Below are 61,399 nucleotides of genomic sequence, written 5' to 3'. Positions count from 1 at the left end.
TCCCAACCAACCCCACGTCTTGAGTTCAATAGCAATGAAAAAGTAATAATAATTCATGAGAAAAGCTTTCAAAAGTGCCCGAGGGCAATGGGCTATGGAAAGAAAACCCTGATAAAAGCCTTGGAAGTGCCCAGGTCCCACCTAGAATAGCCAGAATGAAAGCCGTTGTGGAAGTAATTCAATTTTTTTTTTTACGTGTGTTGTTGTATCGACGACAATCTCACTTGGTTCAATGTAGAAGGAGTCCACCTTCTTATATTTCTACGTCTAAGATCTGATGTGTATCGTTGATAATAATAGGAGTTGCACCATTATAAAAAGGAAAAGTTTGATCTAGAGAGAGACGAAGAGGTAGAGATTAGAACAGACATATCATTTGATTCGTCGATCCTCAAGAAAAGAAATAAGCAAAGTTCTGTCGTCAATTATGAACTACGGCTAGAGATCATGATGCTCTGCTAGGCGACCAAGTGGTTAAGGGTTTAAGTGTGTGTTTGGTAACACATCTGAAGTCTCAATGGAGGTGATTCAATTTTAAAATTTAGACTTCAGAAGTTTTATTTCTGTTTATTTCGTTTCAGATTTTAGAATTGAAATTCAGAAGTTTTAAACTAATAATAAGGGGACGTTAGATGAAACTTTTGAAGCTTGATTTCTAATTTCTAGACTTTCGACTTTATAAGTGTTATCAAACATAACCTAAATTTCATGCTTTCAAACATGCCTAGGCCTTTTGTGTGTTGGTCTAGGTTTCAAACGGGTTCATCCAACAAATTAATCAGGACCATCAAATTGTTTTTGAGAGTAACTAATGCCACACCAACTGTGTGCAATTCTGTTTGTGATTTAAATAGGAATTGGTGTGGCATTAGTAAAAGTTGGTGTGGCAATAGCAGCTCTCTTGATTTTAAAGACGTAGGACATGTTTGTGTCCTCAACTCAAGTGGAGAGACCTTATCAACTAAAGCTTATCTAACGAACCCAAAGGCCGAAACAAAACAAAACGAAACCACACTAGTAACAGAGAAGAACTCCCACAAAGTCTCAGAAAAATAAGTAAAAATGGCGTCCATGATTCAACAATTTGCAGGGCTGAGATGCCCACCTCTCTCTTCTTCTCACCTCTCAAAACCCATCTCTCCAAAGACCCAAAAGACCATATCTCCCCTTGTTGTCTCTGCAGTAGCCATCTCCAATGCCCAGACCAGAGAGAGACAGAAACTCAAAGATATGTTCCAAGAAGCTTACGAGCGATGTCGAACCACTCCCATGGAAGGAGTTTCCTTCACAGCTGAAGATTTTCACGCTGCAATCGAAAAGTACGACTTCAATTCTGAAATTGGAACCAAGGTCAGTGTGTATTTGTGATCGAATTTGACTGTAAGAGAGAGAGGAAGCTTTACTGTCCATTCTTTTGTTCTTTAAATGTGAAAAAAGCTAGAATATTTACAGACACAAGCATCAACTTTTTTCCTTCAAATCAAATAAGTATTGAAAAGGGACAGTAATTGGTTTTGAATTATGTAACTTCATTTGAATTGTGTTTAAGAGAGTTAATTTTATGAATAATTTTTATTCTGAGCTTGATTTAGATGGATTACTTGGAGTTATTGATGCAGGACAACCTATTTTGTACGATTTTAAGGTTGTTCTACTTTGGGAAGAGTGGTGGAAAGGCTAATTAGGCGACGAAGAAGAAAAATTATTGGAAGGAAGGGTAATGGAAAGGCTAATTAGGCGACGAAGCAGGAAAAATTATTGGAAGGATTTTTTTAAAGAAACTCTAGACCCAAACAAGCTGCAACCTAAATAATTACAAAATTTATACTGGATCGTTACTGTTGGCTTGATTTGTATCTCGCATTAGTTATGGATTTTGTTGTGGATTTCAGTTTGATACCAATTTTTTTTGGGTTCTGGTAGCCCTTTTCTCTGAGTGGCATTTTCTGTAGTTTGAACCTGAGATATGATGATGGTTCTGATACCATTTGGTACAAACTTAACCAATACACTAAAAGCACCTAAGCGTTAGTGGTGTAGAAAGTTAATCCCTTATCTCTTTGGGGTTGTAACACAAGATCATGCTTGCATTCCATTATTACTTCAATAATTGGAATGTAGATTTTCTGTTAAGAAAAAATTGTGCTAAGCTATAAATTCAATTGCATGCACAGTTACCAAGTCAGGGTTTAGGAATAAGTTGGCATGGGAAAAATTTGAAAATTATGGTAAAATTGGAAGAAAAAAAATTGGAAAAAAAAATGGTGAAAAATTGAGATGGTATTAAGGCCATGTAATTGTTCTTACTAGGTGTTGTTCTAATATTATATAATCAAATACCATGTTAAATTACAATAGCAAATCACCAAACCTCATATTATATTACAACAAGTAACCACGAGTATGCTACACAATCAAGGTTTATATTGTTAAAGAGATAATAATCATGAGTGTAAGTTAAGATTCATCAATTGATCAAAATCAATGTCTTCTTCATTTGCATCCTCATTATCTAACACTTAATTGGTGCTCATCTTCTTTTACTAGTGCCTGAAGGACATCTTTTATTTATTTATTATTTAATCACAAAGTTTGTGATTAAATCACGACGTTCATACAAGTTGAGACTTAATGAAAAAGTCGTGATTAAATCGGTGAAGTAAAATGTCACGATTTAATAGTGTCTTTTTCAATAAGTTGCAGATTTTGGTGACTATGATTGCATTGTGCCATGTGTATTGAAATAAACACACTAAAGAGAGAATTGCTGGAGAATATTTGTTAGCAGTTAAAGTGTTGATATTTTCTTTTCTTTTTTCATTTTTTTACTGTGTCTGGTTGTGACTTGGACTTAGTTCTATTTGCAAGAAAAGTTCTTTGATGATCTATTTGTCTACTTTCTTTCAGGTCAAAGGAACAGTGTTCTATACAGATGCCAACGGAGCTGTGGTTGACATTACTGCAAAATCTTCAGCATACCTACCTGTCCAAGAGGCATGCATTCACAGAATAAAACATGTAGAAGAAGCTGGCATATTTCCTGGTTTACGAGAAGAGTTTGTAATTATAGGTGAGAATGAAGCCGACGATAGCTTGATTTTAAGCTTACGCTCAATTCAGTATGACCTTGCATGGGAAAGGTGTAGACAGCTTCAGGCCGAGGATGTTGTGGTCAAGGGTAAGGTGGGGACATTGCTTATGAACCTTTTCTTCCTGTCTGGAATGTTTATGTCAAATAAGCGATGAATGACGTGTCCAATAATTCACATTAGGCTACATGCATGGTAATATATGTCTGTTTTCAAGAATTCTAATGTTAGACCACATATGAATTGTTTTTCTTCCTAGTTTGAAATCTATATAATAAAGCACAATGGTTATCTCTCCCCTTTGTGTCAATCTTTATCCCCCCATGAAGAAAGTATCTCAAGGTTTATCTTATTGCCTTTTCTCTTCTCTCACCTTCCAAGAACACCCCCTAACTTCATTGTTTTTTTTATCTCTACCCTTTTCCAAGAATGCCCCCTTCAACTATATATATTACTTTTCCTCTTCTCCCCAAAGAGGATCGGCACGGGCAAACTCTATGTTTCCACTATTATTTATGAATTACAATTTTAATTATTATTTCCTCGTAAATTATATGCAGATTGTTGATGGAAACAAAGGTGGAGTGGTGGCTATCGTGGAGGGAATTCGTGGATTTGTTCCATTCTCACAAGTATCAACAGTTAGTTCTAGAACCCTCTTTCATATTTTGTTTTTTTGGTTATAGTATTGCTTCTGTTATAATTCTAACTCCCAAGTAGATATTTTGCAACCTAAATATGATTTCCAATTTCAATGATGATATTGGGTTTCTATATGTATCTTCCAGAAATCGACTGTAGAAGATATCCTTGGTAAGGAGCTTCCACTGAAATTTGTTGAGGTTGATGAGGAACAATCCAGGCTTGTCCTCAGTAACCGTAAGGCCATGGCAGACAGCCAGGCACAACTCGGAATTGGATCAGTTGTCACTGGAACTGTACAGAGCCTTAAACCATATGGTGCCTTCATTGACATTGGTGGAATTAATGGCCTTCTCCATGTCAGTCAGATTAGTCATGATCGTGTCTCAGATATTGAAACTGTTCTACAACCTGGTGACACTCTCAAGGTATATATATGTACAACTTCATATTAGTCCTTTGTTATGAGATATTTTTCATGGATAATTATGTAGAATTATTTATCGTTGTAAAGGTCATGATATTGAGCCACGACCGTGAGAGGGGACGAGTTAGTCTATCTACCAAAAAGCTAGAGCCTACACCTGGGGACATGATTCGCAATCCAACCCTTGTTTTTGAGAAGGTAATTTTTGTTGAAGCAACTGGTTGACGTATAAGTTTCATTTTTTTGCTTGATATTAAGGGTATATTTCAATCTTTATGTGGTTCATACTGTTGGTTAATGAGAACTTTAGTTTAATATCTATTAGTGAGGAGAACAAACAATTCCTCTTTTCTTTTCCTTTCCTTTCTTTTCTTTTCTTTTTATATTTTTGGGTGCTGAAATGTGCTTAATTTTCAATTCTAGTACTGTCTTTGTATCTGTTCTTTTAGTGAAGTCTACTTCAAAATCCTTAGGAATAACTCCCTTTCGTGATTGTGTTTAACAGGCAGAGGAGATGGCTCAGACATTCAGACAGAGAATAGCTCAAGCAGAAGCTATGGCCCGTGCAGACATGCTGAGATTCCAACCCGAGGTATTTGTTGTTCTATATGGGTACTTTTTGTGTAGGAATAACCACAAACCGCTACACATGGAAATGGACTTATAGCCCTCATTAAAAAAATAATAGTAATAATGATAATTTGAACACATGATTTTGTTCAATTATGGTTTGAATCCAAAACTAGTTGATTGAGGAACTCAGATGAGTCCAATTGTTTTGGTCAGTCTCCGACCCTTTTTTTTTTTTTTTCCTCTCTTAGAAGTAAAAGAATTTATTGAAGGGTGGACAAGGTGGCCTCAAAATTAAACAACTACAAAACAAGACAAACAGCTAACTTCTCCCTTTACAAATCAAATCCCACCTAATGAGAAAATCCCCAAGAAGAGAAAATGTTAAAGAATCAGTGAAGATTGTAAAGATTTCTACAATCTTCCGTGATTTAGCCTAGTTTCTTCTTCAAGTTCAAGAAAAAGTGATCCTTCATTGATTTAGCCAACTTAGACCTAGTAGAGATTGTGAAGATTTCTACTAAGGGAAATGTTATATATTTTCGAAGGGGTATAGTAAAGGATTGTGATTGTCTGATAGGTTAATTTTAGGCAATATCTTTATGGTGACACCCATAGATAAAAGAACACACTATTGGAAGTTTGGAAAGATTTCCACTCGAATCTACTATGGTGTTTCAGAATTATTGTTTCATCTTGGTGTCAAAACTTATCTTACTGATTTGACCTATGGTTTAAACCTTTTAGTGATTATCTTGGACCCTACTATGTTTTCAGGTTAATCTATCATTAATGGTTAATTTAACGGCTATTTTTTTTTTCTTTTATGCAGAGTGGATTGACTCTCAACTCTGATGGGGTTTTAGGCCCTCTAACACCAGACTTGCCTGCTGAGGGTCTAGATTTGAGTGATGTTCCAGCAGCTTAAGGTTCATAATTGATGGTAAAATGAATTAGTTTTTGGTTTCTTGTAGTTGCATCATTCGGTTGCACGGGAGACTGGTCCATCTTCAGCTTCTCCTGCTTAAATGAAAGACAGGTTATAAGGATTGTAAGATGTGAACTTGTTTTGTCAACCAAACTTGGGTTTTAAATGGTAGAAGAAAGGCGAATGATGTAACCAAAAAGAAAACACCGCCCTTTTACGTGGTTTCTTGATACTATATACAATTGTTTGAAAAGTCTGGAAGGCCTCGAATCAAGAAACTGCATCATCTGTAAGCATTAAGATGTGTTTCTATTTTCGACATTGTTCTAAATGCATTTGTGAGTTAATTTGTGTTGGAAAAACATCTGACAATGGCACCTATTCACCCCTCATTTATATGTGGCTAGTTACAACTTCCATGCGAATTGGGTATTTTTTTTTTTTTTTGCTAGGCGGGGTTAGTGGTTAGTGTAAGAAGGGGTTCAAGGGGATGGGAATTGGGTATGCAGGCATGTTTCATCACCTTGAATGTTGAAGCTCTTAGAAGACACCCAAATGCAAAAAAAGAAAAAAAATGATTAATGCAATCATACCTCTACAATAACATTTGCGGCAAATTTTAGAATGGAGGGAAAAAAAAGTAGCTCATACCATTCCATTCATACAAGATAAGACAGGAAAACTAGGTTTTATGTCATGATCTCACCGGTGCGCCACTGGTTAGACGTGAAAAGAGTTGTGGAGATCGAGGTGTTGGAGTGGAGTTATCAGATTGCGGGGTGGAATGGCAGGGAGGAGTGTGATTAGTCCCACATCGAACAGGAGAACGTTCGGAACCTGGGCTATAAGGACAAATCAGAACTTACATAGTACGACGTGTTGTAAAATCGTGCAGACTTTAACCAAAAATGGACAATATCATACTATTGTGAGCTTGGGATGTTACATTTTAGTTTCTTAAGACTTGTCTTACTTTTTTCTAGTTTAAACCATAAAGTGAGGATGACGGGACAGTTTTTTTTTTAGAGGAATTGTTGCTGACGATTTGATCATCTTGTTTTGCGTTCTTCATTGATAGTCATTGTTGGAGAAGAATGAGTATCCCATTCCCAAGTAATATGAGGATTAATTAAACCATTTGGTTTCCTTTCAAAGACTCAATCATGTATGATCAATTTAATTTTGAGTAGCGTTCAATGGCCAACAGTTTGGCAAACATTTTGGCAAACACATTTTTCAAAACATGGGTTAGAGGTCTTGGAATGGGCTGATTTTTGGTGAGGATGATCTCTATGGTGAGGAGATCATCATCACCAAAAATCAGCCCATTCCAAAACTTCTAACCTCATCAAAAATGGTTTACAAAAAATGGACGGTTCACGATTTTTCAACTTGTAAAATGGGGCTAGAAGTTTTGGAATGAGCTGATTTTTGGTGAGGATGATCTCCTCACCGTAGAGATCATCCTCACCAAAAATCAGCCCATTCCAAGACCTCTAACCCATGTTTTGAAAACGTGTTTGCCAAAATGTTTGCCAAACTGTTGGCCACGGATAGGGACCCTTTAATTTTACAGTCCTATGTAAATCCAAAAATATTATTACTTACATAAAAATAAGTGACCACAAGTCGCAAATGTAAATCACTTCTTCAGATTAGAAAGCTTGAAATGTGTATGTTAACAATCATTGAAGTACATATGCCCTGGCATTTGAAGGGGCGAGATCAACAATCTGACGGCCCAATCAATTGTGCCCATTGGCTATCCAGTGGATCCAACTTATGTGCATCACTTAAGCCCAAATTGACCAAATCAGATTCTTGTAACCACCTAGTCGTTCCTGCTTCATATAAACATTAATAAAATATGACTCACATTCATTACCTAAATCGATCAAAATTATATACCAATTCAAGCTCCATTTAACAACAAAAAGCAGGATATTTATCCTTTTTACAAGTTCCAAGTTTTTCTCACATCACACACTTTTAAATGCTACCCTACGACATTAAAATGATGAAGACTACATACAAAATGCCACATTCCCTTGTAATAATGAGCCCTGAAAGATAAGAGGTTCATATTATATAGGTCAGCTATATTAACTGTCTAGCTCTGTCCTTTGGTGGTCTTCTTTCCTTTTTTTTGCTTCTGTTTCAATTGGGTAAGGCCTGCAGCAGTGATCTTCACATTGCCAATAATTGCAGCCACCAACTCTGGGTCCGTACACGCTTTCATCAGTTCCTTCTCCCTGTTTGTTGCTTCTGGCATGTGACTAAAGAGATTCATTGCCGTCTTAGCAGCTGCATCAAATAGAATAAATTAGTTTAAAAGAAAATATCATCACTCATTCATGAATATGGGAATTTGGAAATGCAAAAGCAATCTCCGCCTGATAAAATGAAACAAATTAACAATAACATTATAGATAGAGTCGTGATTTTCTGATGCCCCATCTGACATGCTCCCATACGCTCCATGAGGTGGCATGGGCCAGAGCAATAGATTTTTCCTCAGGATACACAACTACACATCCCCATAAATATGTGCAGTTGTGTATCCCGAAGAAAAAAATCTATGGTTCTAGTACATACCACATCAGGGAGCATATGTCAGAGGGGGGTGTCAGAAAATCATTAAATTATAGATATACTGCAAAATCAAAATTATAGATTATACTGTAGAGAAATTTGAATACCTTTCCCTTTCTTTGCGGTGCCAGGAGTTATTTTCACACGGTACTTGTATGTCTGCAGTGCATTGTAAGGACCACAAACAGGCACAGCATACAAGAGAATGTCATTAGGTAGCGGATTCCCAGTCAAGTAATCGACATCATTTAGCTTTTCCTTCTCTTCTTCACCTATCTCATGAATGTCTTCTTCTTCCATGGTCACCTTATCCGTATCACTAGCAATGTTAACTTCAGGACCGCCAGCATTTCTGTACTTCTGCCCAACTTCCTTTGAATGATTAGTTTCATCAGGTTGTTCTTGACAATCCCGAGATAGGTGACCTAGCTTTTTACATTTGTAGCATATTTTTGAAGCATCATCGGGGCCTGTCACATCAATGGGACATGTATTAAGTTGTATTTTGGTCCATGCACTATGGCAGAAGATTGGCAAGAAAAACGCATTTGTGGAACTATTTCAGCAAATATAGTTGTGCTATTTGCATAATTAGAAGGTCCTTCACTAGCCATTGAACATGAAGTAAAATGGGAATAATTGCAAAGCTGTATGATGTGTTCTAGTTGTAGAGTAGACCAGAAGAAATACCAGATCAAACACAAATGACCATAATAAGTTCTTCCAACCTAGAAAAACTAAAAAAACATACCAGCAACTGATTTTGTTCCTTTGCTAACCGCTGCATTTCCATCTTGTGACTCTTTGTCATCTTTGACTAACTTTCCTGCAGACTGAAAATTTTCATATGCTGTCAGTAATTAAGTGATATATGCCTATATTGTGGGACTAGTAAGCATACTAATGTAACAAGAAGCGGTAATTATATAAAAAATGATGCATGAAACAATGTCTACATTGGTCCAGATGATGATATCAAAAGCAGATTTATAAGTGATGTTACTCACAGCCAGTAAAGCCATACGGATTTTTCTTTCCTCCTCATCTTGTTCCGCGTACTTCTCCTTTATCTTTTTCAGTTTTCCTTTCTGTCCACGACTAAATTTTGTGCCAGAGGGGATGTTTTGACCATTTTTATCTGTGCCAACACCCGAAAGATTGTTTTCTTTATACTCTTCTTTTTCAAGCTCAATAGTTTCATCCGTAGAGCTATTTTTCTGGCCTTTCTTGAGCTTTCGTCTTTCAGCCTTTGACATGTAAGGCTTCTCTCTAACAGCACCTTTTTTCTCCTCATGACAATCCTCCACCATATTATCCTGAGAAGTATCAAACACGTAACTTTTACCAGAAACAGACCCAAGCCCAAGAGCCCTGTCGATGAGATCCTCAAGTTGGGGAGAGATGGAAGATATATTTCCTCCAGCATGATCAGAAACATTCACATCAGTAATGCCGCTCAGGGTAGTAGTTTTGTCTTCAACCAGGTTTTCAAACTCATCAATGGCACCAAGATTGGAGGAAATTGAACCATTCAAAGCTGAACTAACTTCAGATAAGCCCTCTGAATTTAGTTTACTATGATCTGCAGTTAGACCTGAAATGTGGCTGGATTCTTCATTTATAGCTGTCGATTCTTCAACAGAATCTTCGTTCTCTGACTCGGGATCCGAATTTTCTTTAAGAGGAAGACTTTCTCCAATATCATGAACCCCTTCCTCCTCACCTCTTACCCTCCTTTCATTTAAATGTGATCCCAGGGAGCTCTCATCCAAGCGAAACAGCATCCCAAAACCCATAATAAGAGGGTGTGGAGGAAGGAAGTTCTTTTTTCCACGGATCATAAAACTCCCAACTGTAAGATATTCTCCTGTGGGAGCAGTTTTACTGACTTGATGGGGATATACCCACCAAGCACTCGTTACAATCTTTGAATTCCATGCCTGGCTGTGACAAACCTGCAGTGAGAAATATCTATCAGAGTCTGGATAGTACTGTATCCAACTATTAAATTATTCCCCTCCCACCTCCCATACCCCCCCCCCACCACCACCACACACATACCACCAAAAGTGATAATAATAATAATAACAATAATAAGTGGGATGTGTGACTGAAGATGACCAACTTACAGTGAAAGATCCTGCTTGATTTAAAGTGAGAGGAGGAACTGGCTGTTCTGGCTTGTGATTCTTGATCACCGTACTCGAAGCCCCATGGAGCTCTGCATGGACATACCTGTTCCACACTCAAAACCAGTAATACCTGAATGAATCACAATGAACTGAAACAATTTCCTCGGATCTCTTATCTCGGACAATGGAAAACAGTTTGACAATAACTTAGTATATGATTTCTATCAGGGTCTAGGAATAAAGCATCTATTCTCAGCACCTCAGCATCCTCAAGGTAATGGACAAGTATTGGGCAATGCGAAGGATAGGTGGACAGAATATTTCCCGATATATTATGGATTTTTCCTCTATCATTTCCTCAAATCACTATTCATTTCACCAAATATTTCAGTAAATAGTGAATTTCTACCAAAATAATCAATTTTAAGTATAAAATTACAAGATTTTGGTGGAAATATTTCGATGAATTGTAAACTTTGATTGAATATTCATATAAGTATGCAAATAAAATTATCCATATTCTAATTAGTTAAATATATTAGTATCTTTACATATGTAAAAGATAAATAGATATATATGATTATGTGAATGTATTATTTTTATAGATTAGAATAATGTGAGAGTGGTACTAATAGTTTGTTCATTTCAAAAAGTAGTTTATATATTAAAATATTTGTAGTTAATATGAGATTATTATTCTCATTTCTATGAAGCATATAGTTGTTTTGGGTGTCGGACTCTTAGATATTTATGCTAGCATGCAGCGAAACGCTACTAATCTTCATTTCCTCAATTTATATGGCTTCTTATTGTAGTTTGACTAAATTTCAGAGGACTGACAAAACATCAACACATGTTTGTCACACATTGTCCTTAAAAATGGCAGCGACAAAGTAGCAGCAGAGGGGTGGTAGTGTGGTACTATAGGTTGGGTGCACGGAGGAAGAGAAAAAGTAAACTAACAGAAGTAAAAGAAACAACAAATGGATGTGTAGGTAGGGGCTCTTCTGTTTACATCTTTTGCAAGTGAGTTTTTCATGGGTCTCTTCAGGTATCTATGGACTGATGTCCTCAAGTGACCATGCACAGTTTTGGGAAGGATTGAATTATGTTAGTATGCTATGGGATCGGCCATGGTACCTTAGAGGCGATTTCAACATCACAAGACAAGTTATAGGATGATATTGCTTTTACGAGCATCCACTTACAGATCTCCTTTGGACATATAACGCTTGACTATCATCTCATTTTGTTGAGCATCTCGTCCACTGATAACCAAATAATTTTCACTGCTGATGAACCAATTAAATTTCTCAAACCAGTGAACTTTGCGCAAATGTGAGATTGCAGCAACAGTTTTTTCCTGCAAATAGTAATAGACAAATAAGTTGGATATGACAAGGATCTTACTGATACGAATCTGCAACCAAAATGTAAAAGAGGGGAAAAAATGCCAAAATAAAAACATCCAAGAAATTGTTTATAAATTTTCAAATCAATCTCATTGCAACATATTTTTTTCCTAAACTTTTACTTGTTTATTATTGAATATATAAAAAATTTCAGCATCATCTTATGACATCCCAAATATTGGGATCAGCAACATGAATCCCCTTTCTACATTCAACTCTATATTGGGGAATTTATCCTATTCATAAATATTTTAATCTATTATTATTATTATTATTATTATTATTTATTTATTTATTTTATTGATTCCTTTAGAAAGGTGTGCTTGGGATTTGGGATGTCTACCATCCACCATTGAGGTAATTGAAGAGCCTTGTACTATGCCTCAACATTTAACTATACTGCTATGAGCCTATGACTGTCGATTTAATATACCTTGGCAAGATAACTGATAAAAAAATTAACTAACGAAGTCATAAAGTAAAATTTGAAAATATCATGTGTCCAAGGAGTGAAAGAGTTTAAGGAGTTGGACACCATATTGTACCCATGTGTCAGACACATGCCAACACACTTTACCAAAAGACATCTTTTTAATTCATTCAAATATTTTGAATTCACTTATTATCAATATACTTGTTTATAAGATTATAATGCGTATTAGATAATTTAAATATATTTGTTATTTTATGATTAACATGAACTTAGTATTCAAATAATTGTATTCGAATGCATGAGATAATAATGGAAGGACAAGTCAGTGTACTAGATTTGTGGGGATCAGTGTGTTAACACTTCATACGTGTGTCGAAAACCGACACACAAATGTGTCATTGTTACATAAGTGTTCAACGCATATTGGGCTAAGAACACAAGAAAACCTGCATTTCAGTGAACTCTAAATTAAAAATAATCATCATCATTCACACAGCAAACCCCTCATCACAAACGTGTAATATACCTGTGAAAGTTGGAGACGGGTCTTCCTTTCAGCTGCTTTGAAGGCCTTCTCATGGGCTGTAACAGTCTTTTCCTGTTTACTCTCCTGTCGTTTCTTTAATTCATACCATTGGCGTGCATTCGCATGTGCTGAAAGTGCCAAATCAACTTCTACCTGAAAAGAGAATATTAGTGTTGGCCCCAAAATATAGAGACTCAGGATACAAACTTCAAAGACTAACTGGTGTGGGTCTAAAATAATTAATTAGGAAAGTGAAACTCAGCTAACAGAAAAAAGGGATCATAAGCTTTGTATTTTTTCACACAATATGGAAGAAATAACAGGGGAAGTCTCCAAACCAACTCAAACTGTGCTCAAGAGCACAATGTACAGGAGATTTGTCAGAAATTTTCAAAACATATACACTTTTAGAAGTATAAATTCATCTGAGCATGCATTCAAGTATAAAAATATATACTTGCCTTAAAAAATATGTGCATAGACATTTCGGTGTCATATGCTACATGGAATACAAGTCCTGTATGCATTCATGCATGTAAATCACTTACAGTAACAAGAACAACTTCATTTTCTAAGAGAGCTGCTATTGGCACCCCGACTTTTACTTATTAAAAGTAAAAGTTGGGGTGCCAATAGCAGCTCTCTTTTTTAAATCTAGAGAACAAATGCTAAAAATAAAAACAGATCATTCCAACTCAAATTAACACCTTATCAGCAGGGCGTGTCTTTTCATCGTCATCCATTTCATCAAGATTGTTGCTCAACAGCAGTGTCATGCAATTTCTTTCAAGATGGAGCTTATCAATAATCCCAGCTACGGGATTTCCAGATTTTTTCTCTTCCTTCACCATAAGTGCGAGATCCACCCAGTCCATCCCATTTGCTAGAGCTACACGAACAGCTAAAATTGCAGCATCCACATCTTCTAGGTTGTATTCTATCAATTCCGCCATTGTGATGCTACGATCCACTTCCTTCTTTAATGTATGCACACGATTTTCCTACAACATAAATAGAAACATTAACAATATAAAACTGAACATACAATAATGAAATCAGGTACATAAGTGGAAGAAATTCCTAATGAAATCCAAGATGGAGAGAAAGAAACCACAAAACTAAAGTACCAAAACTATAGTGAATCTAAAATTAAGATATAACTAGCATCAACACATAACGGGTAGCTATGCAACATCAATCAGAACATAAAACCTCATATAAAAATTTAAATGAAAAGGCAATGCGTACCTGATCCGTGCGTATTTTATTAAGCTTCTGCAATGCAGACCCCTCTCGTGCTTTTTGCTGTTGTTCTGATCTTTGGCTTTCAATTTTACTATAAAACTCATCCAACGCAGCATCAAATGTTCCAAATTTTACGAACTCCCTTGATTTGAATTGGTTCAGTAAAATGGGGCAGAATTCATCGTAGATCTGCAAATGAGACATAAAAATAGATAGAATAAGATGCCCAGACCAACAGGATGGGATGGGAATAGCTAGCATGTCAACAGCATACAGATACATGGAGTTAGTGAAGGACACTAAAAAAGAGAGCTGCTATTGGCACTCCAACTTTTACTTATTACACCCCAATTAAAAATAAAAAAGTAAGTCAATGGTTGAGAAAAAGTAAAAGTTGGGGTTCTATTGTTAAGGATTAGGATTTTATATGAGCCTAATCCTAATTGTAAATAACTACTGAAATTGTTTGAAAAAGTGCTATAATGTTTTGTAATATTGAGATCAATTACTCGAGGCAAATTTTTTTAAAGTTTGAGTACTGTGTTTTAATCTTTAATTGGGGTGTGACAAATAATTTAAGAAATTGGGTTGTAATAAGTAAAAGTTGGGGTGCTGATGGCAGCTATCTTAAAAAAATCTGTTTAATTTCTAGTCCAAACTTCACTTCAGTGTACATAAAGGAAAAAGGAACAAAGAAAACCATCAAGTAACCTGGATTGAACTTCCTTCTTCAGATGGTACGCTGTCCTTCCTCAAAGCTTTGTTCTGCATTAAAATGTAACCTTCGGGAATTTTCTCACCGGATATAACGTCTTCGAGCCAGTTCTCAAACTCCGCAACAGCCCGAGCCAAAACTTGAAATGTACTGTTATCTATTTTACAATCACTCCCTACTTTCGTGTTAGGAACTAAACCAGCATCTAATATAATATGCTCAGAAAGTGCAGGGCCATAACCCAATGCTTCCCCAAGAACCATCTTTAAAGTGGCTTGCTTAGCGCGACCACCATCATTGACATTTTTATTTGAATCAGATGCCTTCCCTTTTTTACGGCTACCATGTTTTTCTTTTGATGTATTAGAAGCATCATTGCTACCTTCGTTGACTTCAATTGTGTCATTGTTATCAGGCTCGTTAAAAGAAGTAAGTGCGTCTTGCAACTTTGTAACAGTAGTCCTCTCAAAAAGACGACAAGCTTCAACTGGATACCGATGGCGAGACATGATCGCCAAACCTTTATCGTCATCCCTGCAGTTGATTAACATTTATCATCTAGAAAAACTGAACAAATGCAATGTTATTAAAACAATATCTTAACAATAACTTAAATCCGGTTGACAAGAATCTGTTTTGTTCAGTATTTAAACTAGTGCCTCTATTTATCAAAGCAACTGTGCTGTAACTTTGTGAAAAGGGGATATCACTACATGTTGAAAATTTTTGGTGCTGTTGCCAACAGTAAAGGATAATAGCCCAGAAAGGATGGTCTGGGAGCTATGAGTAAACAGATGTTTGCACACACAAAGCTGAGTTAACTTTTGTTTTGATAAGTACAAAATTTTATAAAGCAAAGAACAAAAAGGACGCCGAGTTAGCCCCCGATACAAGGGAAAAGAAAAGAAGCAAAACGCCACACAAAACCCCCTCAGACTAACTACAAAACACACAAGGAATCCCACTTAAACACAAAATACTCGAAGAAAACTCCATCAAATTCTTTACTTACTTTAGTCCAATAGTAAAGAAGGCCCAAAATCTCCAGGATCACAGCTTTGGGAGGATTTTTTTTCCCCTGAAACACCCTTTTATTCCTCTCTTTCCAAAGCCCCCAACATACGGCAAAAGAAATGATAGTCCAAAGGTATCTTTTCCTATTGGAGAAGACATTGTGAGTGCTAACTACATGAACCAATCAATTTCACCAGCTTAACATATTTCAGTAAATAATCAGCAGCGATATAAATTGACCCACTTCAAGAAATCTACTAAATATTGTTGTAATTTTTTTCTTCTAACTTTACTTAATAACTTCGATTAAGATTTTTGGACTGGAGTCGACTCCCTTTTTTCTTCACTAGTTCACCCTATTTTATATTTTCCATTAGAAATTGTGATCATCCGTTTTAAGTGGATTTACAGCACTAAATCACACTTTCATTCATTAGTGGTTGGTAAGAAGTGAGAAGCGAAATTGAAGCTTAATTTCTCTTGTTCAAGAGGATCAAATTCTCTATTATACACATAGTTAGTTCACTAAGCCCAAAGATTGAAATGTTGTCTCCAAAAGGATAATAATATATGAATGTGAAAAGCAAACCTGTGCGAGCGAAGAAGGGTCATGACAATAAACTCAGAATCCGTGAGAAGAATGTTTCCTTGAGCATAAAGCTCCAATATAACATAGTGTGCATTTTCACCCAATCCAAATTGAAAGAGAATAATCTGAACAAACAGATTGAAAAAACAACAAAGTTACAATGCAATGCACAACATTAACTCATACAAAGTTCTAAAAATTAAAGAAATGACATGGGCTTTACACGATCGTATCCGAGCTGTCGCACATCTTCAAGTCTTCTCGTGCGTATGTGTTTCCTCAATTTAAGAGTAAACCCTGAAGGCGTTGTACTCTTGTCCCTAAAAATAAAACAGAATTCCTATTATAAAAAATCTAGAAATATAAAAAATGAGATAAACCAAACAATTTCTCTGTATTACCGAACATATGCGGTTGTGTGCAATCTTACACCACTTTCCATTAACAATAAAACTTTTTCACTCTCTCCAGATTCAGTAACTCCACTACTATTCATAAGCTTGAACATGTATGTCTGCAAACATGGAAAAATAAATAAATAAAACATAAACAACATTATTCCTAATAAATTCATCATTGTTCCGTAGTGATTAGATTTATAAAAAATGATATTTCTAAGATTCAGAAACTTTGAGAGAATTTACGTAGCATCATATCGACTTCGATGGATTCTATTATACAATTAAAGATCAAATTCTAATCTAGAAAACTAAATAAATAGTTAATCGGCACTGAATTCTGAATCAAAACCGAGCAAGAATTTATGTAGAAAATCAAAGTTGTTGAAAATAAGTGGTTTCGAGTTCTTGAAACTAACCTTGGGAGAGAGATCGTAAACATTGGCGCATCGCATCCCGATTAATCTTCGTAGACACTTAACTTCTGCGGCCACATCGGCCGTGTTCATGCGAACCTTCACCATTTTTTCTGTTTCTTCTCTGGTTTTTGCTGCTTGTTCAAGAAGGGGAGAAGAAATCTAATAGAGAGAAGAAAAAGAGTACACGCCTCATGGTGTGTCTTAATATAATGGTGTGGGAATATCACATTTCTGTAATAATGCTTAGACGATGTGTGAAAAATGAAAAGTTGGTGTGTTAATAGTACTTTTGAGATATTCTATTGCCACACCAACTTTTATTAAGAACACCCCAACATGTTTTGGGTGCTCTTAATAAAAGTTGGTGTGGCAATAGAATCTGTCTATTTACACGAAGGGCAAAACGATCTCCTTTTTCTTTCTTTTTCTTTCTCTCTCTTAAACGAAAGACTCTGATCAACAAGAGACATTTCATAGAGAAATTCTTCATCTCTGGTGATGGATCTAAATCAGGCAAATTCTCTCAACAAGTTCTCCATTTTTGCAATTTTGTTTCGTGTTTCGTTTCAACCTTTTTAAATTCGATTTTGCAGGTTTACTGTTTCTCATATTTTCCCTTTTATAATCACACAATTGATCTCTTATAGTCTTTCTTGTTCTACATTTTGGCTCGATTTATGGATTTTAATTCCAAATCTCAGCACATAAGATCATAAATACGGATCTTCGTGTCCCAAATGTTTAAATTTATGCTAATTTGTTCAAACTACCATTCATCACATAGTTTATTAACAGGTTTTGATGATATTTCATTAAAATATGATTTTTCAATTAGTAGATCTGTAACTTAAACTATTCCGATTTGTGCTTTTAATTTGGCTCAAACCTAATTGATTGAGACCAACTTGATCGACCTACCTACTTTGAGCCTCTGAATCTTTCGTGATCAGGCTCATCTTTCTGAATCAAGCTCCAATCTCATTTTCAAGACCAAATTGAGGTCATGGCTAATGCTTTAGCTTATAATAGAGCTGAAATCGAGCCTATTTATTGGTCCATTAGACACCATTTGATCATCACATCATTTTCAGATTATAATCCGTATGGTTTAGCGTAAAGCAATTATGTTTCAATCAAAATCCATTTCTAAAATCAGTATATTTTGGGCTTGATCCAAGGTTTTGAAAATGGATGGCTACTGAGATTCCACGGAACTCCCAAACTTAAAATTAAAATTCAATGGTGAAAAATAACATTTTTTCATAGAATTTTGACCTCTACAGCCCTGTGGCATCGGATCATGTTTTTGGATGCCACTAGGTGAACTCAACAACCCTTAGTAAGAGTTGAAATATTAGATAGTTTGTAAGGCTATCCACAATTCAACGTCAATTTCTTTTTATTGTAAGTTACGTTGTCGTGCTAGAATTTATTCATGTTGCATCATGGGAAATATTAGTTATGGTTTTACATGTCTGTAGGAGATAAGAATATTTAATAATGATAGATTGTGTTCATCAGTGCTGATCTGTAAACTAAATTCTTGAAAAGACTATTATCATTTTACTAATTATCTGTTTAGAAATGCCCCAAATTTGCCATTTCAACAAAGTGAAGTGGCCAAATTGGCCATTGGTGCTTTTGAATAGAACATTATGGCTGGCAAGACTCACTGAAAGTCCTAACTATAGGTTGAATGCCTAAATAATCCGTGTTGTGTTGTTGTTATGTTTTTGAAGCTTGTGCTTGCACTTATTTTCTTTGTTAATTTTTGTGTGCAGCCTGCTGGAGAAAATTATGCCAACCCAAAAACATGCTTCTTCCATGTGTTTTTCAAGGTATGCATCATTCCCTTATTTGCTAAATTTGCTTGCTTTAACATATTTTAGTAACATGTGTTTTTTGGACAGGCTGCAGCTTTGGCGTTTTACATTCTCTCGGCACTTTTCTTTAATAGCTTTGTCATCATTTTCGTGGTTACTGTTCTTCTTGCTGCTCTCGATTTCTGGGTAGTCAAGAATGTTAGTGGTCGGATATTAGTTGGTCTGAGATGGTGGAATGAAATAGATGATCAGGGTGAGAGCGTGTGGAAATTTGAATGCCTTGACCAAGAGGTTAATGTTGCTTTATATGCTAATACGTGCCCCACTCTTCTTTTTCCAAATGTTGAGGGGGATGTTGTACAAGATTACTACTCTTTTCACTATGGTATTACCAGCATCTTATGCATTATGTTTATACTTTTTTTATATGTAGTCATTGGCCCGGATGAACAAGAAGGATTCGTGGCTCTTTTGGTGGACACTTTATCTTGCAGTAAGTAAATATTGGGTGGATGCATCATATCATTGACCTGGAAAGGAAGAGTTCAATTGTTTAAATTCTTAAAGTTTGTGGAAAAAATAAAAACACCCAAACATTGAAAATTTTCCTTTAACAACTTGAAATCAAGTTAATGCTTTCTTTTTCACAAGTAATTAAAGGTAATGCTCACACCTTCCCAAAAAATAAATTAAAGCATTACAGGAAATGGGTGTCAATATCTATACCTTAAAAGTTTAAATGAAAAGAAGCTGGAAGTTGATGTAGTTTATAAGGTTAACTTTAAGTTCAATCCACCCTTTTAGGGTTCTCTTGTCAACCCTCATTGCGTGGACCTAGTCTTTTGATGTTTGGTCTTCTTATTTTATTTACTTCTTCTTTTTCTAGTTCAGTTAGTCTTTCTCTCACTAGCTCCTGTCTTTAGATTCACACCCCCCCCCCCCCTCCTCCCCTCTCTCAATAAAATCCATCTTTTATTGATTAATAAAAGGAATTGAAAACCCTGAAAATGTGTTCTTTTTTTTTTTTTTTTTCCAAAATAGAATAGACATGATGGTATCTGAGACAGGCTTCGATGGTGATATACTCATAGATTTACATTGGTAGAAACTATATATTATTGAAACACTCTACCCATATCTAACACTATACTTTTTAAGTGCAAAATAGCTTATTGAATTGAATCAATAACATATTATGGTAGCATAGGGTACAACCTGGTGAAAACTAAGCTATATAGGTCTTAGTGTATATAAATCAATGAGCTTCTTTAGGGACAGGATTGAATGGATAAACATGATTCGTTCAGCCTACCCCAAATCTTTGGGGGTAAGCCTTCAATGATGATGATGATGAGCTTCATTAGGGAGTTATGTATTTTTATGAATATATGATAACTGGCTTTTCACTGTGCAGGCGGTTGCTTGGATATTCCTGGGGATATTTTCGCTCATTAGGTTTCAACCAGATTATCTCCTAGTTGTTGGAGTGTGTTTAAGCCTCAGCATTGCGAACATTGTTGGCTTCACTAAATGTCGCAAAGGTATGCAATTATTACGTTTGAACCCTTTAAGAAGTAAAAGTAAAATAATGTCGCATTACAATAGACTCACTGCCTTTTACCATTGCATTGTGTTCACTTGATTGACATTGATTTTGAGTGCTTTGAGCACAATGCACTAAGATTTATTACTTTGCACACGACATTTGGTTACTTTTATGATCTTACTATAGTAAAATTTGAGGTTAATTATATTTTGTTCTGTCTTAATCAAAGTTAAAGTCGGTTGTTGGATTGAAAGGCCTCCAGATACATTAATACTAGTTGAGCACTTTTTGGTATCCATATAACACTTGGGAGTGAGTAAAGAACTGTGCATTGTTTTTTTTATTTTTTATTTTTTTATTTATTTTTAATTTTGATAAGTTGTACATTGTTTTTTAGGTTATGTCCATGTGGTTATTGAGTGATCAAAGTACTTACTGCCTGATACCTAAGACCAGTACCTTAAACAATGATATAAAGACCTGATTCTCTGAAATAAGGCGACTTTCTAGTTGAACGTGTGCTGAAAATGGATGTCTTTAATGAGCTTAAAAGCGTATTAAATTAATTTATATGTCATCTTCTGTCCATTTAGGTGGGATACAGGTTATGATGATAATGACAATACACTGTCAGATTTTAGATTGTAGTGTTTTCCTGTTCAAAGCATATAGGTCTTTGTTTTTCAATTCAAGAACCTGGCCAATTTCTTAGGTTAACATTTTTAATCTCATCTTGTGTTTATCCAGATGCCAAGAAGCAGATTCAAGCATTTGCCACACAAACTATAGCATCCCGTGTATCATCTACGATACAGTCGGCTTTCAGTGTCGTCTGAGTTTCATACAGGAAAAAGTAAATAATAGGGTACCAACTGCACATTCAGATTGGGTATTTTGTTTCTTGGTTACTCCTGTAATTTTTTTTTTTTTTTTATCTGACTAGTCTTGTGTAGAAATTTAAGTGTTGTTATTGCAACCATTAGAGTTCTTTGATCATTGTGTTGGCCATGATATATGGAGAAGAGCTTTGATAGACGGGAATGAAAACATTTATATCTTTTCAAAGATTATTCTTTTATTTCTACTTTCTTTTTTTTCTTTTTTTCTTTTTTCTTTTTTCTCTCATTTTTTTTTTTTTTTTCTATTGTCCTTTCCTACCAGTCTCCAACCACCACGGATAGAGGGAAACTAAGTATGCATAGAGAGAAGGGAAAGAAGGAATACAAATGGGAGTGTTTTCTCTTAACCTAGTTCATCTTCTTTTATGGTCCTGGTTTTACAGTCGGACCTTTAACTACTGTTATGGCAAGTGGTACGCATGTGCTTGTAACACCAAATAATGCCATAAAGTAGTAAACTTCAATGCATCCGTCCTATAAAGTAGTGTACACCTATTGGTTAACCAGCTTGAATTCCATAATATCCATCAATATTACATTGTATCGCACAAGGTTTTTTCTTCGTTTGAACATTCTGACGTGGAGGATTGGGTACCCCCTGATTTGCTTCAAATGCCTTGCCTAAACTGCTTGGCTCGGGATAGTGCTTGTTAATATATGAGTTGGCCCTTTTCATATTAAAAACTATCTTTTGAATAGCTTGTGAATATATGCCTAATTTGGGTATAATACACCAGGCCAGCATAGCAAAATTTTCCAAATCTTTGTGTTAAAAGACTTGAAAATTTGAAAATTTTACTTATCACAGGCCTATAATTGCCAGTCACAATGGCTTAAGAGGAATCAAACAGTAGCTAGATCTAGACCTCGCGAACCGAATTAACATTTTCACAGGGTAAGATTCACTCTAAAAACTCTTGGAGACAAGTTCTCCATAGATTTTAGTCTTTATCTGGCAGCATTCCGACTCAAACTCAAGCATTTTTGGATCTTTAAAAAGGCGAAAAAAAAAGGCAAGCAAGGTTTCATTGGGTCTCCATCAAACATTTATATGGAACATTGTGGAATAAGTCAATAAACAGGTACCTGTTGCCCACACCTTTCTCATCGCTCCTCACCCTTTACAGAGAATCATTTTAATGAAAGTTAACGGTGAGGAAGCCAAAGAACACCATGAATATAACTACGGCCGTTCCTGTAAGGCAAATGGTGAGATTATGAAACTCAATTATAGATAATTACCCTACCAAACTTTCACCCTTCTGTGTTGCAGAGGCTTCATTTATGTACATAAATATTACATCAACTTTCTTTCTTCAACCCTTCCTGTTGACAGCTTCTCCATCTGGCTTCTAAATTTGGTTGTGACGGCACGTCCTTCTTCAGACATTCATGATCTTCGAAATGGTTTGCCTTCAGATATGCAACGTGTCTGTCAAGATGGTGACCCTCCTGACCAACAGTATATATATTTCCAAGTACCATTGAAATTTGAAAACATAAGGTGTGATCAGCTGAGATCAAAACCAGCATCCGCATTAATTGCATACATCAATTTCCTTTCCAGTTGTTCTTTGCTGTATCATGAACATGTAACCAACAGAAAACAGAAATGTAAGCCGAGGACAAAAGAATAAGCAAAATTAAATTTGTTCATGAGCATGTACACCATGAGTACAGTAACACACCTTCTATATGGTGGAAGCTTTAGAAGATTCATGCAAGTTGCTGAAGTTGGTAATCGGTCAAGAGCTTCTTCAGAAGCGTCACCAGCCGCCCTGCACTCGGAGCAGATTTAAATCAACAATCATTTAAAAAATAATAATGAAGATATTAGTGTGGCAATTCAGTATAGAACACTTTCAATGGCTACAACCTCTGTATACAAAACTGTGGTTCTAGATATTTGAATCCAAGCAATGGTCCTCGAGAGCATCCAGTCACAAACCTGCAAAAAGCCCAAATTTAGTTCATTGTTAATTGTGATATCCAGGGAGTATCATAGGGTAAAGGGGGGGGTGTTGTAACAAAAATCGAAAAATTCATTTGCCAGAAAAACATGCACACAGCATTTGATTTGGCTGAGTTAACATTATTTCATAGCCTTGTCTGAACGAATCTTGTTCCTCCATTCTTCTTTTTCTTTTTTGTTGAAAAGTATAATATATTGATTTGAGGGAAAATAAATTACAAGGAGGCCAAGACAGCCTCACACAAAGCAACAAGAAAGGAAAAAAACTACAGTATCAGTGGTTGCATAGAGAGTTCCATCTAAAAACAAAGTCATCATAAGTAATCCCCGTGAACTCTTATGTTCTGTTATGAATAAAGGAATAAAAAGCCCAAGATCTCCAAGAACCCTGCATGATAGCTTCTAACCTTACTATTGAACATCCTGTTATTTCTCTCATTCCAAACCCCGCAAGCAATAGCCGAGAGCAGCATAGTCCACAGGAGACGTTTTCTAATGTGGAAATTGTTACTGGTCCACTCTTCTATCAACGAGGAGAACTTACGAGGAAAGACCCAATCAATCTATAAATTCTAAACCCATGTCTTCCTTATTTTCGATGTGTTCATATCCACTCACACTACCTCAATTGACATCCGCACAATTGGTCTTATTGTTGTCACACAAAAATTTCCTTCTCATGTGACCGGAATGTGTCAGTCACTGCATTCCAGAAGTGCACCTCCACTATAACTATCCAGCTCTAATTCTATGGGCAACATCCTCAATCTCTAAAGTTTTGGTTTTGAATAGAGACAGAGAAAGCAAGTGGCCTGGATGATAACAGGTAGCTTTGATGATCATATCATAGTAGCTCCGGGAGACAAAGCTAGACAATCCGTGAAATAAGATTATTCCAAACCGTGCACCACCTCATACAATTAGAGGTTCTGCAATTTTTCTTTTCCAACAAAATGGCCCTACAGAGAGGAGCGCAGATAATGGAAAACATTTCTTTCTATTTGAGTTTTTTTAATCATTCATAGAACCCAAAGGACAACACTAAAACAATAGGTGACAAACAGCTGGTGTATAATATCAGATAAATAGTTAAAGTGATGATGGTACTACTACTCACTTCAAAAACTTCTTCTGATTCTCCAAAGAAAAATTCTTGAGAACTTCCCAAAACATCTCAATGACATAATGTTCCTGCCAAAAGAAAATTTAGGGAGAGAACAACTGAACATCTTACAATCAAAATGAATTAGTACGTCAAAACAAGTTTAAAATTATAAATGAAATTTTAGACTAGATGCACTTGTCAATTTATTGATGGGAATTGGTGCAGCAAGGTAGGCTATAAAAATAATACAAGAGACAGATAAGCAAAGCTAGCCAAATCCCACCTATTTGAACATGAAGACAATGCCCTTGTTTCTTTTCATGACAAGGAGATATATATATATATATATTTAAAGGAAAAAAAATAAAAAATGAATGAGATACAATGAAAGTTGTACAGTTATATATTTAAAATAAAAATAGGGGAAAAAACATGCCAATCAACCAGGGTAGCAGTGTCTAAAATGCGATTTTAACAACTGGAAACAGCATGCTTCCATCACAGGTAACAAGTCTACAACCAAGGTCAGATCCCAACTAAAATACCAATTTACCAACAGGAAACAATATGATTCCACACAACAAGAGAGTAATGAGTCTACTACCAACATCACTAATATCGCAAAGGTCATCAGGTCCCAATGATAAAACTCAAAAATTCAATTATAAGAAGTTCAAAGCCTATGAAACATGGCTACATCTTTCAAGACCTCCACCAAACCCCCAACACCACCAACAGTGACTAATCTCAAACTTTCTGGAGGTATGAAATGTGACTAGACAATGTGAAATAAAGAATGTGAGAAGTAAGAAGTACACTTCCTTTCTGACAAGAATTAAGTGAGAAAAGAAACATACTACAAAGGCTTCAGGGAAAAACTACACATCAATGGCATAGATGCATAATAAACTTCAAGTAATTAAACTAAGATGGATATATGTACTAGTGACCATTTTATTATGCAAGGCACTCCAAAAGAATAACTCACGGAATTATAACCACCATTATAGTGTGTATTACAACGTAGGTCGTCAACATCCATGCCCTCAAGTGAACCTGATATTAGAAGCTAGCAAAACACACAATGTCAAATAAACTAGGCACTAAGATTCTTTTTTTGTTAAATAATTAGATAAGATTCTCAGCAAAAGGGTCATCAAAATTAATTCATAGAAGGTATATATTTAGAGTGATTCTGACCAATTACAGGTAATCAAGAAGTCAAAAAAATATTACAAACTATTAAGAAAGAGCAGGCTTGACAATGACAACAGGCAATTTGCAGTATTAACTGATCCATTGTAATTCACCAAATTCAGTGTGAAACCTGGTGGTGTCAGGTGATACTTTCAACACAACTTTGTGGCCACTTCTCCTTTTAGCAAGCCTGGAGTAGTAAAACAATTGAGAAAAGAGCAGATGCGTCTAGAGGAGAAATTGTAGTTTTTCTTGTCCAGCACGCACAATGGCTTATTAACTAAATGATGTACACAGGCTTTCTTTCCACATAGGGGATGCACTTTCTCTAGTGTGTATACCTATTAATAAGATTATTAATAAGAAAAGGAAATTTGACAACTGAGTATGTGATGCATGACAAGTCGCTTTGACACCAAATTGATGCAGGCCCCGTTTGGGAACATGGTGAGTTCTGCAGAAGTGCTTTTGGGAAACAGCTTCTGTTAGATTCCTACAAACACTGGAAGTGGGAAGTTGGGGCAATTTCTCACTTCAGTCAATTCTCAAATTTTGCATTTGGTTGGAAGCGAGAAGCCAAGCCAATACCAAACCATAATTCCAAACCTAAAATGCTTTTGGCCCCCAAAAGTGTCCCAGACACTATAATAGGATATCAAGGTAGGCTTCTCTTGGGTTTGAACAAGAGTTGGAAGGTGCCAGACTTTAGGAAGTAACAAGCTGGAAAGTAGGGATTAGGATTTATGATGAGATGATTTTTAATCACGTAGGGGCCATAGGACTGAAGCAACAGATTCTAGAATAGGTCGAGATTGAATAGAAAATGAGCTTCGAAATTCTTCCGTAGTTTTTATATGAATTTTGGGCCTGAATATGAGGCCAGAATAATAAAAAAAATAACAAATCTGCATATAAAAAACAAACTAACAAGTCATTATGATGATGACAACCAGAGACTATGTCATCCAGACCATGCCTATGTCATGTAGATTAACAAATCCATGTATAAAGTTCGAAATTCCAACATGCAGCAATCCTTACGAAAAGAGGGGAAAATGGATCATTTAATACATAATTTCAAAAATGAATAAGATTCACCTGAAGTTCATGCTCATTGAACATTGATATCCAATCTTTCTGTATAAGTTGTTGAAATCCCCTCAAGAAGTGTGAACTTTGATGACGTATCTGCCAATCAAAGCAACAAAACCTGCCATGCATTAGGAGGGAAATTTACTCCCAGAAAGAACTTAAATGAATTGAAAATGACAGATAACATTACCTGAGAATTCAAACGATGATTAGCAATAAGGTGAATAAACGTAATAACGTTCTCATTTGTAACCCGAATATCTTTTCCCCCTGGAAGCAACTCCTCTTCTGTTTGTTCTCCATACTCATTGTTTACTATGACAAAGTACAGTTCCAAATCCGATATATCACCTTTATAATGCTGTATATAAACAATCACAATTTGCATCTCAAATTAGAGAGAGAGAGAGTATGGTAGAACAAAATATCTCTTAAAAATTTCAATACACTGAATGGAGGAATAAACTGAAAAATAGTGTCTAAAGGGAAAACTGTATTAATGAAGAAAAATAAACCATGATCAAACAGAAAGGACAGTTCAAAGCCAGCATTTTGCATTCCAGTGCTCTGGTTCCCAAAAGAAACGTATATTTGCTTTTTTTTTAAATGGCTAACAATAAAACTTTATTAGAGAAAATAGGAAAGGCAAGTCAGAAGGGGCAAGATAATAAGAAAACAAGCAAATGGATCTAGTTTTTCCTAATCAAGACATAAATGGAGGCACTTAGCAAAGAATTAGAAATAAGTATAATAAATATAACATAAAAAATATATTTAAAAAAAAAAACTATCAGATCAATATGAATAACAGTGAAGGTCATGTAAACCACATTAAACTAAGTCATGCAATGATATAATGATATATCCCTAGGTTCAAAAAATTACTTTTACCAATCACAATGAGAATAACTGTAGCAGTGTAAGATTGGTTGAGTAACAGATTATCTTGATGGGTTCATTAATTTTTTTTGTAAGTAAAAAATTTTATTAATAAAAATGACTGAGGTGGCCAACAGTACAAGAAAACAAAAAGAAAGAACAAAAGGCACAAAAAACTACAAGCTCAAGACAAGTTAAACATGGCACAGAGCATCCCACTTAAAAACGAAATACTCAAAGAAAAACCCCAGTATCCTTGCTTAGTCTGCTCCAATGGAAAAAAGCCAACCCAAAACATCCAGAATAACCTCTTGGATAGCCTTCTCCTCTCCAAGGAACACCCTACTGTTCCTTTCTTTCCAAAGTCCCCAACACACCGCAAAAGCAAAAATAGCTCACAGGTATCTTTTCCTGTTGGAGAAAATGTTATGAGTCCACCCAGTCTTGCTAGGTTCATTAATGTTGCAGTGTTTGAGTTCCCTAGTTCCCTAGGTTATTAATATCCCCTTGTTTCTTCCATAATCCTTCAAGTAACTTAAAATGCATGTATCCGGTAGATTCTTGGGCCTCACCACTATTCTCATTCTTGTTCTAAGAATCAGTTCTCCTACATGCTTCCAAGATGCAGGAAATAAAATGCAATCACATAAAGATTTTGAAGGGACTGGAGCTTCAATTGTATACCAGCATTAGTTCGGAGGTCCTTAAATTTAACTGCCCTGACATTCCACACTGGTTTCCTTGCAATGACTTCTTTTTCAACCAACACCAGTAAATGCAAAGCTGTCTATCTAGGCCAGATAAAGAGCATATCTCTTATTGACTTGGTTGAATCACCAAAGGAATAAATAATGACTTGAATCTTTTTCAAGTGTTCACTTATCTGATAAGCCTTTAGTTTTACATAAAGTTGTTCTACATTATTAAATTATGCGAAAACAGAGCAAACTGGATTACATGTCCAAATTGGATAATCAGAAAGTGATATAGTAGTCACAATCTGAATCAGCTACCAATGCTAGAATTATGATCCATAACATATAAAACAAAATTAAAAAAAAAATTCACCTTCAAGAAAATTAGATGGTGATACAATTCTGGGTCTAGTGAAGGCAAGTCATTCAAATAGTTGTACCTGAGAAAAACGTTGATGGATTCAGCATAATTAGACAAAGAATACATTAGTGCTAGTATATGATATGTACTTATGATGCCTAAAATGTGAAAAAAGAGCATGCTAATGAATGAACTAAGGAAACAGTACAACATTCCGCTGAGTTTAAAACTCAAATCATTTCCTAGAAGTCCAAAGAACTATAAGAAAATCCTACATGTAATACATCTACAGACCAATAAAGAAGTCTCAGCTGAAATTGTATGAATGGCAACAATCCAAGGCATCACGAAACTGGGTGCTTTTAACCAACATGACAATGATTGCTATGAAGAAACAACCAGCTATGTATACATTTTTCTAATAAATAAATGTTGAGAGCAAGAGAAACATAAATACATGTGTGTGTGTGTGTGTGTGTGTGTGTGTAGAAGGCACTGCTCTGAAAATCAAAACTGCAGTAGACTCAAACCGTAACTTGATAAACAAAAAATAAGTAAGAAACTTATAAATGAAATACCAAAAATGTAAAGAGCCAAAAGACTAGCGAAAGCTTACTTTTGTTTTAATTTACTCAAGAAGAACATTGCAAATGGAATGTCAACCAGAATCCCTTCAAACATTGCCTACAAGAACAGAGATGGATGAATGAATTGTCACAAACATAAAATTTAATGTGAACCAACCACCTTGGCAACATTCTTAAATAACTTTAAATTGGATGACAGTGGACTGGATATATAAAAAGCTAGACTGACCATCAAAGATCAATCAAATACAAAGGTCGTATGCCAACCCTGTAATTGATTTTAAGAGCAATCAAGAAGTGAATAAATACAATTCACTTTTTTGGTGCAAGGAGTATGAAGAATTTAAAGGGTTTTTCATTTTTTTAGGGTCTCTTTTTTTTGTTAATTGTGACCTTATGTGTCTTGGAGTTCTGGTTAGTTTAGTTTCTTTTGTACTTTGGTCTGTCTTCTTCACTTTCTTCCTTAATAAAATCGTCATTCAAAAAAAGAAGATATTTTTTGTGGAACATTATCCCAAGAGAAATTCGAAGAAGTCACCCATGCTAGCTTGAACTGATACTAGGATACTACAATCCATAGCAAAACCTTAGGCGAGTGAATTAGTATGGTTCTTTTTAAACAATGATAACTTCTGTCATTTGCTTTCACTCGGTGGATTGATTCTGTAAACCAGGGTTTCTCTGTTAATAAAAAATTATTTAAAAAAAAAAAAGAAGAAGAAGAAGTCCTATGTACAAACAAATGAAGTTTCATAAGCATATCCTCCTAGACTACTACCTTGACAAATAATTGCCACTAGAAAAAAGGCATGCCTATTGAATATTTTCAAAATTAAACATCCATTTAAGATCAGTTTTTCTATTAATAACCATACTATAATATAAATCAAAGCTGTGAATGTACAGATGAAATTGGTTAGTAATTGGATACATGGCCACATGTGAGTATCAGCATTCAATACATTTCAGGCATGTCCATGTGGGCACACCATTTAAATAATTCTCAAAGTAACAGAGGCCCCAAGTTCCCAAGTAAAACATACCAAGTTTTGTTTTTTATTTTTCTATGATAATAAATTCCATAAAAGAAATGCAACTGAGTAGAAAGCACAGCATACCTTTCCAAGAACAATTCCAAGAAAATGGAAAAATTGGAGATGTTGTTCATGTACCAATCCTGACCCAGGATTAGGATATAGAAGGTGATCAGCTGTTTCCTGAAAATAGTATGACAAACATGAAATAACAAACAAATGAGATGACAAAAATGTGAAAAGAAAAAAAGCAAACTACACAAATTCAGTTGTACTTTTTTTTATTTAAACACAGACATATTTTGATTTTCTTTCCACTTAAAAAAATAGAATTGCAAACAAAATCCATGGAATTCATTGAGAATGGAAGGCCATTGGAATAAACGGGCCATAGTCTACTCAAGCCAAGTCCACAGACACTCATTAATAAAGCCTGTATTAGACTCTCTGTTTCCAATTGAAAAATGAAATCACCAGAAAAAAAAATTCCATGGATCTCACTGAGAATGGAAGGCCAGTGAATAAACGAGCCATAATCCAGTCAAAAGCCAACTCCATAGACCCCCATAAATATCTTCAACAGATCTGGCTATTGCATTATTTCTTATCTTCCAGCAAGGGAAGAAAAAAAGGCAAATGGAAGCTACTTCCATAGTAAAAAAAAAAAAAATTTGATAGATAAAGATAAATTTATTGATAAAGAAAACGAGGGGGTCGAGATGACCATCCCAAGAAACAAAGATAAGCAACAAGAAAAACAAAACAAGGAAGAAAACAAATAACACCCAAACCTAAGATACCAGGATACATATACCAATCGACATATGGGAAATGGGACATGACTCCTGATTCCCCAAAATCTAGGACATATACAGACATAGGTAACCTATTTAATATCTTAATACTACATTTTTGTTTTTCACTTTTTAAAGAGAAGTATCCCTTTCTAATAACTTAATAGCCCTCTATAGTTTTTAGTCTTTTTAAGATAGAAATCATTTTTCAGTTTTTAAAGACACCAACTTTTACTTGTAATACTGATTGATGAAATTATATTATTACACCAAATAAGATTAAAAGGCTTCAAAGAATCACCATCTACAACCCAACAAAGCATTTAATTTGAAAAAGGTTGGTGTGCCATTGATAAAAATTGATGTACCAATAGACATTCTCCTTTAAAATCATGCCAAATGTAACGGAAGTTGTATTTATAGCCATAGTATTAAATTTCGAAATGTACCAAAATATTTCCATTTCCACAAGGTCCAACATGAAATTCCACCGAAAGTTTTTTTTTTGTAAATATTTCAATGGAAATCACTATTCATTTTGCTAAATATTTAGGTGAATAGTATTTTTTACAGAGAGGAATAAAAATGCATGATCTTGGTGGAAATATTTCGATGAATAGTAACTTTCGATCGAAATTCTATTTTGAAAAAATAATTGATAAAAATTATAAGTTGCTTATAGAAAGGACTTGTAAATTACTCATAAATGTTTACTAATAAAGTATGAGGGCTACTATTGCCGCACCAACTTTTACTAATGCCACACCAAATGTGTGCAATTCTTTGGTGATTTACATAGAAATTGGTGTGGCAATAGCAACTCTCTAAAATAATTGCGCATGATCTACAATAATTAATATAAATGAATTGTGATTATTTAAATGTCTATATCATCTTATTTTGATGTACTTTAAGAATTTTAGGGCACTCATACAAGCATCCACACTATCATTCATGTTTTAATAAGTTAGACACGCAATTAATTTATTCATACATATTCAAAACATAGAAAAATATAATAATAAGTAAATGCAGTACTTAATAGTTTCTCCATTTAAGTAAGTGTTTTACATAGTATGTAGTTTATGTGACATTATTATTTTCATTTCCATGTACAATACTATTGTTTTTCATCGTCATGTTCTCAAATACTTGTCATTACATATCGATCACAAAAAAAAAAATTTGTCATTACATATGACAGAACGTTGTCAATCTTCATTTCCACACTCCATATCGTTGTTTATTATATTTTGATGACTTAATTTATGCTTATATAAATTTCCTCAATATTTTTATCTTTTTCCAAATAATGTATTAATTTCCACATTAATTGAAATATTTCCATTTCCAAGTTGACCGAAATCAAAACTTAACACCTAATTTATGGCAAACTTTTTTTTTACTTTTCCAGTGGGACCGGTTATAATATACCATATACACATTTTTGTTCACAAGACAAACAAGCAAATTGTTAGAAGCCAAGTAAATAACTAATAGTACAATAAGAGAAGTAGAATCTATCACATAGAAGTATCCTTGTAGTATCCAAATCGGTATCATTGCATACCCATGGATATAGATACACTTTGCAGAAGGAAGTACTAAGATATCATAAGATAGAACAAATCCACCAATTACCCTCGAAGAAAGGCCAACAATAGTTACACTACACACCCCTAAGAATTGTAGATATAGGTAGCAGTATGGATTTTCCCGAAAAACCCAGAGGATCATTGCAGAAGTTCTGAGTTAAAGATATCATAATTTTGTTTGCCTTATGGATCCATTATCTGTACTTGTGCTAAAATAAACAGTTCTCTAATAGAGAAAGGTTTTCTACGGAACTTAATGAAGGAAAAAAAATGAATGGAGCATATGACCTAGTTTTCTCATCAAATTAATTTATCTGAGTAAGGCTAGGCCACCAAACTTAGTAAGATTTCAAGTCTTATTAAGGTTCATTGGACCACTATGGATTTGCCACATTGCCTATCCAACACCACTGCCCACTAGATTTCATGGTGTAAATCAGATTTTTTTTTTTTTTTTTTAAATGAGCTTGATCCAAAGTTTTGACAATTGATGTCCACCGAACCCTCAAATTAAAATTTAAAACTCCATGGTGAAAATAATTTTATTTTATTTTATTTTTTTTTTGAAAGATATCAAAATCTTGTGATCTAAATCACTGTGGAATCCAATTATGTTTTTGGATGTCCATGTGTGATGTGGTCACGGAATTTTCCTCACTTAGTAAGGAAAGTGTTTTTCTTTATCTTTCTCGTCAGTGAAGAGATGAATATATGCACACAATGCAAATACATATTCACATTGAGCTAATCACCTTAAATAGTCCATATTGCATGTCAAAGGCTGCTCGAGTGATGTTCTCCATGAAATCTTTGAAAATTCCACCCCCATCAATTCCAGCTTCCTCTACCCCAAATTCATTGACAAATGTTACTCGAATCTGGAGGAAAAAAAAGTATCAAGTTTGAAAAGTGAACAATTCAGTATCAGAGAAAAACAAGAACAAACTTTACAACATAAACAATAATTTAACTCCCACTAATGCTACCATTCCAAGTGGCATGAAGTTTGTTATTGCAAAAGGAAACTATTCACAGGTACAAACAATGTTTATGGTGAAAAGTTAAAGCCATACCAATCCCCGAAGATCCTCTTCAGACAATACACTCAACTGATTAAAAGCATCTTCAAAAATTCGATCTCGTCTGATTCTAAATCGATTTCTAGCAAGAGCAACATGAGACCCGTGCCTCTGCCTTGCAGCCGTTAATTGTGACTGTTAAATAGAAATCACAAAAGTGGTTTAGGATTAAAGAAACGAAGTATGAGAAAATGAACTTCAATTGAAATGTGTTCCATTACCATAGTTCTAGGAAAGAATAAATAGGATTATCACCACCATCATCAAAGTCTTGGCCAAAAAATTTGGGTTCAGCTCAACAAATCTTGTTCCTCCATTCAATTCTATCTAAAGTCATTTTCGTTGTTAGTTCTAGTGTTCATACCTGCTCTCACAACTCAATCCCCTTGTTTTGGGTCTTCCTATCACTATTTTAGAACCTTCAACTTACACATTCCTATCACTATATGTCCAGAAGTGTCGTGCCATGTTGGGGAGTGTCCAAGTGCCAACAAATCTTGGCACAGAATATATATAACCTAAAGTAGAAGTTCCAAGGTAACACTGTTCACTTGTCTAAATAGAAAGATGGCCCCAATAGTTTATCTCCCTGGCATAAAACCAAATTAGTTCTCTTAATATAATTCATTTCTTTGTCTTACCATCTCTTCCATCACTATTTCCCATAATTTAAGGAAAGACTAGATAAGACATACAATTCCCTAGAAAAATAAAGAAAATAGCACCCTTATGGTCATTATTCAATAAAATTAATCATAATGCAAACTATTTCCGTTTTTAATTTTTGCAAGTATTCATCATGATCCAAGATAAGAAGGAACAGCTGTTGCAAATGAACATGTAATCAGTTGGTCACTCACAGTGAATATTTTAACCCTGCTTGTAAATGGCACCAAGAAGGGAGCTTGCCTTAATATGTCATATGCTCTCGAATTTTCAGTAACAGCCTGGAAGAAAAAAAGGATTAGAACATGCTATAACATAGGTGAATATGATGCTTACCTCTTAAATAACTTAAGTGTGCAGTTATTCACCTGAGAAATAAAAATCTCATCAACTGCTTCCTGAGCATGGAAATCACTGGGAGATATAAACTCGCGTCTATTATTCCAATCTTGCAACTGAAATACACCATACATAATTACATAATGTACAGAAAAAAAAATCTGCTTTGGAGCATAATAAGTGGCCTATTTCCCAAATATATCCAAATTATGGTCAAATGTATCAGGATATTTCTTCCCCATTAGCAATAATATAAGCATTTAAAAGAGTTCGAAAAAGTAAATCAAGCCTTCCAAAAATGTTCAATAATTAAAATGGATCTGCCACACATTTTCTATAAAGTGGGTGAATTGGAAAATAGGAATTTATCTAGACAAGAAAACAGAAACTCGACAACTCTTACTATTTTCATGTACCTGTGCAAGTAGCTCAGATGTTACAATGCTAACTCTATGTTGAATGAAATCTACAGATAGTCTCTTTCGTCCAGAGAGGTCGGTTGTAGATTTCACAAAATTGGGGGACTTCGCAGGAATTACCCAAAGGAGCTGCCACAAGGCCTGCAGAAAGGAGTGATGTGCTCTATAAAAGGTGATATCTAGAGGGGTAAAATCCTGCCTAAATAAGACTTTGGTGTGGCAAAAACCAATAAGGTACCTGTTTCAGAATAATAATCAAGCCTCCAATATCCTTTAATGAGAGTGGTTTCTCCTGCTCATAAAATTCCTCGTTGTCAACTATCATGAGCATATGCCTGATGAACCACGAAAGAGTAGTTAAAATAGATTGTTTCAGAAACTAGAGCATTGTTTAAACCTCAAATTTCTTCATGACAGACAGTATAGAAATCCACAGTAAAGAATCAATAAAAGAAAAGCATTCTCCACTTTTCAAGAAATAACATGTTTTAAATTGCTATGACCAAGTCCAAGCGAGTATACTTATACTTACTTGTATACAGGAGAGAAAACAGCTAGAGGTAATAGCCAACCAGGAGCATCTCCAGACAGATTTGCTGTTAGCTCAGACAAAGATGGCCATTGTTGATTCTCATGGCACTGCTTCATAAACTTCCAAAGCATAGGAACAAGCTCAGTTCTGTAAGCTAGTCCAGTCATAATACGCTCAACAGGTAGAGTATTGAATGTAACGTGCAGGAAAGCACAAATTGCACCAACAGCTGCCACCACTTTATTGTGTGGCCCACCTCTGTGTGAACCATTAAGGAGTGCAGTACCTCTAAATAGAACAGTTACCTGTTCAAGATAAACAACTTCAGTTCAAAACAGACAAAAGACATTAAAATTGCAAAAAGAAATAAATAGTGGAAGAGTGTTAATGCATACAAACATACATACACATATGTGTGTGTGTGTGTGGTGTGTGTGTGTGTGTGTGTGTGTGCCATACCAACTGCTGAAGAAGGTGTGGATCTATTGCATTGGATATCTGCCTTTCCAAATCAATGTTCATATTTGATACTTCTTCTCTAAATTCTTCATCAACAGCCATTTCATCATCATTTGAAGCTGAATCTGATAATTATATAGCAAGAAACCACAACGAAGCAGGTCAAAAAGATAAATTGGCAAAAGAAGTATTGCCAAATCAACATTTTTATATTCCAAAGCCAATGGACTAAGTAAAGAAAATGCTAAGATTTCAATTAAAAAAATTGTATCCTAAAGCACATTGTTGATGGAAATAAGTGTGAAGAGATACTTCAAGAGCATCATAAAGAAGGCATACTTTCTTTACTTTCTCTACTCAAAGACTTCATAGGTGGCAGCGCCTCCAACATAAATGCCGAAACAGCTGCATAGTCTATGGCCTGATCCAGATAAAAAATAATAATAACAATTAGAAGATGCTCAACATCTCTATTTATCTTATCTATCTCTTTGTAGAAATCCTAATGATTTTTGAAATCTTAAGAGGATATTCTTTATATTAGTTAGAATGGTATTTTCACTATTATTATGCTATGGGATGAAATCCCTGCACCTTCGGGCACTAAGAAACGGTTCGCCATTGAAAGTTGCATCCCTATCTGAGGAGAAATCCAGTCATAAATGAGAAGCCAAACAGTGAGAAACTGATACCAAAGGAAGTCCAAAGATTTCACAGGTACTTGTTCACGACTGAGGGAGCTCAACAGGGATCCTAGACCCGGACACAAGCAGTTCATTCCTATGTTTCATCTTGATCTCAAGTGGAAGAACCAAGTTTTTCCCAAGAAAGGGAAGATCTCGGTTTTTAATATCTGAGATGTCTGCGTAGCCTCAAGGAGTTTTGGAAGTATAGTAACTTCAAAAGGCTTCCAATATCACTAGTTAATAAGAGAGATTGCAAAGTTCAACAAATATGCATTGTTTTCAAGAAATAAAGTATTTATTATCCAATAGGAAAGCTATTGCTAAATGATGCTTAGTCACCAAGATCAATTATAGCTTTGTCTAATAAGGAAGTAATTTTCAATAAAGGTTAGGAGCATGATTGGTTGACTTGAAAACAAAGATTACTCAGAATCTAAAGAAGAAGAAGACGATTTTATCCTTGGTCATCTTACTGTTCAGATAGGACCCAATGACCCATTGAATCTTCTGAGCAGGCCCAATGAAAAAATCAGGAACCCAGTTGTGGGTTGTGGGACAAGAAGGAATGACTGGAGAGAGAATGCAAAGAATTAGGAGAAGCAGCACATTTTTTTAGACAATTCCAGACATGAGTCCTAGTTAAGAGTCTACATGGGTCAGAGTTCACAACATGGCACGTTGCTTTAGCTGATCAATTTTCTGCAGTGGACTTGGCAAGTGACAACTGCTGATGAGCCAGAAATTGAATCTGACTACAGGAAAGGCCCATCTACCAATTAATATAAAAACAAATAAATAAAAGGCACCAACAAATTTTACCATGATCAGCTTTCATGTTATGGTTTCTTGGTTGTCTTTTTTCTCTCTTTTTTTCTTCTTTTTGCACATATGCATACATATCATGCTTACGAAATACCAAAATGAACAACCAAAACAAAAACTAATAAGATATTTTGCAGTTCTCATGTTATCAGAATGCACCCATCTATGTACAAGTATTACATAACATCAGAAATTTTTGGGAAAAGTAGAAGAATATCACCATGGTGATGACACATCCGGTAAAAGTGTAAAGTTCAAATATACCCTTGAATTAATCTGCTTAATGAGAAGATGACTTCAAACATATCCATGAATTGATCGGCTTAATGTAAATATGACCTCAAACCTCGCATTAGGTAACAAATACTTCATTTTTTAGATAATTAATAACTTAAAACATGGTAAGAAAATTTAGTGAGTTTCTTGAGTCAATCTTTTCAAACTTTAAGACAAGACCACAAATTGTACATTTTCTTCATAAATTTATGAGTGTCATCTAGCCACTAAAGAGGAAGATGAAACCGGTCACATGCCTGATTTCCATTCGATCATAATTGTTTACCAAACAGCAAATAAACTTACTAGAAAAAAATAACCACTACAAACAAAGGTTACTCCAACTCCTTACCATATCAAATGAGCAGTTTGGTCGTGATAAAGCAACCCTAGCAACCTCTAATATATTTCCAAGAAGGCAGGCATACCCTGGAAATTCCGGTGAGGTATCATTTGGCAGAACATTGGCATTACTATGCACACACAATGCCATTTGATGAATATAATGTTCAATCAGTCCCTGAGTTGCAAAGACCTGGAAAAGAAAAACATCATTTCCAATGACAAACATTATGTACCTCAAAAAAAATGCATACACAAATAAATAAAAGAATCCAGAAACTATTGGCATTGCAAAATGAATAAGATATACCACACAGAACCACCTTGATGCATCTAGCTAATAAAACTAAATGTAACAGTTTCTTAGAGAGAAACTATTGCAACGTCGCCATGTTTTAATTTTATAATGACTTACTAATAAAATATCTAAAAAATAATAATATTTTCACATGTGGGGTTGAGAAGAGTTACCCCCACATTGCCTAGGAGAAGGGAGGGAGTGTGGTATATAAGTAAACACACTCCCACTGTTTGCAACATAAAAAACTATACACATTCTTGATCTAGCAAAGCAAGGTCACAAATGAACGAGAGCGAACAAGGGTTGGACACGGAATGGGCTCACACAAGTTCGCAAGGGCGCTTGAGATGCACTTTGCACGTATGCACCATCACAAAGATGCAATTGAAGCCACTAGATCTCTCTTGCCCACAATGAGAGCTGGAAGATCACAGTTACCTGATCTGAGATGTCCCCAAAGATAGACCCAAGGGAGGAGCAGAGCTCAGTCCATGAGCAATTCCTCAATCGAAGTCCTTGATCATGTAGAGAATTTGGTTAAAATGGGGATTTGAGGGTCCTTGATGAGCAAGGCACCATGTAATTGGGCCTTGGACCATGGAGAATTTACTAGCTCTACAAAGAAAGCCTCTACCCACATCTAAAAAGAGGTGGAAGGGGACATACTTTTCTTCATGAGCATACCTTGTTCCAGAGAAAATAGAAACCGGAGTCCAAGATCCAAAAGCCCGGATCGGCCTCCAACAGGTCGTACTCTGCATCAGAAAAACAAAAACCCAAATAGACCCTACTCTGTTTCAGAAGGTCCAAAAATGTTGTAGCCATTTGAGTTCTTCAGTGCTAGCTTCTACAACCGACTATTGTTTGTCTCCATTTCTCAGTTTCTTTCAACATGATAAATCCCAAGACCTTAGACACTGAAATAGTGTCATATGTTACTTGAAACATTCCAGGGCTTCTTTGATAATAAAGAAACATGACTTCACAAATATAACTACGTTTAACTAGAAAATTACTTCATTCTAAAACGAGGATAAGTGCACAGATCATTTATACAGTGCAAGTACAAAGAGGCAAGAAGAAGTCCAGGCTTAGCTGAATGCTTGAGACAGGGGCACGTACATCCCTCGCATTTTTGGGGGAGGCCTTAACAATAATTGTGAAGCGTGCAAGGACCTCTAAAGCATAGACACAGTTACTTGGATTCTAAATTAGTTTAGCCATTTCAAGTGCCCCCCAAACCTTAGGATAAGACTTTGATGATGATGATTTTAATTGCAAAGGATGTTCTGTAATTTCCATTATGTCCAAAGACTCACTTGCAATGAGCTCTTTAGATCAGTTCTGAAACAAGGGAATCTATACCCAAGTGACCAAAGCAATGAATGTATGTTAAAGAGAACCTACCTCTTTTAAATATTGGAAATGCCGCCACAAGAAAGGAATGGTAAGAATTTGGGAGGAGAAACTCCATCGCGGGTCAATATTTGGGCAGATACATCCATTTTGACCAATATGAGAAATAAGAAGGGTAAGAACACGCTCCAATGAAGATATTCTCCCACAGGTACCTCGAGTCTTCACACTCTGCTGCATACAACAATCTACATTGGTAAAACAATTTAATGTATACAAAACCATAGAAAAAATAACGAAAACCTTCAAAGAAATCAATGTAGTGGAAGAACAAATTCTGGAGCTGAATTACTAATATAAGATAGAAATGAAAACCCCATGATACTGCTAATGATGGAACAATTAAACCTTTTAGATATAGAATAAAGAAATTTGAGAACGTTAAAGTGTTGATTTCTGGTGATGGTATCATCATTTTAACCTCAAAAGACCTTTCAACTAAGATCTTAGGTTTCTTCCAATTAGGCAACTTGGATAATTGCCAAGGTGGCCGTATATATTTTTGGACAGAGTGAAATGAAGGAAAAGGATTCATTTAGCCAACCCCAAATTTTTGGGATAAGGTTTGTTGCTATTGTTGTTGCAAAAGAAAACTAGCCAATGTCCAACCAATCCAACCACGTTTCAGCTCTTACATAGGTCTGCGTCAAGTCAATAACTATGTAAAGCAAGACTTTAAAGTTGGTTCATGATAATCAACTATGATAATTCCTCAGACGCTACTCGAAGTGCCACTAAGATTTTATTACAACAAAAATAACCTTAAAAACTTTTTCAGGGTGCTAATCCAATCTATTCGAAAACTTCAAAAAGGAACCAAATGCCTAGACTCCAAAATATAATCGATAAGAAGTATCTTTACAAACCCTAATTCATACAAAAATCCTTAATTGACATCATAACTCAAAAGATACACTATTCCCATCAATACTCATGCTATCCAAATTTGAGCCTGATTTTGAATAGAATAGGGGAGTCTTGAAATTTCACTAGAGTGAGCTGTAAATCCACATAAAACCTTCAAGTTGATTACTCATGGTTCTCAAACAAATAGAGGAATGGTCTTTTAGATGAAAGCATAAAATAATCTCAAAAAAGTACCTCATGCATTTTCAAAACCAAATAGTCAACACACCATCTTAACATGAATGATTATTACCACATTCCCTCAAAGCAATATGAATATTGTAAAAGAAAATAATACAGTCAAAAAGATCATTAGGAGCAGAATACATACCATCCCAGTATGAACAATGTCCCTCAATAAGGCAAGTGTATGTCTTTGTGAGAGATAGCCAACTATTCTACAAGCCCATGGAAGTTTGCAATCTGTCAAGATAACAACTGCCTCTAGCAAGATAACTGTTGGCATAGCAGAGAATTCGGACGACATCAAAAGTTCATCCTGGAGCCGATTCCTATGCAAGAAAGACTACAGTAAGCAACAAGTGTCTTCAAAAGAAACTTAAACAAATATTTATATGAATAGATTGATTTTTTTTTCTGTGAAGTGCATTGATCCAAAAAAGGGCTATTGATCACAGGTTTTACATGATGGATCAGCCTGATGCTAAATAAATTTCACTAGAGAATATTTTAAGCAATGTTTAGGCGAAAAAAAAAAATTAATAGTACACAATCCACAACATAACAGATGCGAAGTCTACCAACCACTTACATACAACATTAGTTTTAACTTTTAAGTATAAATTTTATTAAAATTCCGAGAGGAGGTCGAGAGAGGACCTACCCACTACAGGGATAAGGAAAATAAAAGTTACTCCAAGGATGGACCTTATCCATGATATCCCATTTGAATAAAAAAATCCTCAAGAAGTATTCCTCTGAATTCCTTAAAGACCTTACACCAGAAAAACAAGAGACCAAATATGCTAATAATCACTTCTAGAAGAGATTGCTTCTTTCCCTCAAAGCTTCTGTTGTTCCTTTCCTTCCAGATCCTCCAGCACGCGGAAAAAGGAGGCCCACAAAATCCTCTATCTATGTGAAAAGGCTTTGATCTGCCAACTTTGAAATAATACCAGAATAGAACTAGGAAAGAACCAAGGAGTTTGAAACAATGAGAAAAAAAAAATGAACCTATACCACTCTCACAAAGATACAATGGATAGACAAGTGATCAATCGATTCGCCACTGGATTTATAGAGGACACAATAGTTAGGCATAGAAAAGCCTATTTTGATAACATGATCAGTGGTAAGAACCCTCTCCAATGCGGAGAGCCAAATGAAGAATGCCACCTTCAAGGGAACCTTTGAAACCCAAATGGATACAACAGGGAAATCCATAGAAGCATCAGGCAATAAGGAGTGACAATTTTTTTACCAAAAATGTCATATCCGGTGGTCATGTGTTCACTCCCTTGATTGACTGATAAGATTAGCCACTTCCTGGATTAAGACATAACATAATACATCTCTTTAACTACCAAAAAATTAAAGAAAACAAAGTTTGAAGTCCCCAAGTTAAATTCAAAATACCAATGAGTAGATACTCGTACATGAGACCCTTTACATCTTTGTTCCAAATATATACTGACAAGAAGAGAGTCACAGGTCCACATTAGTACAGACAACTATGGCTTTTCCAAATAAATATAGACCTTCATTTTTTTTAAAATTTGAGAGCACAAGAGTGGGTTGTGGACGTAAAGGTCATGATCAACACTGATGAAGTGAAAGAAGGTGAAGTTATGTAACTAAATAGAAATATATACACATGAGGTTATCATAAATTAGTAAATACTGCACTCTTTCAACCAAAATTATATCAACGACAACGCAAGCTACAGGAAAGGACCAAAATATCACAGATATAGACCATATGGTATATGTCACCCACCTATTCTGATGAACAGCGAGAAGACAAGCATATGCAAGTCGCTTCACCCTGTTTTCCACAACGGCATGCTTTGTCGAATAATCTGCGCTTGCAAAGAGGCCCGCAACATCCTCTGTAAGACAATCAAATTTTGTCAATTGACAACCAGGTTCTAAAGGCTGCAAAAATGAAGCATGAACTCTCATCTACCAAAGGCAAATAATAAGGATTAAAATATGAAAATGACAAGCAATATGTACTTCCACCCAATTGAATTTCTCACATACTAGAACCAAAAGTAGGAGTCTCGTGCAAACATATTACATACAGATAATAGAAGTAATCATATGAAAATAATCTGTATGCTACTTTACAGTTTTTGTTTGCCTTTTTTTTTGTCGGTAGCCAAGATGACCACTGCCTTCTTTTCTTTTGATAAAATATTTTTTTATTAAAAAGAGGAGAAGCAATACTTCATGTTTGATACCTATTACATTAGTCCAGAGGACTCATAGTTTGGAAAATGGTAGCTACTTGGTATTTCTGACTGAAATTCTCATGCATGACTATTACACGGTGATTTTTATTGCTATGAACCCGATACACTCTCTCATGTAGCGTGTCGCTGTTTAGTCTCTTGTATTCGGGATGGTCTTCTCAACCACCCATCTTTTGCTTAACAAAAAAAAGTTGGAAATAGTTGTGTGTGTGTGTGTGTGTGTGTGTGTCGCTTAATTTAACTTTTTTGCCTAACAAAAAAAAAGGTGGAAATAGTCGGGAGGAAAATCAATATTCAACAGCTTATATTAACATAAAAAACAGTTTGTTTAACAATTTAATTGTCAACTTCCACATAGTCCGTTCTTGTAGTTGCCTACAACCCACGCCTAAGGTATATGGGGCAAACAATGAGTTTGGAAGCCACCCATATATAATATATACCAAATTCATAAGCTATCGACAACTTATCACAAAAGCTGTCTGCTAAACTAATTCTGCTCCTCCATTCAATCCTATCTCAAATGAAATGACTGCCAACCCGACAATCGTCTATTGCTGGTGACACATCTGATACATTATTCACTTACTATGCTCGAGTATAATAGCAATAAATTTGATTCCATCTTTCAGCTTCGTTAATATGGAAGGATTGGCGACCTTTGTAACTTCTCATTCTCTCAGTAAAAATATCTTCCACATTCCATTTGTACAAGAGACTCTCTGATCAAGACAATGTGCTAAATACTGCCAATGCTTATTACGTGCAAGCAGCTTGATAAAAAAATATGAGATCATAACAGTCTGAGATACAAAAGAACTAAGAAATAAGAAGACTTACCACTAACTCGAACAAACTGACGAAGCAATCGGCATGTCTCTACAAGGACCAAAAAATCACCACTCTTTTCCGCATTGAAGAAAAAAAGTAACTGGCTAAGGAACTCCGAATCAAGATTGAAAGAACCCCTAAATTGACAGAAACACATAAAACAAAATCAAAACAGCATGTGAAGGATGAATCAGAGTTGAAACAATGCATGATTTCATCATCATTAAGGCCTTGTAACAAATATCTAGGGGTGGCTGAATGAATCCTGTTCCTCCGTACAACATAGATGAATCATGGAACGATGCATGAGTTAAGAAGAGGATGGGGCATTGAACAAAGTTTAGAATCATGTTTTCCATCATCTAAAGTGGATATATATCAGAAAGACAGTACTAAACTAATCTCACGGTCAAGATTTAAAAGCAAACCCACCTGTCTACCTTTTGGCAGCGATCCCCAAAAGTAAGGCAAAACTTCTCTCTGATCTTAGAACGTTCAGTTTCCACAACCTTTCTACCTCTGAAGCATTTCTGCAACTAGAACTTAGTTAAGTTCCATACTTTACATACAATATATCAAAAAAGAATAAATCTTGGACCAGGTGGTTCAGAAGATTACAGCATCGTTATTCATATAATCATCCATTATAAAAGGATTGAGAAGATCTCAGTTTTTGGAGTAGTCTCATATGGGAGGGATGACACAAGGAAAGTATCTTAGCTTTTCCCCATCTTTTACTATGTTGGGGCTTTGTAAAGTACACACTCACTTGCTGGCAGCAGAAATATAATAGATATGTACAAAGGTTTAAAAAGACATAAGGCAAACTCAAAGCAGTTTGCACAAGTGAGGCAAGGAATAAGCCACCAGAAAATGCTCTTAAAAAATTGCATAATAAATTTCTAAAAGATGATTTTCTCGTCATAAAAAAAATAACTGAATAAAATATGCATGTTAAATCTTCCATTGCTGTGATTTACCTTAGCAAGTAATATTTTTGAGCCAAATACCTAATATATGTTGTCATTAATGCATTATAAACATGATCCCTTAAAAAATAAACAAAAAAATTAATTTAGAAGGACATTAGAAGGGGGCATACCATGGGGAAAGAAAAAAAAAAACCATGTTCGGGTGGCCCATGTACCATATGCATCTGAGGCTATGGGGGCTTCATACACCTTAGGGTCATAACTTCAAGTTGTAAGCCTCAGCCTGCCGAGGCTAACCCGATGAGGATATAATCTCAAGGCTAGCATTTTTTTAATACATTAGTGTTTTCTTTCAACAAGTACAAGAGAACCTAAACTAAAAATAAGCTCTAATCAGCATGCTGCTTAGATGCTTAACGAAAAAGAATAGCCATATACGAACATGTACGCCATATACGAACATGTACGCCACATACCTAACCTCTCCAAGAATAGCCCCCTTATGACAATAAACCAAATCTCTCGATGCTGCCCAGGTCAACCTTCCCCAAGTTGAGTTCATCTTGAATTCCCAAGACATAAACCAACATTTGAGACAATACTTGAGGAGAAAACTAGTGATTTGGAGAGAAGACTAGTATTTTCTTTTATGTCATAGGGTTTCCCCTCAACCTTTTGCGATTGGACTAGTCACTATGGTCACACACCCGGCCCCAAGGAAATTTCCTAACGTGCAATAGGGTAAGAAGCCACCTAGCTTCGAACCCACGACTAGAGGGTTTATGTATACCAAGGCGGTGAAATGAATAACTTGGAATTTTTCTTTTATTATTCTTTGGATAGGTAAAGGGCTAGTGGTTAGCAAGGTGAAGTTGAGTTCAAGAGGATTTGAACCTCTAGACATGGGAACAACACTCCACATGTTTTAGCAACTTAGCTAAGTCGGCACTTCAATAGTCTAGATTGAACCACATGTTAGCAATCCAACTATTGTGGAACTCTTTAGAAGAATAATCTCAACAAGTTTAAAATCATCCTAGGACCTATGTAGAACCCTCTTAGACCTAATATAGACTCTTACCACAATATATGGCACATGTCTTTGTACAAGTTAGTTATGGTATAGCAACAAAGGCACTAGACTTCCCAATATATATTAGTATCAATGTTACCTCGACACCTCCCATTTCCAAAATTTGTCTAGCAGGCATGCCGACACAACATGACAAACACTTGACATACATATGGTAGAACCAATTTTTGCCCTCATTTTTTTCTTAAATGATATAACAAGTGTGGATCATACACTCTAGTAAGTTGGGTGGCTATCTAACTCAAAGTTCCTCTATGTTTCACAAATTACTAAATTACGACAAAGAAGATCTTTGTACCATAAGTTAATATATGTATAACCATTCCCTTGTATTGAAATTTCTGGAGGTTGCATGTCAGACACCTTGACAATACTCCCTTACCCAATTGCATTGACACCCCCATTTTGTTCCTCGCCCAACTAAGGGTGCATGCTCTACAATGTTATCCTCCTAGTTGTGACACCTCGATCCCTTTATTGGCCCAATTGCTTCTTAACCAAACACAAGAAGCTTCTCCTGCTATTGTGTATGATCCTCTAGATGCCAAGATCAATTGGGATTCAGATTTTTTTTTTTTTTTTTTTTTTGACACGCCTTTTGGTCAAAAATTAATTACAAAGTATCACATGAACTGATGATTACCGAAATTTCTGCACTGTTGTTAGTTACTCCATAAAAATCTCAAAATTTGCAGAAAGAAAGACCATTTAATTACTAGAACATTAAGAGATACGAACCTGAATCTTAATTGCAGCAGAATTCTGTTGCCGTAACCCTAACCGCCGTTTACGTTCTAATCTCGTCTGCTCTAAAAGCTTCTGTCTGTCCCTTTCCTTCGAACTCCTTCCACCTAAATCGACTCTCTTACGCGTCGACGAATCTCCAGAGAAGAACATTGTTCCAAAAGAAACAATTGATCCACACAACAAATAATAAAGGGGAAATTTTCGCCCTAACTTCCTCAATTTAGAACTGAAGCGGTGATCCTATTCAAGTAGAACCTAAAATCGAACCAAATCGATCGATATGAGTCTGAGAATCCTTAGAGAGTAACGAAGAACTTGACTCTAATCAATCTAATTTCGACTGTAATTGGGGATCTATGAGATTTGATGGAGACTTCGAGATGAAAATCGATGAGAAGGATTGAGAATAAAAGAGAGGGAAGAAAGCTCGAAGTCGGCGAGTTCTCTAGTTTTCCCGGTATTAAAGAGAGCTGTTATTCTTTTTTTCAATCTTCCAAGAAGAGCCATTCTAATTTATAATAAATAAGACCTTTTTTTTAGTAACAAATGGGGAAGGCACTCGTACTGGTGTTGTCTCATGTCAAGAGACTATTATTGAATGGATCGGTTCCGGTTCGGTTCCTAAGGAATTTAGAACCATAACCATTGTATTTAGCTTGGTTCGGTTCTGGGTCCGATTCTGAAATAAATTGAATCAAAATCAGAATCACTAAAATTAACGGGTACGTGTCAGTTTCGATTTTCAATAATCAAGTATAAAAAAAATGTATTCAAATCATTCTAAAAGAATTTCTTTAAAAAAATTATCATATTATCAACAAAAGTATTAACTTAGTTATAATTTGTTATATTTAGATGGATAACTCATTTTAAACTCCAATCGATAATTTATATGAAAAATTAAAGAAATTTATATAATATGTATTTATTTTAAAATAAATTAAAAACTATCTTAAATCATATGTAATATGGAAAGAAATGATAAAATAAATCAATTCCAAATACTCACGGGTACCCATTGGATAGAACCTAATGGTTTTGGTTCTTATTGGTTCGATTTCATTTTAAACCGGTTCTAATTGATTTCAATAAAAAAGGATCTGGAACTGGGGTTTTCGATTAAATGGGTACTTATTGACATCCTTACTAGCGATATTTTATTGAAATTTAAAATTTGCTTAGCAACATTATTTATATATTCATAATAATTTGTTTGAGAAACTTTTTATTTATAACACACTAACCTTTTTAACAAAAAAAATTATAATAATGATTTTCTGACACCCCTTCTAACTAGGGTTGTCAATGGACTAGGCTTTAAATGGGTTGGACTTTTTTAGGCTAAAATTCTAGATCCTAACCCAACTCATCTAAATATCAGTCCATTTGCAAGCTGGGCCAAATCATTTTCAAAGACAGTACGAAGGTAAGGGGTTCATTATTAATTTATAATAAAATTATTATATATTATATTTAAAATAATACAGTGGGCCAGACCACCCATCAGACCTACATTCGAAACCCAAACCCGACCCTACTATTAAACAGGCTTATCACGGCCCGATAGCAAAAAGGACTTTATAACTAAACCACAACCTGGCCCATAACAGGTCGGGCCAAAACCTGACCCATTGACAGCCCTACGTCCCCATCATAGAATTGTATATCATTCGCATTGGGATACATAAAAAAGATTTATGGTCTATCTCGATGCAAACGATTTATGGTTTTGTGATGGGATGTATATCAGAAGGGGGCATCAGATTATCATGACTCAAAATTTATTATGAGAATTTATATACTAATGACAATCTAACGCTTTTTTTAGACGCCCCCCATACACTACCTAACCTGGCAATCACATAACCATAAATCTTTTTCTGGCGTATCCCAAAGCAAAAGATCTACGATTATGTGATGGGGGCATCTGAAAAAAGAGTGTCATATTATCATGACTTGAATTTATATTGTTGTATCAATTTATTAGAGAACTTCTAATAGACCACCAATTTTATCAACTTAAAATTTTATATATATGTATATAAGCATGCCTTTTTTTTTAATCCAAAGTGAACAAAAAAAAAATTCATCTCCTCTAAATGATATCTTAGAAGAAGAGAAAGAGAGAGAGATGTTCTTTGGAATTTATTCATTAAATTTTTTTTTTAATTGAAATCATTCTACCTTTGTCCCTCTATATTTCCTTCGTTTGTTCCCTTCTATAGTTAGCTTTTGAAATCTAATGTTTTTAATATATATATATATTTTTTAATGGATCTTTGGAATCTAGGATTTTGAAGCTTTTTATAATTTTTTCAAATAAATCTGTTATACTTCCCTCCCTCTTATCTTGTATTACACCTTTCTTTGTTTATAATTTCTTTATTTCTTTATTTATAAATCTTTCTTAGATTTTTCTAAGAAATCCTAATAGACACATTTGTCTCTTTAACATTAATTGATGTGGGATGTATATGAGTTCATGTGTTGGAAGTAAAAGTTAATTTTCCCATAAAAAAATTTATTGCATTATAAAATTAAATTGTGAAAAAATATATATGAGTTTGATGTGAATTCCAACGCATAGGAAGCTATATGAGAAAAAAAAAAAGTTATAAAATTAAATAGGAAGCTCAAGGGAAATTTTGAATCCAATAAATGATGAGAGTCTGTATGTCGTGTGTTCGATACCCAGTATGGGCAATGGTTCCTCAAGGCCACCCGCAATGTGTGTGTGTGTGATGTGCAGGCATTGCACATGCCCAGGGGAGGGACCCGTATGCTTTGATCTAAGCCCTGGCTCACCCAACCCCACCAGTAATTTTTCACTAAAATCCAAAATTGTCACTTTCTTTTGTTTGCAGGTATAACAAGATATGATTTAATTATCAAGGACTTAGTGGCCTAATCGAGTGTTTGACTAGGTATCTTTAGAAGAACATTTAACATATTTTGTTCATGGAAACAACAAATTCATGCCTTCATTGGTGCGTCGTCCTCTATTCACTTTGTATACGTTTTTTACTATGTGAGGTGATCGCATAAATTCGTTATCTGCCAAAGATTCTTGATTGTAGATTTTTAAAACACTGAGTTTGAAGCTTTTTATTTTTTCATGTGACAAACACATCGATGATAGATCTTCATAAAATATCCAAAATACATAAACAATACTAACTAAACGAAAATTTAAAACGAAAATTTAAAACAAAAAATTACACCGAAATCTTCATAGTTACTACTATATCATTATCCTTTCCCAATTCATTGTTACAAATTATCGAAAACTACATTTTAAACTTTGGAAGTTTGAGTATATTGTTATTCGTCTGTCATTTATTGTTATAAATATCTGAATTAATCGATGACAACCGTCATGGGTATTTTTTATTTTTTTATTAAAAAAAAAAAAAAAAAAACTAGATTATTTAGAAAGACATTCCCATGTGAGGATCTATTAAGTAATTTCCCCTTATATTGAAGTGGAAAGCTTGGCTTCCTTCATTGTTAAGTTACCCTTACTTTCTTGCCTCAATTAATAAAGTGAACCCTTTTTGTCACACTAATAGCTTTTTACTTGTTAAATATTAATTAATAAAACTAGAGTCATAATAATATTAATACACCATAAAAATATGAATAAATTTCATAAGTGATTTTGTTTTAAAATTGCACCATAAGTGAATGATTATTAGTGATGGTAAATCATTTAAATATGATGTGATTTTATAACAAAGTCACTTATGGATTCATTCATATTAATATGAGGTGATGATGCCACTGCCCTAAAGGTAGAGAGATTCTACTGCCACACCAAAAATACCAAAAATTAGCATACATCTTGGGATGGCGTTAGCAAAAGTTGTGTGGTGAAAAAAGTTTTCTAAAATTATGTTTCCCACCAAAATAGGAAGGATGAGAGAGAGAAAAAGAAGACATATGAATCAGGTGATTTTGTGATGGAGGTCATTCATGTCTTTTGAACAGCCATGGGAAAGGAACAATTTAGCAAGACTAATGATAAACTGACGTACTAAAATATTTGCGGTTGTCTTGGCAAATGCACATGACCGTGGATATTTTATCTTGTGTATCCTGAAGAAAAACATCTATGATTTTATGCACTTGCCATGTCAACCACGTACTGACCATGTACACTTTAGCGCATCGATTTATCACGACTCATTAAGATATGTTCTTGCCACCTCCATTATTAGATGACTAATGCTAACTTGACTCGAAAATTTTCACTCGGTTGGTGTGGCAAGTGCACAGAGCTGCAGATCTTTTTCCTTGTGTATCCCGAAGAAAGGATCTATGGTTTTGTGCACTTGCCACGTTGACCAAGGGAAAATTTTCGAGTCAGAATATTGCAACCCTTATTAGATAGGTCTTGTTATCAAACTAATCTTTGAAGAGCTGTTGTACGCACCAACTATTCGTTCTCTAGGGTTGAATCATTCTACGTGTAAGGCTCTTCTTTTTCCTCACCCTTGACCTTTCTCTCTTTAGGGCACCCATTAAGTTGCATTAGATACACTTCCAAAATTGATTTTACTACCAAGTTGTGATAAACTGACGTGCTAAAATGTACGCAGTTGACATGGCAAGTGCACAGAACCATAGATCTTTTTCTTCAGGATATACAAGGAAAAAGATCTAGGGTTCTGTGCACTTACCACGTCAATTGCGTACAGACCTCATACATTTTAACGCGTCAGTTTATCATTAGTCTTTACTTCCTAAAAGACCTTCAAAAGCATTCTTTAATACCTAAAATTCCTTCAAAAGATTATTTCATAAGTGTATCAAATGCATTTTAACATGTGTCCTTAGGGAGCTGTTAGCCGAACCCATCTTTGTAATATTGTTAAGGGTATTTCAAACATTATAATATTGCTTCGACGAAAGATTTGTGTCATTGCTTCCCGTCGTTATGTGTACACAAAAAGTCATCTCTACCATATATAAGACACATGGAAAAAAACAAGAAAAATAGGAAGACGAACGAGATAAAGAGACAAACATGGGAAAAACAGGAAAGTATGCTATTAATCGCTTAAACAACACAGTACAAGTATTAGATACAATGTATTATTGGTTTACAGACACTAAAGATGCCTTGTTTCATGGATCAAGAACCCAAGCTTCAATCTCTGCTTGTACACGACTTCCTGACGTGATACATTTGGCCATCAATTTGGACCATCTGAATGTGCCTTGGGATTGTGTTTCGACCATACTTAAACCATCTGATTGAGAGTGTTTTATATATAGAGAAAATATGGATAAACAACTCATATTTGGGTTCCTCTAGACAAATTTCCATTTCTCAACCACAAAATATACTTCAAAATAACAGTAAAAAAGAAATTTGATTTTATTATCTCAATCAAAAGGTTAGTGCAATGGAGAAAAGACATCAAACAATAAGTTAGTAAACTCGTTGATCATGAATGAAAACCAACAAACAAAGAATTCAAGAGACACAAATAAATCTCAATTACCAAAACTTTGAATACATAACCAGTTTCACGTGATCAAGCATTCACCTTAGGAATCACTCTAAAGGAATCCATAACTTGGCGAAGATCATTTTCCTCTTCTAAGAATACATTTTCAGGTGTTTGCAATCTTAGTTCATACAATTGGTTGTTTTCGACACCAAGAACAGAAAGGTAGCGCCGATCCCACTCGAGACGTGTTTTCCGATCTTGTGGCATTACAGCCAACTCATTGTTATTTGCATATGACTTGATATTTACCTGTGTACAAGCAATATAACATACGATTAAGGAAAGAACATTTGCATCAACAGAGAGTTTTTTATTAGTTAAAAATTTTTAGCACTCGTGGAGCTTGTCTAGATAGAAAGTAGCTTTGGGAGAATGTAACTTTTAGAAAGTAGAAAGTAGTTTCCTTTTGCATTTTAAGAAGTTAAGATTTTTTTACTTTTGAAAGTAGTTTTTTAAAATGAATCCAAACAATCTTTTTAACCTTTTAACTTAAAAAAATAAAAAATAGTTACTTTTTGATGTTTGGCGAAACGGGATTGCTCACCTCAACTTGGTAGTAGACCCTCCCATCATCTGCAACTCTTGAAGACGTGGAAAGGATGCTTGATTCTCGACGCACACCAAGTCTAGTGGACATGAATTCTGTCAAATATTGCTTAAGAACTTTCTCTCCTGCAACTTGTGGAGGACCCAAGTCTTCGACACTCTTGTACTTGGATGATGAAGGGGAGGATAATTCCATGGATAGATTTTCATCGAGAACAAATGGATCTCTAAAGAATATGTCTGCTCCGGAACCTCGGACTTGAATCCAGTTCTTGGGGTACTTGAACAAATAACCATCAAAAGTATCTAAATATTCCCTGAACTCAACTGACGGTAGGGCTAAAGCATTATTATGAAAATCCGCTTGTGAGAAAATAAAGCTTGACAACATCAACGCCATCGCATTCCTCCTTGGAACTGCATGACTCAAGTCTTATAATAATCGAAGGTGTAAAGTTAAAAGCAATGGCAAGTAAATAAAAAATAGATAAAGTCATCGATCCCATAGATCTGAGAAAATGAATGTAGTATGCAACAATCATCCGTTGTCAACAGGTCAAGGCTTAATGAAAATTCATCACTCCTTAAGTTTAAAAATGTAATGGGTTTTATTTTATTTTTATAAGTATATAGATTTTATAAATATCAAAAGAAAGGAAAAGTACAAAGGAGGCCAAGATAGCCCCCCCAAGCAAGAAAGCACAAAGGAAGAGCAAAGGACTAATACAAAACAAAAGAGGTACCGAAAACAAAATTACGAGTTACACAAGCTATCCCATCTAAATACAAAGTCTTCGGAAAAAAAAACCCCGGAGAACTCCTTGTTCAACTTCACCCAAAAGAACATCATCCCTAAGATCTCCATATACACCTTATGCGTGTTGTTCTCCTTGCCTTGGAACACACTGTTATTTCTCTCCTTCCAAAGACACCAAATTGTGGCCGAAGTAAGAATAGCCCACAAGTGTCTCTTTTTGTGAGAGGAGATATTATAGACCCCACCCTAATAGTATGAAAAACGCAGATTTTTAACAACTGATCGATCTAATTGCCTATTTTTTGGATGATCAATGAAGTTATTGCAAGTCATGGGAATACCTTTTAGTTAAGTTATACCTATTTGAATAGCTTCGGTTAACTCCGTCGTTCTTTGGTAAGAATTAATATGATCTTTATAAGATTCCTCCTAATTAAGTTCAATGACATCCATAAAAACGATGTCTTCATCTATAGCATCCCAAGTGCCCAGATGGCCGGATCAATAGTAAGTTCAATTCTATCTGAATCACACATTTTTCAAATGATATCCACATTGTTCATAAAAACTCATCTTCGACCCAAAATTTTCTTGTAATTTAATCTATAACTTTTTTTTTTTTTGTTGCTTTGATCAATGCTATAAATATAACTACCTATATATAGTCCATAGCATTTTCAAAATAAAACGCCATAAATCCCGCATTATTAATAGTGTTCTATGTCTATGTTACCTTATTTACGGGTTTGCTCGCTTCGAATGGAATCAACCCAGTTCATAGGGGTAAGTAGAGATAATTCATTTCTTAGTTCGCTTGTGCATATATATAATTCAAATATTAAAAAAATTCTAAGCTCCAAAAAAATATAAATAATAGTAAAATAATTCAAATTTTAAATATAAACAATGAAAAATTATTTGGTTCTCCAAACTGAAGTGTTGGATTTGCCGAACTTAATGCTTTGGTTCGCCAAACCAAACCAAAATTCGGTAGGTTTGTGATTCGCCTACGAATCTCACTATAAATAAAATGTTATAGAAAATCATTTTTGTTGTAATGTGAACTAACAAATTCAATTAACATAAAATAAGTTATAAATATAATAAATGGATTGTAATATCTTATAATTCAGTAGAAATAGAAAGAATCTTAAAATCCCTAACCTTGAAAAAGTTGTTTTCATATAAGTTATAAATATAATAAATGGATTCTAATATCTTATAATTCAGTAGAAATAGAAAGAATCTTAAAATCCCTAACCTTGAAATGTTGTTTTCATATAAGTTATAAATATAATAAATGGATTCTAATATCTTATAATTCAGTAGAAATAGAAAGAATCTTTAAAATCCCTAACCTTGAAAAGTTGTTTTCTGGGTCTGAGAGTATATTACACTACGAACACAGCTCGTATTGTTGTTGTTGGACACTATAGTGAGCGGCATCGACGATTTTGCGGTTTCAGTTGGAAAGAACTTCTTCTGATGGTTCGAAACCGCATTTCGAGATTCATAAAAACGAGGAATTAGAATCGATTCGAGCACGGCAGCCATTGAAGGTGGAAGAAAAAGTTCAATTTTGGTAATTTACAGAAGAGCCATTGTGAAAAATCTAAGAAGGTATACAAAGAGAAATCAGAAAAGAAGAGATTGTGGATAAGAGGATATATTTTGGGGGCCGACTAGTTGCAAACCATCCATTACCAATTGCACTCCATTTGGATGATTTCACTTCACAAATAAAAATAAATAAAATATTGCACTCCTTTTTTTGTTCTTTTTTTTTTTTGAGTCGTGCTGGGGTGACACAGGATTTATTGTGATTCTCACAATTTTGACATGGACATGTATACATAATCGTAGATGGATTTTACTCGTATCGCGAGAAAACACATCTATGGTTATGTGCACATCCCACATCAGACTTGTGAGAATCGCAGTAAATTCTTTTTGTCATTTCAGCATTTTTTTTTTCTTCCTAAACTATGCCTAAAGAAATTATTGTTAGTTCAGTAATTTTTGCAAAAAAAAAAAAAAAATTCCTTTCAGAATTATGTTTACAAAGTTTTGTTCTCTTGAAATACATAGGGTCAAATTAAATTTTAAACAAAAATTAGAAAATTAGTGCCTTAATCAAGTTGGAGCCAAAGAGAACATGAACAAAATCAATCACAAAACACGATCAAAGTAGAGCACGAGCAAATAATGCAAAACTACAAGTTAAAATAAAGTTTAAACCCTGAAAGTTTAGTGGAGTGAAAGCAATAGGTTAAGATAGAGGTTATAAAGATAATTTATTCTTTAAGGTTGGTGTGCAACCAATGATTAGTGGTGTGCCACTAGTCGGTCCTTATGTTTTTGTTTAAAAAATTTATACTGGCACCCCCAACCATTACTTATTACAACCAATTAAGAATGAAGAAAAGAAAATAGAGATATTTCCCAAAATGTGTGCAACTTACGACAAATTTGCGGTTTCAATGCACTATTCACTTTAATTCCCAAACACGTGTTTTTTAGTGAATTAGTCACTTTTATAATCAATGAATTTGCTAATAGATTATTAAGTAATGATGAGTTCGTTGATTATAAAAGTGATGAATTCACTTGAAAAAAATGTTTTGGGAATTAAAATCAATAATGTATCGGAATTAGAATTGGAATTTTGATATATTCAACACATGAAATAATAACCCAACCAAGAAAAAAGTGAATAGTTGTGAATAAATAACAATTGGAGTGGTAATAAGAGCTTTGTTGTCTTTATGCTAGATTTCTATCTTTTAGGTATAGGATTTTATATGGGACTAATCATAATTGTAAACAACTAATGAAATTGTTTAAAAGAGTGTTATAATGTTTGAAGAGTGTGTTATAATATCTAATTGGGATGTAATAGATAACTTAATATATTGAAGTGTAATGAGTAAAAGTTGGGGTGTCGATAGTAGTTTTGAAAAAAAAAAAGAAACATCTTAGAAAAAATTACTTAAAGGACCCTCACAGAAGGGTATCTTTCTAAATAGTCCATAAGTTTTCGATAGTATCTTGGCAAGGCATTTAGTAAACTTTTTTCTTTTTAAATAGTCCTTGGACCTCATCTCCCACATTTTCTCACGATTGAATGCCCTAACCGTTTGAATATCATTGTTTTCATCTAAAAATTGAATTTTTGACATCTTGATCGAGTTTCGAAGACTCTATTCCGTTGAAAAGGATTTAAGAAAGAAAAATAAGACATTTTCAACGTTTTTTTTTTTTCCTTTCTTAGATTTTGAATGAAAATTGATCATGAATGGTTCTTTTAAGTTAAAATCATCTAAACAAGTCATTATCTAAAGTTTTTAGTTGATCCTTCTATGTATTTTAGTCGAAAAAACTCGAAAATTGAAAATTGACAGGTTTTACTAGTGCAGAGTTCACCACTTTTTATTTAAAAAGTGGTGAACTTGACAATAATTGAAAAGGACGAGTTTGACAAAATAAAAAGTGATGAACTCAACAATAAAAATTGTGAACTTGACACTAAATAAAAAACATCGAGTTCGACATTAATAAAAAGTGGCGAACTCAACAGTAAATAAAAAAGCGGTGAATTCGCCAGTAATGAAGAACCATTAAGAAATAAAAAAGTTCACTAAATGTCCACCACACAAAACTTAGGGATTATTTAGAAAGAAACCTTTATGCGAGGGTCCTTTTAAGTGATTTTCTCAAAATCTTATCAGGAGACAGGACAGTATGCTGTGGTTAGTGGGTTATGTATTTATGATTGATCGAAAATGACAAGGTTTGAACCTACGAATGGGCTCTTTGGTTCTTCGGTCCTCCTATCTTTGATGGATTTATGGATCCAATTAAGGATCAAGGCATTTTTATTGGGTGCATGGGCCCAATCTTCGGCCTTGATCACTTTGAGATATCGGCATATTGATTTTATAATCGGAAGCCCAAGTTGGACTCTCACAAGTCCATTTCCGTAGTAGAATGCAACTTGACTGTTTGGGCCCATTTTATGGCTTTTCGTACTTTCCTCTAATTCAAAACTTGAAATTGGGCTTTTTTATTTTATCTTGGGCTTTAACGCTATTCTTTTACTCATAGAGCCTTAAAAAAAGATCAAATCCAATAGTTATGAATCACCAATCAAACTTATATTTTATGCGTAGATTTACCATAATGATCAGTTTGATTGCTCATGGAATATAAGATTTACACCCTTATATACAGAAATTTTTTTTTTTTTACTCACAAAATTCTGGATCCACTAATCACATGAGCCCACGTGTATTGAATGGCATCCCCAATTTACAAAATTGCCATCGTTAGGCTTGACATGGATTGAGGTAGCGAGCAGAGATATAAACAAGCTTGAATTAGTAAAAGACACAACTTTAAATGAATAGAGAAATAAGACTTTATTTATTTGATCCTGAAATTGAAGAATAAAGTTTTCGTGATAATGATGACGAAAGAAGCAGGGAAAAGGGAATGAATCCAACACCTGTCACTTAGTAAAGACCTTTACAGAAATAATTCATCATCAAAGCCTTATCACAAAGATTTGGGGTTAACTAAACGAGTTTTGTATACTCTTTCATTAGGAATATGCAAAAAGAATATATGGTGTTCCTGTAAAAGCCCATGGGCCTAACTCATCCTTTTAAAACCGGTTTGAAAGGTGAGGATTGCCCCCAGTTTATATATAACCTAAGGTCATGATACCCAGACGATGTGGGACTATCTCTCACACTCCCCCTCACATATAACGTCTCTCTTACATCCCTGTGGTTACCCACTCTGATACTATGTAGAAGCCCATGGGCCTAACTCATCCTCATAAAATTGACTTCTCAGATGAGGATTGCCCCAGATAGCACAAGGTCATGATACCCGAACGATGTGGGACTATCTCTCACAATTCCCACTAGGCAAGTCTGTTTTTTGAGGAGATCAATAACTCAAAGGTGCATGTTTAAATGTCATAATCCGGATTCGAAAATCTTTTTTGTTGCTTTATTTTTTATTAATTTTTTTAATTTTTAATTTTGGCTAGACAAGCAAAGTGATTACTAGCCAACATGAAAGTGGGTTCAATAAGATTTGAACCCAAGTGCATGTTTAAATGTCATACTCTAGAATTGAAGCTAATTTTTTTTGCTTCTTTATTTTTGACTAATTTTTCTCTCTCTCTTTTTTTTTTATTGGCTAAGCAAGCTAGGTGATTAGCCGTTAACATGAAAGTGGGATCAATAGGATTTGAACCTAGGTTGTGGGATCAACAATCCACACACGGTGCCTTTATCAACTTAGCTAAGTTGGTACCTCTTTTATATTTATTTTTACTAAGTACTTAGCCTTGAACGTGGCATCATATCTGATCGTTGCTTTTAAGAATGTTTAATGATTATTGGTAGAAACTTTCTTCATTTAAGTTGAAATTTGACAGAATATAATTTCTAGAGGAAATGGATTTGAATTGGTTAGATGGCCCCTTCTCCAATGTCAAAAGTTTCAAGCTTAGTGCAGAATGACATCAAACTTAACATTATTTTCTTAGAATTTTTCACAGATTCAATGTGCAATCACACAGTTTTAAGATTCTTCTAAGCCATTTCTAGATGAATCCTTCACAATGAAAGACCCTTTGTGAAGAATTAAGTTATACCTTAAACGTGAATCTTTGGTTGAGAACACTTAGAAGTCTATGGCATTATACCAGAGATTTCATCTTTTGGAAGAAGAAAAAAAGGCAAAAAATGTGAGTGATAACACTTAGAAGTCTATGGCATTAGAAGATCGGAGGTATACTAGACATTCATATTTTGGTTAGAGGACCTTAGAAGGTTTGTTCATTGTTATAAAAAGATGGCTAAATGGATTCTGTAGGTTGTGAGTTTGGTACTCAGTATGAGTAATAATTCATCAGGGCGCACCCTAACTTACTTGGTGTGTGTGATGTGCGGGTGTTGCACATGCCCTGGGACTAGTTCCCCCCCATTATATGAAAAAAAAGAAAAAGATGGCTAAATGGTTGCAACTAGCATGAGTTTAATGTTTTTTTTTTTTTTTTTCATGATAATGTGTACGGATTGTCCATTTTTAGGTATCCCGAAGACCCAAACCAAGATAGAAAAGTAGGTTTATTAAGTGAGAGATTTCATGGAGCCGGCACCATGAAGCGATCTTTTTGGTCCTCTTAGTGGGAATTTTGTGAGATCCAATATCGAATAAATGGCTGAGATGGGAAGTGAAATACTCGTAAACGTATATAGATGTCCTTTTTTAGTCTCCCATGTCATGATATTTCAAAAGGTATGTTTGGTGTTATGATGGAGTCGACACCATGAAATTAGCTCGTGGTCCGCCCGAATGGACTTTTTTAAGATCCAATATCCAATAAATGGTTGAGATGGGAAGAGAAACATATATTTTCAAAGGAGCCGGCACAACTTTCCTAGGAATTAGTCTTCCCCATGGAATATATTGGAAGAATGTCTTCTCATCTCAATTATTCATCTTTGGGGGTCCTAAGAACGCGCATTGTAGAATTACACAAGAATGTTGTTGTTGATTTGACAATTTCTCCGCTATAGTCGGAGGACAATGGTTAGATCGTCATCTTTTTGAATTTGGTTTATGATGAAAATTTTAGGATTGATCAAGAATATAATGACTTATATCGATCAAATAAGCGTGTTTTTTTAGGTGAAACCTCTATGAAAATAGAGGGGATCCTCTGTAATACTTTTTCCTGTAGTTTCCTGTAGTGGATTTTATATGGGAGAGGTTGACATGTTGAAAAGAAAAAAAAAAAAAAAAACAAACACCCCAAACGTGTATGGATCATTGTGTAGATCAGATTAAAAAAAAAAAAAATTGAAAAAAAAAAAACAATTTTTGAGGCTGATTTAAACTTTTGAAAATGAACGGTCTCTGAACTTTCATTTTTAACAGACGGATTTTTGTGTCGTTGTGATGTGTGACTCCTTCAATCGTGAAAATCCACTATACAATACTGTAGGAAAAATGTACTACAGAAAGGAGGAATACTAGAAATAACAACAAATTTAAAGTTAAGATTGGGATATTTAATGAGTTATTTATGAAACATTTTCAACTATCGATAGTCGAGACTCACGTACCCTTAATTCTGCCAAGAGTGCATGCATTGTACCAAGGTGTATTGAGATACATCGTATCAAAGGTATTATAATCATTATAAAATTTTATTAGAACATCACAAATGTTATTACAATGCAACATAATCTAACACTCTTAAGAAAATTTTCTGTTATGTTGTTGGCCAAAATTTATTTTTATTTTCACTTGACATTTTCTTAGAAAACTTTTTCCATTTTTTGTTGTTGTTGTTGTGGGCCATATTATTGAACTTTAGGCTTTAGAAAGAATTTTTGTGGGTAAAGTTCCAACTTATTAGATTTCCCTTTAATTATTAAATTTTCTAAATTTCCACTTAAAAGAGTATCAGAAGCCTATCCTATTGCAATCAATCATATTTGATTACTTTCTTCTCTGTCTTAAACAATAATTTTATTTTTGGTGGGATTTTTTAAATATCATAACTA

The 61,399-nt window shown here is 34.8% G+C and overlaps 5 protein-coding genes across 9 annotated transcripts; 2 read left to right on the top strand and 3 right to left on the bottom strand.

The window, feature by feature from the left end:
- Positions 1–936: 936 nt before the first annotated feature.
- RPS1 (ribosomal protein S1) lies at positions 937–5,975 on the top strand. Its single transcript, XM_086428616.1, has 7 exons — positions 937–1,350; positions 2,908–3,183; positions 3,650–3,730; positions 3,878–4,159; positions 4,246–4,356; positions 4,664–4,750; positions 5,561–5,975. Exons 1-7 carry the CDS (start codon positions 1,063–1,065, stop codon positions 5,654–5,656), a joined length of 1,221 nt encoding a protein of 406 aa, XP_086284742.1. The 5' UTR covers positions 937–1,062; the 3' UTR covers positions 5,657–5,975.
- A 1,538-nt stretch (positions 5,976–7,513) lies between these two features.
- Positions 7,514–17,308, bottom strand: EMB1441 (zinc knuckle (CCHC-type) family protein). Of its 2 annotated transcripts, XM_086427751.1 has the most exons (14): positions 17,132–17,308; positions 16,716–16,828; positions 16,538–16,634; positions 16,315–16,439; positions 14,708–15,245; positions 14,000–14,185; positions 13,459–13,752; positions 12,752–12,904; positions 11,589–11,743; positions 10,378–10,483; positions 9,256–10,203; positions 9,000–9,081; positions 8,356–8,718; positions 7,514–7,960 (listed from the first exon to the last, which is right to left on the bottom strand). In XM_086427751.1, the coding sequence occupies exons 1-14, from the start codon at positions 17,234–17,236 to the stop codon at positions 7,767–7,769; spliced, it is 3,459 nt and encodes a 1,152-aa protein (XP_086283877.1). In that variant the 5' UTR covers positions 17,237–17,308; the 3' UTR covers positions 7,514–7,766. The 2 variants fall into 2 exon arrangements, with proteins under 2 accessions (XP_086283877.1, XP_086283878.1); XM_086427752.1 differs by lacking the exons at positions 16,315–16,439; positions 16,538–16,634; positions 16,716–16,828; positions 17,132–17,308 and adding an exon at positions 15,724–15,842.
- A 231-nt stretch (positions 17,309–17,539) lies between these two features.
- Positions 17,540–21,584, top strand: LOC147383589 (Golgi apparatus membrane protein-like protein ECHIDNA). Its single transcript, XM_086428281.1, has 6 exons — positions 17,540–17,644; positions 18,913–18,969; positions 19,042–19,245; positions 19,388–19,447; positions 20,369–20,495; positions 21,248–21,584. The coding sequence occupies exons 1-6, from the start codon at positions 17,630–17,632 to the stop codon at positions 21,334–21,336; spliced, it is 552 nt and encodes a 183-aa protein (XP_086284407.1). The 5' UTR covers positions 17,540–17,629; the 3' UTR covers positions 21,337–21,584.
- An 813-nt stretch (positions 21,585–22,397) lies between these two features.
- On the bottom strand, positions 22,398–47,501 carry UPL6 (ubiquitin protein ligase 6). Of its 3 annotated transcripts, none has more exons than XM_086428278.1 (26): positions 46,983–47,500; positions 44,652–44,749; positions 44,229–44,356; positions 42,911–43,022; positions 41,285–41,465; positions 40,039–40,221; positions 38,341–38,523; positions 36,544–36,625; positions 36,205–36,329; positions 35,746–36,050; positions 35,452–35,548; positions 35,211–35,354; positions 34,824–34,910; positions 34,650–34,736; positions 33,784–33,924; positions 33,463–33,588; positions 30,406–30,504; positions 29,317–29,384; positions 28,713–28,779; positions 26,956–27,126; positions 26,772–26,861; positions 25,465–25,545; positions 24,489–24,562; positions 23,276–23,347; positions 23,088–23,177; positions 22,398–22,976 (listed from the first exon to the last, which is right to left on the bottom strand). In XM_086428278.1, the coding sequence occupies exons 1-26, from the start codon at positions 47,139–47,141 to the stop codon at positions 22,910–22,912; spliced, it is 3,117 nt and encodes a 1,038-aa protein (XP_086284404.1). In that variant the 5' UTR covers positions 47,142–47,500; the 3' UTR covers positions 22,398–22,909. The 3 variants fall into 3 exon arrangements, with proteins under 3 accessions (XP_086284404.1, XP_086284405.1, XP_086284406.1); XM_086428279.1 differs by having other exon boundaries at positions 40,039–40,218; XM_086428280.1 differs by lacking the exon at positions 25,465–25,545 and having other exon boundaries at positions 46,983–47,501.
- A 4,968-nt stretch (positions 47,502–52,469) lies between these two features.
- Positions 52,470–55,451, bottom strand: PPD1 (Photosystem II reaction center PsbP family protein). 2 transcript variants are annotated; one of them, XM_086429045.1, is made up of 3 exons: positions 55,169–55,451; positions 53,052–53,485; positions 52,470–52,756 (listed from the first exon to the last, which is right to left on the bottom strand). In XM_086429045.1, the coding sequence occupies exons 1-3, from the start codon at positions 55,362–55,364 to the stop codon at positions 52,532–52,534; spliced, it is 855 nt and encodes a 284-aa protein (XP_086285171.1). In that variant the 5' UTR covers positions 55,365–55,451; the 3' UTR covers positions 52,470–52,531. The 2 variants fall into 2 exon arrangements, with proteins under 2 accessions (XP_086285171.1, XP_086285172.1); XM_086429046.1 differs by having other exon boundaries at positions 53,052–53,470; positions 55,169–55,450.
- Between the last annotated feature and the right edge of the window lie 5,948 nt (positions 55,452–61,399).

Source organism: Akebia trifoliata, chromosome 16, assembly GCF_017979445.1.
Source record: "Akebia trifoliata isolate Shusen 1 chromosome 16, ASM1797944v1, whole genome shotgun sequence".
Classification (NCBI taxonomy): Eukaryota; Viridiplantae; Streptophyta; class Magnoliopsida; order Ranunculales; family Lardizabalaceae; genus Akebia; species Akebia trifoliata.
Note: the sequence above shows the minus strand (reverse complement) of the source record. Positions and strands in the feature narration are given on the sequence as shown.

Coding starts and splice junctions, on each gene's coding strand:
- RPS1 (XM_086428616.1), top strand. CDS start 1,063: ATGGCGTCCATGATTCAACAATTTGCAGGGCTGAGATGCCCACCTCTC. Junction 1,351..2,907: donor ATTCTGAAATTGGAACCAAG/GTCAGTGTGTAT, acceptor ACTTTCTTTCAG/GTCAAAGGAACAGTGTTCTA. Junction 4,751..5,560: donor TGCTGAGATTCCAACCCGAG/GTATTTGTTGTT, acceptor TCTTTTATGCAG/AGTGGATTGACTCTCAACTC.
- EMB1441 (XM_086427751.1), bottom strand. CDS start 17,236: ATGGTGAAGGTTCGCATGAACACGGCCGATGTGGCCGCAGAAGTTAAG. Junction 16,635..16,715: donor CACACAACCGCATATGTTCG/GTAATACAGAGA, acceptor TTTTATTTTTAG/GGACAAGAGTACAACGCCTT. Junction 16,440..16,537: donor GACAGCTCGGATACGATCGT/GTAAAGCCCATG, acceptor CTGTTTGTTCAG/ATTATTCTCTTTCAATTTGG.
- LOC147383589 (XM_086428281.1), top strand. Junction 18,970..19,041: donor TCTTCCATGTGTTTTTCAAG/GTATGCATCATT, acceptor TTTTTTGGACAG/GCTGCAGCTTTGGCGTTTTA. Junction 19,448..20,368: donor GGTGGACACTTTATCTTGCA/GTAAGTAAATAT, acceptor TTCACTGTGCAG/GCGGTTGCTTGGATATTCCT.
- UPL6 (XM_086428278.1), bottom strand. CDS start 47,141: ATGTTCTTCTCTGGAGATTCGTCGACGCGTAAGAGAGTCGATTTAGGT. Junction 44,357..44,651: donor CGCTGCCAAAAGGTAGACAG/GTGGGTTTGCTT, acceptor CTGTCAATTTAG/GGGTTCTTTCAATCTTGATT. Junction 26,862..26,955: donor ATCATCGTTTGAATTCTCAG/GTAATGTTATCT, acceptor TTTGATTGGCAG/ATACGTCATCAAAGTTCACA.
- PPD1 (XM_086429045.1), bottom strand. CDS start 55,364: ATGGCTGCCGTGCTCGAATCGATTCTAATTCCTCGTTTTTATGAATCT. Junction 53,486..55,168: donor CCAGAAAACAACTTTTCAAG/GTTAGGGATTTT, acceptor GATTATTATAAG/ACTTGAGTCATGCAGTTCCA. Junction 52,757..53,051: donor GGGTCTACTACCAAGTTGAG/GTGAGCAATCCC, acceptor GCTTGTACACAG/GTAAATATCAAGTCATATGC.